The sequence below is a fragment of the Prosopis cineraria genome, unplaced genomic scaffold, assembly GCF_029017545.1.
Source record: "Prosopis cineraria cultivar Desert tree isolate PC_DT_omini unplaced genomic scaffold, ASM2901754v1 PC11, whole genome shotgun sequence".
Classification (NCBI taxonomy): domain Eukaryota; kingdom Viridiplantae; phylum Streptophyta; class Magnoliopsida; order Fabales; family Fabaceae; genus Prosopis; species Prosopis cineraria.
The window spans coordinates 27386561-27458649 of NW_026555342.1; the positions used below are offsets into that span (position 1 = coordinate 27386561).

At 33.3% G+C, this 72089-nt stretch overlaps 4 protein-coding genes across 9 annotated transcripts; 1 reads left to right on the top strand and 3 right to left on the bottom strand.

Moving 5' to 3' along the window:
- Positions 1-21949: 21949 nt before the first annotated feature.
- On the top strand, positions 21950-32253 carry LOC129285497 (uncharacterized). 6 transcript variants are annotated; one of them, XM_054921240.1, is made up of 4 exons: positions 21950-30891; positions 31050-31451; positions 31522-31777; positions 31870-32253. In XM_054921240.1, the coding sequence occupies exon 1, from the start codon at positions 22022-22024 to the stop codon at positions 23408-23410; it is 1389 nt and encodes a 462-aa protein (XP_054777215.1). In that variant the 5' UTR covers positions 21950-22021; the 3' UTR covers positions 23411-30891; positions 31050-31451; positions 31522-31777; positions 31870-32253. The 6 variants fall into 6 exon arrangements, with proteins under 6 accessions (XP_054777215.1, XP_054777211.1, XP_054777216.1 ...); XM_054921236.1 differs by having other exon boundaries at positions 31053-31451; XM_054921241.1 differs by having other exon boundaries at positions 21950-30870; positions 31053-31451.
- Positions 28232-31975, bottom strand: LOC129286405 (G-type lectin S-receptor-like serine/threonine-protein kinase At1g11330). The gene is made up of 7 exons (XM_054922366.1): positions 30691-31975; positions 30195-30305; positions 29794-29957; positions 29518-29722; positions 28875-29112; positions 28644-28794; positions 28232-28540 (listed from the first exon to the last, which is right to left on the bottom strand). The coding sequence occupies exons 1-7, from the start codon at positions 31973-31975 to the stop codon at positions 28232-28234; spliced, it is 2463 nt and encodes an 820-aa protein (XP_054778341.1).
- A 6336-nt stretch (positions 32254-38589) lies between the features above and the next one.
- Positions 38590-41310, bottom strand: LOC129286406 (uncharacterized). The gene is made up of 5 exons (XM_054922367.1): positions 41240-41310; positions 40942-41154; positions 40697-40754; positions 39756-39815; positions 38590-39159 (listed from the first exon to the last, which is right to left on the bottom strand). The coding sequence occupies exons 1-5, from the start codon at positions 41308-41310 to the stop codon at positions 39145-39147; spliced, it is 417 nt and encodes a 138-aa protein (XP_054778342.1). The 3' UTR covers positions 38590-39144.
- Positions 41311-42885: 1575 nt separating this feature from the next.
- LOC129286407 (G-type lectin S-receptor-like serine/threonine-protein kinase At1g11330) lies at positions 42886-57597 on the bottom strand. The gene is given in 10 exon segments (XM_054922368.1): positions 42886-43083; positions 53882-54160; positions 54272-54422; positions 54503-54710; positions 54713-54739; positions 55142-55346; positions 55422-55574; positions 55873-55940; positions 56366-57052; positions 57144-57597. Coding segments are annotated over 10 exon segments (2430 nt in total).
- Positions 57598-72089: the final 14492 nt, after the last annotated feature.

A 72089-nucleotide genomic window follows, 5' to 3' on the forward strand; every position in this document is an offset into this window, starting at 1 on the left:
TGATCTCGGTAGGAGTTCACCAATGAGAACGTGTGGACTTTTGATATTCTATGGCACACTGCCAGTACTTAGTGTTGCCTTACATACGTCCTATAATTCTCTCAAGTCTCTAATCAAAGATCTTAGGTGAATATCAATGCCATTTTTAAGTTTTTTTGGTCTCGAAATCAATATGGATAGCATTATGTACTTTCATTTCAAGCACAATTGAGGTGATAGGCTAAGCTATGAGCTATGTATACTGCTCAAGCTACCATAAGGATTTATTCCATCAATAGAAAGTCAAGCCTGAGGTTCTTTAGCTCATTGCCAAATTGAGGAAACAATTGATCAATTTTTTCCATTGAGGAGAACCGGCTGGATGTCAAATTTTTTTGTTAGATATCCTATCATTTGCATGCCACCTTAAGTTCTTTACATCATTAGTATTGCAATCAAGTACTTGAACCTTAATGTAATTGGAAGATACCATAAAACCTTTCTAGGAGCCCCTTTTTCTTTGTACTATGGTGCCTCACATCACAGACACTTGTCCTCCCTTTCTAGCTCTTTTTTACATAGTACGTGTAATATCCTCCTCCTCTAATCTATCATTAACTCCAAATCTTAATTAATTAAGAAATTGGATCAAGGTAAAAATAAGTTTACCAAGTTTGAAATCAATAAAAAAGTTAGGATCCTAAGTTTTCAAAACTAACCCATTCCTAACGATCTTTAAGGAACAAATCAGAGTTTACAATTATACAAAAGTTAATAGTACTTCCAACCCATTTCTAGAAGACGTTGAGGTTAAACTGAATGATGAATTATGACAATTGCTTTATCAAGAGGAAATTCATTGGTACCAGAAGGCTAGGGGGAATGGATAAGGAGTGGGGATTGTAACACTAAGTTTTATCATCTAAAAGTTATTGGTAGATGATGAAGAAATAAAATTCACATGCTAAGAAATGATAATGGTATATGGGTTGACAATGAAGCTAAATTAATATGAATGGTGAAAAATTTCTATGTTAATTTGTTTCATGAGGATGGTCCTGCTAGAAAATGGATCAATACACAACATCAATGGGGACAGGTTAATGCTACTAAACTTCATATGTTGGGTAAAGCTGTTAGTCCAGAAGAGATTTATCAGGCTATCTTCAATATTGGCACTTTTAAGGCTCCTAGTAAGGATGGCTTCCCAGCAATTTTCTTTCAAAAAATTAAGATGCAGTAAGATGTACTATTACTAATTTGATTATGCAAATATGGAATAATCCACATTGCTTGTCTGAAATTAATCAAACTTTAATTGCATTGGTCCCAAAGGTGGATAAAGTTGAGGTGATTAGTCAACTTCAGCCCATCTCCCTTTGTAATGTCATTTATAAAGGGCTTTCGAAGATTCTTATAAGTCGTTTAAAGCCATTGATGGATAAGTGGGTATCTTCTTTTCAAACTAGTTATGTTCTAGGCAGATGCATCCAGGAGAAATTGTTATAGCAAGAGAGATTTCTCATTCTATGAGAAGAATGACAAGGGGTAATGGCTTTATGGCTATTGAAATTGACCTTAAGAAGGCGTATGATTGTATGAATTAGAGTTTCTTACAACATGTCTTGGAGGAACTGAGGTTGCCAAGGGAGATTGTGGAGGTTGCTGTTAAGTGTTTTAAGAGTCCTTCTATGGTGTTACTTTGGAATAGTGCAAAGTCAGATTGTTTTAAACCTTCTAGAGGATTGAGGCAAGGGGACCCTTTGTCGCCATATTTATTTGTCTTGGGCATGGAGAAATTATCTCATATGATTGCTGACGAGATTGAGGTAGGCATATGGAAACTATAAAGTTAGGAAGACATGGGACTCCAATCTGGCATTTACTGTTTACTGATGATTTACTATTATTTTGTGAGGCGGAGGTGGAACAATTGGCGATGTGCTACAGTGTTTACAAAAGTTTGGAGACATTTTCGATCAAAAAATAAATCCACAAAAGATAGTTGTGGCATTTTTAAAAAATGTTTCACAGGCAAAACGTGAGGAATTGTTATGTTTTTGTGGTTTTCAACTAGTTCTGGAGTTGGGTTGTTACTTAAGATCTTATATAAATCACGGTTGAAGGACTAAAGGTCAATATCAATTTTTGTTGGACAAGGTACAAACAAAATTGAGTAAGTGGAAGGCACAAAGTTTATCCTTTGCTAGACGGCACATTAGTTCAATCAGTTATACAACAGATTCATGTTTTTACTATGTAACATGATATTTTACCTGTAGGAGTCTGTTAGGAATTGGAACGGATGCAACGGGAGTTTATTTAGGGGTCCACTTATTACAGGAGAAGGGTTCATCTAATAGGGTGGGAAATTATATGTCACCCGAAAGCATTGGGAGGCTTTAGTTTATGAAACTTAAGCATTCTGAATGAGGCCCTATTAAGTAAGATTGGATAGACGATGCTTGTATCCCCACAAAAATTAAGTTCTCAAGTCCTAATAAATAAATATGGGTGAGGTGAGCTGTTGAATCAACAATGCATTGTTAAACGTACCGATTCTATTTTATGGAAGAAATTGGGTGAGCTTTGGCCGTGTATACTATGGCACGTTGGATGGGAGGTAAACAATGGGCACACGGTGAAATTTTGGGTTGATAGTGGGCAGGTAACGGTACACCTTTAATTGACCAATGCTTGGTGGTTCTGGCACCTTATGAATTATGGAAGCATGTCAGGGATTATGTCGATGAGAGTGGTGGTTGGAGATTCGAGGAGTTACAAGTTTGGTTACCTGAGAATATAATGGGCCAGATTCAAGCTATACTGCCTCCTTGTGTAACTACGGGGGATGACAACATTTATTGGTTAGGTGGTGGTTCAGATGGTTTTAGTGTTGCTACAATATACAAGCATCTAAGTGGTTTTAATCAACATGAAGGAAACAGTTTTTGGAAGAAAATTTGATCTTGCAAGGGTCCAAGATGTATCCAAACGTTCTTTGGGTTAGCTGCTTCAGATCGATTACTAACATCTACTCGATGGTTTAATGGTATTGTTGGGTTGTCTATTTATTGTAAGTGTGGTTTGGCTAAGGAGTCCTGTTTGCATGCATTGAGGGATTATTCATATGTGCGTAGTGTGTAGGAGCAACTGATATGAGGTATGCATTTTTTTGATTTTTTTTGTTTAAACTTGTATAAATGGTTTCATAAAAATTTAGGTGGTAGTTCAATGGGGGAAGCGTGTAATTGGCATTTGATATTTGGGGTGGCTGTATGGTTCATGCGATCTTGGAGGAACAAAATGATGTTTGATCCTAACTTTGATTCCTCTAAAATTTTTGTTGTGAGTATTTTGCAATATGTTGAGGGGATTAAGAAAGCTTTTGATGTGGATGCCAATCTTTGTCTCAAGAGTTGGCAAGATATCAGGTGGTGGCCGCTTGAAGAGGGCTAGTTAAAGCTCAATATTGATGGTGCTGCTAAGGAGTGGGGATGTAACATCCCAAAAATTTTAAGACTTAGATTTATTTTAAAAATAGAATAAAATATTTATAATTAAATTAAAATTTAGAATAATTTGATAGAAGTTCAGAGTTTGAATTTTACTAAGCAAAAGTTGGGTTTTATTTTATTTTTAACTACGGGAAAAATTACCAAAGTTGACCCGGGTTTTTGTGCTATAATAAAAAATGTTGAGCCATTTCTTATAATTTTCTCTAAAGTCTTATATCAGCTTTTCAAAGACCAAAATGAACGCAGAAAATGAATAAGGAAAGAAACACATGAATGAGAGAGAGGAAGAAGAGAAGAGAAAGAGAGGGAGTTAGGTTTGGATCTAGGAGGCTTGACGACCGTTGTGAGTTCGGCTACACGATAGGTAAACTCCCTACTTCAATCCTCTTCCCTTCCTCTTGATTTTCTTTAATTTTTGAAAGAAAAAATTTTTGAATTTTGATCCCAAAGGCTTTATTCTTGTAAGCTTTTGTTTCTTTGGATTCTAGGGAGAATGTTTTGATTTTTATATAGTGATCTAATATTTTGAGTGGATAATTGGATGAAAAGAGGTGTTTTAAGCACAAATTAAACCCTGAGAGATTGGGTTTTGCTCCTCAATAGTTTAAGCTTATTGATTTAGTTATAATTTTGTTATTTGAGCCCAATAAGATTTAAATTAAGGTTTGGTTTTCATTATAAGGGCTAACGGTGAAAGTTGGTGACACTAAGTGAAGGTTTTTAATTGATTTAAAATATATAAATTGGAAATTAGCCTAGTAATGGCTAATAAATGATTTTGGTGGTTAAGTAGTATTATATGAATGGTTGGTTTAATATATGGACCATTAGGATGGATTATGACTCATTGACTTAAGTTGTGTGGTATGAATTATAGTCTTCATTAATGCTATTTGTCATGAAAAGTGATATGAATCACTTATATGTTGTAGGAATTGTTGGTGAAACTATTGAGAAGTTAAGGAACAAGTCAAGTCCTATTTTATACAAGAGGAACCCTTTTGGTACCAAAGGTTGAGGTAACAGGGGAATTTATATTTCTTATTACTTTGTTTTAGCTATTTTTGAATAAATATTACTAGCTGTCATGGATTACATGTTTTAAAAGATTAAATGTGCTTTATAAGGGGTTATGTGGTACTACTTTGATTATAGTGCAAATATGTTTTCTAATTATTTAACAATAATATTTTTATGGAAACAAGATTTGTTTATATGTATTGTAATCATAACGAATAGAAGTTGTACTTAAGGAAGTGTAACTACGTAAGGTACCTTAGATAGGCTAAGGAACCGTTTAAGAGAGATTTATAAATGTTATACTACCTTAGAGTGTGAAGTGGTCAATACTCCGGAAAGGTAGACACAAATAAAAGGCATGATTTCGATGGGAGTTCACCAATGAGAAGGTGTGGACTTTTGATATTCTATGGTATACTGCCTGTACTCAATGTTGCCTTACGTATTGTGGGCTCAATGCACTAAAGTGGTTAATGTATTGAGTGTTCGACACTCTCAGTGGGGGAGGAAATTCAACGCATGAAATGTGAGGTTGAGTGCCTAGCCAAGGTAGCCCTCATATGGAGAGTAAGTCGGGCTGGCTCTACGAGGGAGTTAGCTTTGACTGCTCAGGATTCGCGTCGAAGGGGCATAGGCAGTTCGGTGGATTAGATCATGCCTTAGATTATGTTTTGCGCCTGGGGTATACATTGGTATAAGTTTTACCTTCAAGTTAAAGAGTGCCAGGGGGCATTCTGTTGGTCATGAAAGGCCATACCGGCCTATGTCATGCATTCATGCATTTTAAATGACTAAATTATATACTATGTTGAATTTATTATTTGTTTATTCGATTATGGCTTACTTTGTAATAATTAATATAGATTTCTCTATTACTGAGACTGTGGTGTCTCACCCTTTTCTTTTCAATATTTTCAGGTCCAAGCAAAGGAACCAATGGAGGATGGAGAAAGAAGCATAGCTAGGGGTTGTTTGTGAATTGTAAAGAACTGCAGCCCTTTCTTTTGAGAAAATCTAACATTAGGGTGCCAGTAGGATGTGATTATGTATATGTGTGTGAGTATGTGTGAATTGTATGGCTTATGTATGAATTTTTATTTTCTTATAGACTTGTGGCTAGAAAACTTAGCTATGGTATGTGGTTTTGATGGATTTATTTAGTACATCAAGTTTTCACTACAAGCACATATTTATTTTGGTATATATGTGATTTCACAAGCAAATGCAAAGTGGTTGCATTGCAAATGGTGTGCTATAGGCAAACATACATCTTGGATAGAGAGAGTGGGTGTGTGGGCCCCACAGAGATCTCTGAGCCAAGTGAAAATGTTTAGCGTGTGTATTCATATGTGTATATGATATTTGAAATGGTTTTTGGCGACTCTTGTGTGATTTGTGAATTTTGGGGCATAGGGTCCATTTTTGAGAAATGGCACCCGGGTGGTCAAATTTTGGTATAAAGGGTTTTTCTATCATTTAAATATTCTATTAGGTGTTTTTAGTCCTATTTGATGTGTCCAAAGTGTTCTCACAAGTTTGTGGCCATTAGGATGAGATTTGGATAAATTTGAAAATAGTTTTTATCAAAAAACTGCACTTTTGCATCCGGATGTCCAAATCTTAATCCGACCGTTGGATTTTTCTAAAATTTGGATTACAAGTAAAACCTTTTATAAGTTTCGTGTGGGCTTTGGAATCACATTGATTAGATACGGACGAAAAAACGACGCACTCCAGAATTTGGTCTAGAAGAGTTGCCTTTGCTGTCATGACAGCAACATTGACGATGTTGCAACATGCACGAAATTCAATCCATCCATTGGATCTTTTCAAAATTTGATATGTTAATAGTACTGTTTAAAAGTGACATGTGGGCTTTGGAATCGCTCTGATCAGAGGTCGGATGATGAAATGGTGCACCTCGAAAGTTAGTCCGGCTAATATTTTAACATGCCTAATTTTTAATCCAACCGTTGTTTAGTTACCCTTTGAATGTGACATGTGAGCTTTAAAATTTCTTTGATCAGGGATCAAATGGCAAAACGGCGCCTCCCGAAAGTTGGCCGGGAGGGCTGTCATGATAGCAATTTAATGCTGTCATGACAGCATCTTTTTACCTCGCTTTCGCCTAGCTTACTTCTGTGCACTATAGGTAAAACCTATAAATTTTTTTATTTAAAAAAGGTTTTAAATGTTTACTTTGCAATCGTATATTTGCTTAGTTATTTAAATGGTTTGTTTCCTAAGTTGGTTTTAGAATTTATTCCTTAATCACACTTAGTTTATTTGAATTGTGTGATTTTTGGATAACACTCGGGGCAAGTATTTTAGGGGACATTGATTGTGGAGGGATCATACAGATTCTATTAGTGACTAAAAAGGGGTTTTGTTAATAGAGTGGGTAAGTGTACAGCTTTGGAGGTAGAATTATGGGGCTTGCGGTTTAGGTTCCTCTTATTACAAAATTTGGGTCTAAGGAAGGTTATCATTAAATCTACTCTACTGCACTTGTACATATGTTGAAGAAGATGTTATCATGTTCCTGTGTGAAGAATCGATTCCTTCATCAAATCTAGACTATGATTACTGCTAGCTGGCATATCCGTGTGGCACATACTTATCAAGAAGGGAATTTTAGTGTGGATTGATTGGCTAATTGGAACCTCTCACAAGAATGTGGATTACAAGTGTTGAGTGAGCCTCCTGAAGGCTTACTTGATATACTGTATAGGGATAGACTGGGCTTGGTTTGCCCACAGTTAGTTTCAGTCTAATTTTACTTGGGCTTTGCCACTCTGTGTACAAAAAAAAATTAGTATTCTATTCTAATCAGATTATGAGACATTATATTATTTGTTTTCCCATAAGATGTAGTGATTTTGTGAAGTTTTATTTTTTTAAATTTTGTTTGTGGCTTGTTTATACAAGTTGTTTAATTAATGCAATCCAAGTATGATATTATTGGAACATTTATAAATTTTTATGAATTTGCATTAATTAATAAAACCAGATAAATTAGTCTTTATAATGTTGTGTGGAATGTGATAGGTAGATTACATAAATGAGCTTAAGGGGTAGAGGCCTGACCTACAATCCTGTAGCTGTCAATTATTTCCTATCTCTTAACTGACCGAGTCAAGAATAATGTGAGATTAATTAATTAATTAATTTATGCAGGCGGTTACTAATTTGATTTATATAAGTCAATCAGTCGATAACCAAAACACATGATTCTTTCTACTTTCTCCATTATCTTTGTACTCTTTACAAACTATGAGGGTCTAGTAGGTTGTGAGTCTGCCTATACTCAAAATAATTGACGAGTCACAATCAGTCATGGATTTTTCAGTTTTGCATATTAATTTACTTAATCTTATTTGGATTGTGTGAATTGAGATACTAATGTTAACACGTATTTGTTTCTCCATGGGTTATGTTTGGTGGTTGCAATATGTAAGATATTACAATACACCCAAAGGAGGGTGAATTGGGTGTTAATAGGATTTTTTGTAGACTAAAATAAAGCATAAACTAAGGTCGTTGGAGATATAAAGAGTTGAGGGAAGATATGGTGCAAATTGTGATTTATTCTAGTTCAATTCAATTACTTGAGGCTACATTCAATCTCCAAGCAATCACTTGAGATTTCTCCACTATAATACATAAGTTTGAACAGAGCACTTGTGAGGATATACAATCCACAAGTTTGATCCATGTACTTGTGAGCCGTTACAATACTCACTATACTAGTGAGTTTTTTCTCCTAAGAGAATAACCTCTCTTGATTATAAAAGAAATCTCTCCCTCACCTTTATAAGGATTTCGAATATATAAATCATTCAATTAAAATTCTCTCTAATAGTAAGAATGAGTACAATGAAGTTTTAATACTTAAAAGATGAAGATATAGATGATATTGGCTCAAGAAAAATAATTTTTATATGATAAGAGTATAAAGAATGCAAATCTCATAACTCAATAATTTCTAAGCTTAACCTCTTTTTAGAATAAATTTGAAGTGTTATATTTATAGTCAATAGAGTGAAATAGCTATTTGAGATACAATATAACTATTTATAGCCATTAAAAATGTGTAAGGTGAAACAAACGTAAAAAACACAATTTTTCTATGAAATGTATTTAATGTTGTGAGAGATCTCATTCAAGTTTGGATAAACATGTCTCATACATGGATGAGTTGCTCTTTACTTAGATTATAGTGACTCACAAATTTAAGTAAAATTAAAATTCATGGCAAGCTATTTACAATATATTTTTTAATATATTTTGAGGGTAATTTTAGCACAATGCGTTGGTGGTTCAGAGGAATTTTCCTTGTTGCTTGCTTATCAAATCCAGTGTTTAAAATTTAAATCCCCTTGAAATACAAAGAGGTATTTCTTTTTATTCTTTGACTTCAGTATTATAAAATTACTGAAATGCCCTTCCTTAAAAAAATAAAAGAAAGAAGAGAAAGGAAAGACAAAAACTTAATATAAGATATTTTCTCCCCTCTTCTCCATCCCGTCAGTCACAGGAGAGAAAAAAAGAGAGTTCGCCGTCCTTTGTTCCCTCCGCCGTTTCCAACTTGTTACCAGCGTGGGGGTGTGTGTTGGTAGGGAACTGCCGCTGCTAGGGATCTGAATCGCGAGTTGTTCTTCTCCCTTGCTTCGCCGCCGCCTTCTCCGTTCTGCTCCGCGTCGCCAGAACCTCTTCTTCTCTTTGGTCTGTCATTGAGGATCTGGTTCGAGGGAGCTTGAGATCTTTCTCTTTGTTCCGTGCTTCACGTCCTCGGCCCATTCTTCCTCTCTTCCTCCATCTTCTGTATCATCAGGTGATGGTGGCCCTGTTCGCATCTCATATCAAAACTATGATTGGCAATAAATTCTTGACAAATATGGTACACTTATTTGACTCAGCTTTTCATAGTTGCCTGAATTTATGGAGTGTTTATTGTCCTAGATTTTGAAATGTTGATCACAGTCCAAATAGAGATACTTCAGACTTTTTTTTTTTTTAGCCCAACAGAGATACTTTAGAATTTAGAATCAATACGATAGCAAAATAGAAAGTTCTTTAGGTTGTTTATATATTTTTCCTTTCATACACGTGTACACCAGTGGTGGATTATATAGTAACGTAGCAAGTGTATGTTTGGATCGTCTTTGTTAGTTGGGTGCAAGTATGTTTAAGTGGCTAAGATTGTAATTTTTTCCTGGTTCTTTGTTCTGCTACCGTATGCGTGTTTGAGTTGGGAGGGGGTTAAATTAAGTTGAAATTTTTAGTATTAAGAGCAAGATAAACATAGTGTGGATTTGAGTTTTTCTTGAGCTTAAATTGATTCTTGGTGCGAAATTTGATTAGGAAGCATACTGAATTTAACTATAGATGTTTGAAAATTTGTCGGGCAAGAGATTGGAGGTTAATATGATCTATTGAATAGTTTGGAAATTATACATACAAGGTGTTTGATACAAGGTCCGAGACGAAGTCATATCCCAATGGAGTGATTAGCTATGGCTAAAGTATGATGGAGAAATTGTGATATAAATGACAATGTTCTTGAGGAACTTTGAATTGTTTAGATTGATTATGGTGGAGATGGTATTCATTTTTCCTTTTGTGGTTAACCATGGATTAAGAAAGCTTCTTGGATTGATGAGGAATAAGAGCATTAAAAAAACAAAAAAAATCTTCAAAACCTTATGACATATTCATCTTTGCCTATCAAAATAAAAATATACCAAAGGTATGTTAATAACTGTGTCACCACTTTGAGAGGGAAAATACCATTTTCATTGGTTCAGAAAATATGAGTTACAACCGGTATATATATACATAAAGCTGAGAGACAGAATAATAAATACTAATAACTCCTAATAATCAACAATAATCCCTAATAATCAAGGTAGAATATTTACAATAAATTCAATATCACCACACTCTCCCTCAAGTTGGATCATAGATGCTAATCGTATCTAACTTGCTTATGCAACTTGCAAAGGCGGGCTTATGAATCCCCTTGGTTAGAACATCTGCGGCGTGAAGATTGGTAGGCAAATAAGTCAAACATATGATTCCTTCTTCCACTTTTTCTCTAATGAAATGCCTATCCACTTCCACATGTTTAGATTTCTCATGTTGAATCGGATTTAGGGCTATGCTTATAGCTGTCTTATTATCACAATAGAGTTTTAGTGGTAAGTCTACCTTGACATGTACCTCTTCTAAGACTCGTTTTAGCCACAACTCCTCCATTATTCCTTGAGCTAATGCTCGTAATTCTGACTCGACACTACTTATAGAGAAAACTCTTTGCTTTTGACTCTTCCAAGTAATGAGATTTCCCCACACAAAGGAGCAATAAGCAGAAGTTGATCTTTTATTAGGATGAGTTCCTCCCCAATCTGCATCTGTGTAAACTTCTATGGTTCTTTGTTCTTGTTTTTGGAAGAATAACCCTCTACCAGGAGTACCTTTTAGATACCTCAAAATCTTATAGGTTGCTTCCATATGCTTCTTCTTTGGTTCATTCATGTGTTGGCTAGCCACACTCACTACAAAGGCAATATCCGGTCTTGTATGGGAAAGATAAATAAACTTTCCGACAAGTCTTTGATATCTTTCTTTGTCAACGGCCTCTTCTTGCTCATTATCTTCTTCTTCTTCTTCTTCAATCTCATCACCAAGATCTTCTTCATCCTCTTCTAACTCTTCCTTATTTTTCTTAGGCTTCTTTTTCTTTGGAATCACAAGAGGGGTTTCAGCAGGCTTACATCCCAACATACTTGTTTCTTTCAAAAGATCAAGTACATACTTCCTTTGAGATATGTAGATACTGCTCTTTGACCGGGCAACTTCCATCCCAAGAAAGTATTTCAAGTTTTTGAGGTCTTTTACTTTGAATTCTTTTCCCAGAGCAATCTTCATTCTAGTTATTTCCGTGAGATAGTCTCTTGTGAGGATAATGTCATCAACATATACAATAAGAATGTACCTTTTACCTCCCTCATCTTTAACAAACATTGTATGGTCTGACAATCCTTGCTTGTAGCCCTCTAGTTTGAGGACTTTCGAGAACCTATCAAACCATGCCTTGGGAGATTGTTTTATGCCATATAAGGATTTCTTCAATTTGCACACTTGATTACTTCTTCCTTTGTCAAATCCCAGGGGTAGAGTCATGTATACTTCCTCTCTTAGCTCTCCATTTAGGAAGGCATTCTTGATGTCAAGTTGATGAAGTGGCCACTCTAAGTTGGCTGCCATAGATAATAGGACTCTGATGGTGTTTAACTTCGCCATTGGTGCAAAAGTTTCTTTGTAGTCAATACCATACGTCTGAATGAACCCTCTTGCTATTAAGCGAGCTTTTAACTTGTCAATAGTACCATCGGCGTTGTACTTAGGGGTAAAGACCCACTTGCAGCTTACAAGCTTCTTACTACTCGGCCTCGAAACAATCTCCCATGTTTCATTTTTCTTTAAAGTTTTCATTTCTTCCATGACTGCATTTCTCCATTCTGGTATTTTTAGTGCCTCTTGAATGCTGTTGGGAATTACTACTTCATCCAAATTAGTGACAAATGCTTTGTAACTCGGAGAGAGAGCCTTGTAGGACATATGCTTCTGTATTGGATGTAGGGTACAAGAGCGAGGTTGTTTGTGAAGAGCAATGGGTAAATCAAGATCAGATTGATCACTCAACTGTTCAGTAATTTGTTGAGGTAGATTAGGAGCTACCATTGGCTCAAACTCCTTTGGTGCTTCAGATATAAGGTACTCACCTTCCTTGGACTTATGTTTTCGTGAATAAACCAACAAGTCTTTGTCTTTCTGCTTCTCTACATCTCCCCTTTCTTTTGAGTTAGCTTCCATAACTGGCACAAGAGATGGTGGTATTGAGGGTTCTGGTGAAGGTGATGGATCTAGTAATTGTGGTGACAATGACTCTATTGGTGTAAACCAAGAATCAAGGAGCATTTGTTCGTTGCTAGTTTCTTGGTCCCAAGTCTGAGATTCCCTTATACCTCCCCCTGAGTTGAAGAATTGGGATAGAAAGATGTGGCTTCATGAAAAGTCACTCAAGGCTTACAAACATGTGTTTGGAGACAGGATCAAAACATTTATATCCTTTTTGAGTAGGAGAGTAGCCAAGGAAGATGCATTTTGTAGCACGTGGTCCAAGTTTACTAATTTGATGGATATGAACAAAAGGCAATGCACCCAAACACACGAAGAGGAAGGTTGGTTTCAATATGAGAGGTGGAAAAAATACCAAGCGGGAGTGTTAAAGGATAAAATACGACTGGGCATTCAATTAATGAGATAAATTGCAGTTAAGATTGCATCACTCCAATAGAAATTAAGAACATTGTGGGTGAACAGTAGTGCCCGAGCAACTTCTAGAATGTGTCTATTTTTTCTTTCGGCAGTCCCATTTTGTTGGGGTGTATGGGCACAAGAACTATGATGGACAATACCATGTTTGAGTAAGAAGGCATGTAAGGTTTGCTTAAAATATTCAGTACCATTGTCAGTGTGCAAAACTTGGATTGTTGTGTTAAATTGGGTTTGTATCATAGTGAAGAAATTGATGAACACAGACACTGCCTCAGTCTTGTCTTTTAAGAGATATACCCAACACATTCAGGTATGATCATCAATGAAGGTAATAAACAATTTTGATTTTATGCGGTTCGGGACACGGGATGGTCCCCACAAATCACTATGGATGGTAACAAAGGGCATTATAAGTGTGTATGGTGTTCTACTAACTGATGTTCGATGATTGTGAGAATGCAGTGCGTAATCACTTATATTTCATCCACAGAATTGACCGATACATATATAGAGGGAGAGGGAGATTGATACAATCGCATAAAATCCTCTCTTGATAAAATAAAATAAATAAGAGATACTAATCTGAGATACTAATCTGAATCCTAGAAAATAAAGTTGACCAAGATAATAATAATAAACTAGGAAACCCTAGAAATCATGGGCTCAAGGAATAAAAGCCCAATTCCAACACTTCCCCTCAAACTAGTGAATAAATGTTGATCATTCCTAGCTTGTTCACAAAATCTTCAAACTTAGTTCTGACAAGAGGCTTAGTCATCACATCAGCTACTTGTCTTCCGGATGAGACGTAAGATAAGTTTGACTTTATTTTCTATCTTCTCTTTGATGAAGTGCCGGTCTATCTCAACATGTTTTGTGCGATCTTGTTGGATAGGATTATTAGCAATCTTGAGTGCAGCCATGCTATCACACCACATCTTAATAGGGGTATTCATTGGTATCCCAAGTTCTCCCAATAACCGTGTAATCCACATACCCTCATAGATTTCGTGAGACAAGGCCTTATATTTTGATTCTGCAGAACTTCTTGATACTACTGATTGTTTCTTACTCCTCCAAGTTACTAGGTGACCCCAGACAAAGGTGCAATACCTAATTGTGGACCGTCTATCATTAACCGCACCTGCCTAATCTGCGCCTGCATATATTTCCACATTTTTCTGTTCTTCCTTGCCGGTTGTCATCTTGGTTGCATTTGTATAAATTTCTATACCCTTCTGATTATTCTTAGAAAAGAATAGACCTTTTTCGGGTGTCGTCTTAAGGTATCTTAGAATCCAATACACTGCTTCCATGTGTTCTTTTTGAGGATTACTTGCGAATTGACTGACAACTCCCATTGCAAAAGAAATATCTGGCCTTGTGTGAGACAAGTAAATCAACTTTCCCACCAATTTCTGATACCTTTCTTTTTTAACAGGTTTTCCTTCTGTTTTTACTTTCAATTTGCAATTAAGCTCTATTGGAGTATCTGCAGGCCTAGCCCCTAGCATACTAGTCTCCTTGAGTAAGTCAAGTGTATATTTTTGCTAAGATACACTAATACCCTTGGAAGATTGAGCTATCTCCATCCGAAGGAAATATTTCATGCTTCCAAGGTCTTTCACTTCAAATTCTGTGGCCAATTTCCCTTTCAATTGTGCAATTTCTTTAGGATCATTGCCTGTCAAGACTATATCATCCACGTAAACAATCAATATAGTTATTTTTGAGCCACAATGTTTAACAAACAAGGTGTGATCAGCCTGACAATGTTTATAACCAAATCCCTTAATAGCACGTGTAAACCTCTCAAACCACGCCCGTGGGGATTGTTTTAGCCCGTATAAGGATTTTCAGAGCTTACAGACTTTATTCATATTCTCAGAATCCCGTCACCCTTGAGGGACTTCCATGTATACTTCCTCTTTCAAGTCATCATTTAAGAAGGCATTTTTGACATCTAATTGATGCAAAGGCCAATCTAAATTTGCTGCAAGAGAAAACAGCACATTTATACTATTAAATTTAGCAACGGGTGCAAATGTTTCTTGATAATCAATACCATAGGTTTGAGTGAATCCTCTAGCAACCAATCTCCCCTTATATCTATTAACAGTCCCATCTGGATTATATTTTTTGGTAAAGACCCATTTACTTCCCACAACAGACTTTCCAGGAGGTAAATCAACAATCTCCCATGTTTGATTTTTACTCAAGGCCTTTAGCTCTTCTTCAATAGCTAATCTCCATTTGGGATCAGTTACAGCCTTATCAAAAGTGCTAGGAATATCTTCGCTACCAATTCTTGCAACCAAAGCCTTAAACTGAGAGTTAGGTTTATCATAGGAGACATACCTGCCAATGGGATGTCGAGTACAACTCCTTTTTCCTTTTCTTAGAGCAATAGGCCATTGGATATCTTCAGGACTAGTTTCAGGTTGTGAGTCATGACTTTGCCTTGGAAAAATAATGGGATTGTCTCTTTGCACCTACTGACCTGGCTGATTGTCCCCTGATCTATTCACAACAGACTCTAAATTTTGGTCTTGAATGGCCATTGGTAATGGGTCAGGGTTGTCAGACTCAGATTCAGGTTTGGTAGGGTAATTAGGACAAGATTCAGGTGTTGTAGCAAATTCAGATTCAGGCAAGCCGGGTGCTGTAACAGGTGAAGCTGGTTCAGGTTCAGAAATAGAAGCATCTAGAAGTGTTTGAGATCCAGTATTTGGGTTATTAACTCGTGGCCTAGGTGAGCTGTCACATATTAACCATTCATTATCACTCTCCCCTTGAATGGGTAATTTGGGATAGAACGGAAGAGTTTCAACAAACCGAACATCCAAAGTGACATAAGTATTTCGAGTGGATGGAGAATAACATTTGTACCCCTTTAGAAGAGTATCCCAAAAAAATACATTTAATAGACTGAGAGGCCAATTTTCCACCCGAAGAAGAAAAAACAAAAACAGTACAGCCAAAGACACGCTTAGGAAGAGAGTTAACAAGATGAGAATTAGGAAAATAGGTTAGAAATATCTCAATAGGTGATTGTAATTTTAAGACTTTGGAAGGCATACGATAAATAAGATAAGCAGCAGTGAGAATAGCATCCCCCCAAAAAATATTAGGAACATTATTTCCTAGCAACAGAGCCCTCGCCACCTCTAAAAGATGTCTATTTTTCCTTTCAGTCACCCCATTTGTTGAGGAGTGTTCACATAAGATGTTTGATGGTGTATCCCTTTTTCAGTAAGGAAATTTTGAAAGTTTGAGTTAAGATACTCTGTCCCATTATCACTTCGAAGAACCTTGATAGAGGTCTGAAATTGAGTTTGAACAAATGTGTGGAAATTTTTAAAAATAGAGTAAACTTCAGATTTGTCTCTCATCAAGAACAGCCACGTCAAACATGGTCATCTATAAAAGTAACAAACCACCTAGCTTTTGAGTTAGTAGCAACCCTAGATGGACCCCAGACATCACTATGAATAAGAGCAAAAGGTTTGGAAGGAATATATGGAGTTGAAGGATAAGAGGTGCAAGTTTGTTTGGCAAATTGGCAAATATCACAATGAAAATCAACCTTCTTTTTATTCATAGAATTGGGAAACAAAATTTTCATGTAATCAAAACTTGGATGACCTAACTGAAAATGCCATAACATAAAGTCTTCATGAGACATAGTAGAAAAACAAGAACTTGAATCAGCCATGTAGTCTTTATTTGAGGAGTTGCCTTCAAGATAATACAACCCATTAAATTCCTTAGCATTGCCAATCGTCTTCTCCAAAGCCATGTCCTGAAAAACACACTTAAATTGGTCAAAAATAAGAAGGCAATTTAATTGATGAGCTATACACTTCATGGACAGCAAGCTACACTGTATATCAGGCACATATAAGATGTTTGTAAGGATTATATTGGGAGAAACAGTGACTGTGCTTGATCCCACAACCTTGGCATAAGTATTATTTGCTACTTCAACATGGGTATGTTCAGAATACGGTCGAAAATCAGACAATAATTCTCGAAAACTAGTAATATGATCTGTAGCTCCTGAATCAATTACCCAAACGTTACTTGTCCAGGAAATAGCACTTAAAGCAGCGACAAGTTTAGTACCTGTTTGAGCTAAGGTAACAGAGGGAGTGTTCTCACTTGGTCTTTCCTGAGAATACTTTTCTAGAATTCTTCGTAGGACAGAGAGATCTTCATTATTAAGCATGTCACCATCAGAGTTGTTTAACATGAACCCTTTCTTATCGCCTTTACTTCGTTACTTTAGATGGGCTGGTTTCCCATGAATTTCCCAACACGATTCCCTGGTGTGACCATTTTTGTTACAATGATCACATTTGAGATGCTTCTTCCCTTTTCTCTCTCCACCTTGGTTTCCACGTGCCACCATGGCTGAGGCTTCTGATCTTGAGGAAGGAAGAATAGAAGGAGTAGGTGAAGAATTCTGAATAAGTTCTTTACGACTTTCCTCATACCTGATCATATTGAATGCATCTTCCAGGGATGGGATGGGCTTCATGCCCATAATTCGTCCTTGAACATCTTCAAAATTATCATTCAACCCAAGCAAGAACTCATAGCAACGTTCGTGATCGACCACTTTGCGGAAATACACCTCGTCTGTATGGCAGGACCATTGGTGGATTTCATACAGATCGATTTGTTGCCAAAGCCTGATGAGAGCACTATAGTAGTGAGTAACGATTTTTTCCCCTTGTGTGAGACTATGAAGCATCCTTTTCACTTGAAATATAGCGGATGTATTCTCTTTGACAGAATATGTGCACCTGGCCGACTCTCAGATTTCCCGAGCAGAATTAGCAAGTAAATAGGTCTCACTAATTTCGGCTGTCATAGAGTGAACAAGCCAAGTCATCACTAAGTTGTTCTTGGCACACCATGTTTCATATTGAGGGTCACCAATAGCTGGCAGCTTGGGATTCCAGGTGAGGTATTTTTCTGTATTTTTTCCACGGATGAGCATTAGAATATTTCTGGACCACTGTAGATAATTGTTCCCATTTAGACGATGGGTTATCACAGCTTGAGAGAAGGAATCAGGTGCAGAACTTCCTCCTGAAGTCATGACAAGAATATTTGCACCCTGTGTACCTCCTCCCCTAGTCTCGGTCCTTGTTCTAGGGCCTTCCCCCAGCGCCGAGGATGATTGAAGAATCTCATCACTAGTGGCAAAAGCCCTAGGTTGACCGGAGAGCATTGCTTTGTACGACATAGAGAGATCGCTCTGATACCATGTGAGAATGCAGTGTGTAATCACTTATATTTCATCCATAGAACTGACTGGTACATATATGGAGGGAGAGGGAGATTGATACAATTGCATAAAATCCTCTCTCAATAAAATAAAATAAATAAGAGATACTAATCTGAATCCTAGAAAATAAAGTTGACCAAGATAATAATAATAAACAAGGAAACCCTAGAAATCATGGGCTTAAGGAATAAAAGCCCAATTCCAACATTTTGCTAGTTCACACACCTCACATTTGACATCATGATTAGTGGAACCAAGGTTGAGGAACAAACGAGATAGATAATGGAAATTAGGATAATCCATTCTCTTGTGCCATAACAGAATATCCATATTTTTAGAGGTTGATATAGAGTTACATACATTGGTGGCTTGTTGGGAACTCACGCCAACATCATCAAAGAAGTAAAGCCCCTCACATTCTGTAGCACGTCCAATCGTCTTCCCTGATGATAAATCCTGAAAGACACAATGGGTTGAAAGAAAATTAGCACAACACTTAAATTGCTTGGTTAATTGGCTAACAGATAATAGGTTGTATGCTAATTTTGGTACATGAAGAACAGACTCCAAAATGATAGATTTAGATATTCGAATACTCCCTTTCCCAGCAATAGGAGCAAGAGATCCATCAGCAATTTTGACTTTAAGGTTCTTAGCACATGGAACATAGATGTAGAATAATTGATGGCAATCAGTCATATGATTTGATGCTCTGGAATCAACAATCCATAGGGATTTGTTTCGAGAAGTTTTTAGGGCCTGAAGGAAACTACCCGTTTTGGCAACAAAGGCTGAGGATAGTGACTCGCATCCCACAATTACAGCAGCATGTGATGATTGGAGTACCTTTTGTCTCTTGAAAGGTGAAGAAACATTGGACATAAAATTGAGAATCACCAAACACACCACTCTGGATCCTTCCAATGGCTCATGATAGAAGCTTATGAGGATCCATAAAGATAACACATACATTGAACATAGACACCCACAGCAAGGAAGTTTGCGAATGATGCTCCCTAGGCTTGGGTAACGCGGGATCTTGCTGGAACTAGCTCGTTGTCGCCGAAAGAAGAAGCTATCGTCTGTCCAGATGGGTCACGTGCCTCCACGTTCAGCCTAGCGTTCATTGGTGCAAAAACTGCAGGAGGCACATGTGAGATCCACGCATCGCCGCCGGCCTCCATCTGCCTGGGTTCCGTCGATTGGATGCTGGTGAGTCTCCTTAGGTCAGTGGTGAGAGTCAAGAAACTTTCTAGCATCAATGGCCAGAGACACAATACTAGGGTTGCCATGTAAGACACTGCCGGAAACCCTAGACAAAATTTTTAGATCCTAATGCTTTGATACCATGTGGCACCATTTTGAGAGGGAAAATACCGTTTTCATTGATCCAGAAAATATGAGTTACAACTGGTATATATATCCACAAAGCTGAGAGACAGAATAATAAATACTAATAACTCCTAATAATCAACAATAATCCCTAATAATCAGGGTAGAATATTTACAATAAATTTATTATCACGACAATAACCATTTCAATTCAATGTTTACTATGATATGTGCACGTGGGCATGTGTTTCAAATCATATGATACACCCTATTAAGATCAATTGATATTGTTTTGTTGTCATGTTCATCTGATTATTCTCTAACATAAATAAATTTGCAAGAACTAATATAAATATATCTATTGGTGAAGACTTGTGGCTTTGGATATGATTATTAGTACTTAGTCTCAAGTTTTGGAACAGGGAAAGATGCTAAGGCAAATCCATTCCTTGGAAGTCCTAGAGTTATGATGATGTGTATGCCTATCTCATATGTTAGTTTTTCTCAAGTACCATTGTTAGTATCTCTTCAATGATCCACATAAGGTTCTCAACAATAATCGGTCCATAACTTTTACCTTAATTTTTAAAGCATGTTTTGTTTTTCCATTGAAGCTTAGATTATTTAATAAAATTAACAAATGACGCCATTGCTTCATAAATTGAAATAAACCACAACAATTGGTTACTAAATTTAACATTTCTCTAACATCATAGTGGACCAGATTGATATGTTAAATGAATGGTTAAAATATGTTTATGATAAAGAATTGCAAGAGAATATAAGTTCAAGCATTTGAGCCCGAAAAACAGAACTAAATGAGCAGTAAAACATATGTCTTCACTTGATGGTCCTAAATGTTGAGTTTGTTTGAAGCTAAAATTTGGCAGGTATTTAGAGGGCATATAGAAGTTTTATTTACCCAAATATGGTAATTTTTAGAACTCTAGAGAATATTTTATGAATTTTTGAATTCAGTTGAAAATGCTATCATTCAACAACTCTACATCTTTTATATCAGATTTGCTGTTTTATTGCTTTTTTAGACATAATTTTCTTCAATTACTTTGAAACTTTGACAGTCGATAGTAAATGAATATATCTTTCTAGAAAGTCCTAATTTGCTAATATTGGATATTCTTAGCTCAAGTTATGACCATACAAAGTTTAGGGTCAATTATGTTTCCACAATACACTGAAACCAGATGAAGAATGGTTAAGCTTTATTGGTCTTTAACTAACTATATTGGTCACTAATAAGATTATAAGTATCCGAAGTGAGTTGAAATGGCATTTGGTAGTCGATGGATGGAAAAGAGTAAGTGGATAGCACCTTGATTAATTTATAGGCTAATTCTATGTTATCAAATATTGTTAAATTTTCACGTGCATATTAATATGACTTCAATTTCTAATATTCACTATTTTGAAAGGAACTATTTTCATTTTATTTAACTTTTAAAGAAAATATAGAATTGTTTTATGATTGAGTATCTTTAATTATTTAACATACTGATACAGTTTGATTTATGGGTTAAGAAATGATTTATCAATGATTCATGCATGGGAGATTGTTGATGAATTGTTTTATGATGATTATGATGTGAAGAGACATTGATTTTTGGACCCATGCATGCCTAGTTTAAATTGTGGGACTAAATCAGAATACTAGTTAATGGTAGTTTCGTTAACCCTTGGTGCGTCATGGTTAAATCCTAGTTAGCTTGTTATTTGTGAGTATTGCACTCACACTTGTCATTCGTGAGCTTAACACTCACACTTGTTATTTGTGGGCTTTATGCCTATGCTCATTTTGTGGCTTTTTGCTGCACTTGTTTCATGGTTTTTTTGTTGCGCTTGTTTCATAGCTTCTAGCTGCGCTTGTTGGTTATATATCCTCATAGACTATACATCCATGCTTGTTAGTTATTTACTCTCATGATTGTGTATCTACGCTTGGCTTTGAATAGTTCTATTAAGTCCTACTAAAGAGTGAGTTTTAAAGCTTGTTTTTTTTTTATATTTGATCTTGTAAAGCAAACGATTATTTTTACCATATATGGATTTAGATGTGTGTGTGTGTTGAGCTACATAATTTCAATCACCTATATAAAGCTGCATAATTTCAATCTTTATTTGGATGCTTGCATATCTTGTTTGTTTAACATAACATTGATTGAGTTAATTGTTATGTCAAATTGTTACTTTTGTTAAATTCATTATTGTTTCATTAGTGTTCTTTCCTATAAGCTTTAAATTGGGATGCTATTCATTGTTAAGTATTCTTTTGATCTCAAGTATCTTGGCTAAAGTTGTACCTTCTACTAGCCATTGTGTGGCATTCGTATTACTTTGAAGTTAAGAAACTGGCAATTAAGCTTCTTTTAATGTAAATAATTGTAATTATAAATTATATTTTATGATCTTATTCTAGGTAACTCCGCCTATGTTTATAGCCGGTCCTAAGCCCGGGTAAAGGAGGAGGGTTGTGTTAGGCCATCAACAGCCAATGTAAAACTTTGTTGAATCTATCATGAACATGGACAATAGACGTTATAATGTTAATGCTAGGTCGTTGCCCGTAAGTAACGCGCTGCATGGCTCAAGTACAGTGATAAGTGAGTTAGAGCCGCTGCATCGGCGCTCGGATGTAGTGTTAAATGAGCAAGGGCTACCGCGTCATTCTGGATGCACGCGGCTAAAGAAGTTAGTCCATAAGAGCAAAATTAGATTTGGTACTTGGAATGTTGGGACATTAAATTGTAAATCTGTAGAGGTTGTAGGGGTTATGATTCAAAGGAAAATCAATATCCTTTGCCTGCAAGAAACAAAATGGCGTGGAGAAGAAGCTAAGGATATTCAAGGTTTCAAACTTTGGTATACAGGGAAAGTAAGTGCTCGCAATGGAGTAGGCATCATTATAGATAAGGAGTGGAAGAGGAACGTTGTAGAAGTTAGCAGAATTGGAGACAGAATTATTTTCTTAAAAATGATAATTGGACGTGAGACTGTTAATATTGTTAGCGCTTATGCGCCGCAAGTCGGGATAGAAGCCAGTCTTAAGGAATTATTTTGGGAGGATCTGGAGGGGTTGATTCGACACATACCACAGAATGAAAAGATTTTTATTGGAGGAGACTTTAATGGGCATGTCGGGAGGGAAGCTGGTCAGTATGCGAGGGTGCATGGTGGTTTTGGTTTTGGAGAGCTAAACAATGAAGGACAAACTCTTGTTGATTTCTCATTGGCGTATGATTTTAAGATTGCCAACACTTGTTTCAAGAAGAGAGATGAGCATCTCATCACTTACAAAAGTGGAGCCTCAAGGTCACAGATTGATTTTCTTTTGGTTAGGAACACAGATAGAAGACTTTGTAAAAATTGTAAGGTGATCCCCGGAGATGCTGTAACGACACAACATAGGGTCCTAGTCCTTGATGTGTGTATTATGAGTAAAATCCAAAAACGTCGACAAGTAGTAACACCAAGGATTAGGTGGTGGCAATTAAAAGGTGAGAAGCAAGATATTTTCAAGCGAAATCTTTTGGATAAAGGAATTTGGGAATCTCAGGGAAGTGCTAACATCATATGGGAGGATATGGCTAAAAAGATCTGGGAGGTTGCAAAAGTAGTTTTGGGAGAATCAAAAGGTTTGGTCCGAGAGATAAGGAGTCTTGGTGGTGGAATAATAGTGTACAGGACAAAATCAAGTATAAGAAGAACTGTTTTAAAGCCATACATTTGTGTAACAATGAGGAAAATTGGGAGAGGTACCGTATGGCTAAGAAAGAAACTAAGAGAGCTGTGGGTGAAGCTCGTTCTAAAGCTTTTGAAGAATTTTATAAGAACCTTGAGACGAAGGAAGGAGAGCAAAATATTTATAAGATTGCCAAGAGTAGGGAAAGAAAATCAAGAGATCTAGAACAGGTAGGATGTATTAAGGATGAAAAGGGAAGAATTTTAGTTACAGATGATGAAATTAAAAATAGATGGAAGACTTACTTTTCTAAACTCTTCAATGATGGAGAGGATTCATCTAGTAACTTGGAGGATTTAGTAACTGGTGAAGGAGAATAAAATTTGTCATTCTATCGAATAATACGTGATAAGGAGGTAAAGGAAGCTCTTAAGAAAATGGCAAATGGTAGAGCCAACGGACCTAATTGTATATCTATCGAAGCGTGGAAATGTTTAGGTGAAGAAGGGGTGAGATGGTTAACTAAGTTATTTAATGTGATTTTACGGTCCAAGAAAATGCCTGATGAGTGGAGGAGAAGTACATTAATTCCTATTTATAAAAATAAAGGAGATATTCAGAATTGTACTAATTATAGAGGGATTAAACTCATGAGCCACACAATGAAATTGTGGGAGAAAGTAATTGAGCACAGGTTGAGATTGGAGACAAGTATTTTTGAGAATCAATTTGGTTTTATGCCAGGTAGATCAACTACAGAGGCGATTTATCTACTAAGGGGATTAATGGAAAAGTATCGTTGTAAAGATAAAGATCTACACATGGTTTTTATTGATTTGGAAAAAGCTTATGACCGTATACCAAGAGAAGTGCTTTGGAAAGCATTAGAAAAAAAGGGAGTACGGATTGCTTATATTAAAGCCATAAAAGATATGTATGAGGGGGTAAAAACTAGTATAAGAACGCCTAGTGGTCAAACAAAAGATTTTCCTATAAAGATTGGACTACATCAGGGATCATCTCTGAGTCCTTATTTGTTCAACTTGATTTTAAATGTTTTGACAGAACATATTCAAGAGGAAATCCCGAAATGTATGCTCTTTGCGGATGATATAGTTTTTATAGCAGAGACAAGAGAAGAGGTTAATTGCAAACTTGAGTTATGGAGGAGGACATTGGAGTCGAAAGGTTTTCGTCTAGTAGAAGTAAGACGGAATATTTATATTGTAAATTTGGTAAAGGACTATTCGACAATAATTTGGAAGTGAAATTGGGAGATCAAATTATACCTCAAGTAGAAAAGTTTAGATATTTGGGAGCCATTATTCAAAATGATGGCGAAATCAGTGGAGATATTTCACATAGAATTCAAGCTGGGTGGTTTAATTGGAGAAAAGCTAAAGGAGTTATTTGTGACCGTAAGGTGCCTAATAAACTTAATGGAAAGTTTTATCGCACTGCTATCAGACCGGCAATGTTATATAGTAGTGAATGCTGGGCTCTAACGGGACAGCAAGAGCATAAAGTTGGAGTAGCAGAGATGAGAATGTTACGATGGATGTGCGGACATACACGTAAAGATAAAATTCGAAATGAGCACATACGCGAAAAAGTGAGGGTGGCACCTATTGAGGAAAAATGGTAGAAAATCGGTTGAGATGGTTTGGGCATGTACAACGAAGACCAAGGGAGGCACCAGTGAGAAGAGTGGAACATATAACTTTGAGTCCGATTAAGAGAGGTAGAGGAAGGCCTAAGAGAACACTCTTGGAAGTTGTTGAACGCGATCTCTTAATTAATAATATTCCTAAAAACTTGATAAACGATAGAGCACAATGGCGTCTTGCAATTCATGTAGTCGACCCCACCTAGTGGGATAAAGGCTTGTTGTTGTTGTTGTTTGATCTTATTCTAGGTGCTCCACATAAATTATAGTTAGAATCCTTGTTGTGGTTGAATAAATTGTCTGACTGCTAGTAGAAGTAGAGCTCCTTGTTGTTTGTACTGAAATTTTGTTGTGAAACTTTTGGAAGATCTTATTAATAGGAGAGGTTTTGTCAAAATTTCAACAAAATTATTAAATCTTTTGTAGTATGACTTGCATAGAAAGTGGTCTCCTCCTAGGCAAAATGTGTTCATGATTTAAAAATTTTCATTTCTGACATTAAGGCTTACAAGATATGAGCTTTTGTGCATATATTCCATGTTAGTCACATCCTATTTTCAGGGCGTGACATAGACTCACCAATCACTTCAATGATTCAAGCATGGGCTAATCTATGTACCAAGCGTGAATGATGTGTTTTGAAGCATCAAGCTTCTCTGTAACCCTATACACGCATGGGCATATTTTAATCCAAGCATGTTTGATGAAGATAGAAGCACCTCGCTTCTCTATAACTCTAAACGTGCGTGGGCACATTTTCACCCATGCGTGTATTAGAAGGCATTTCTTTACATAAATTAGAAAGGTTATAACTCACTCAATACACTTCCAAATCTGGCAAAATATATATCACTGGAAAGTTGTTGTAGTTTAGTTTTCAATAAAACAAGTTTCACACTTGAATGTAATTTTTGAGATAAGATCATAAGAGTGATCGATGGTCAAAATTGAACACCGTGCAAAATAAATATCTTAACACTCAAATGCTAAAATTCATATCTTTTTCAATAGAACTTCATTTTGAATAAACTAAAGACAATTGAAAAGCTTATGGACTCTACTTTCAAATGAGATTTATTTCACATTAAAAGGATTTACTTGGTGAGAGATATGACAAATAACATGACTAAAGGTCAAATTTAAATTTTTGCACAATTCACATTTCAAAGTTTGAATTTCAAGTGTTCATAACTTTTTAGACTTAACCCCATTTTAAGAAGTAGGATAACTTTGAAAATTTTATGAAGTTAGTAATCAAAACATTTTAAAGCTTGTGAAATATATATGATCAATGATGAAAAACATGATTATGGAACTTTTTCTCTTAATAACTAACATGCATGTTTTAATTTAAAATATCTTGAGTTAATATTATATATCTATTTTAATAAGTTTAACATAAAGGCTTTTAGCCTAATGATATCATACCTATCAAGTGTATGGCTTTTAAGGTTCATTCAAATTTATATGAATGCTTTCATTCTTCTTAAACTCTTTTTGGATCATCGTTTTCTTCATTTTTATGTTCTTCAATCTTAAGTGTAGCATGCAAATGATGACTTTGGTTTCTTCCTCTTAATGCTCACTCTCATCTTTACTTTGGATCATCTTAAATGATAAATCATGATAAAATGGTTAGTTCAAGTATCAATATGTATATAAGTATGAATATGATGGTTATGGTATTATGCATAGTAAAAGCTTTATATCCAATATATAAAAGATAATATATAAAAGATAATACTTTGAATACCTTTGGATATACAATTACTTTAAGATAAAGAAAAGTATGATAGTGTAAAATAATTTTTATGCACACAAATCACTTTTTACTTTAAACAATAAAGGTAAAAACACGTTAAAGTAATTGTTCTATAGTTACAGTTAACTATTGTATATATATGAAGCATTCTAATGCACATAGTTAACTAATCTATACTTGTCCTATATTTGTCATCATAAAAACTTAAACTAAACATAATATAAACCTTTATATGACACAATATGGATAGATAGTATTGAAGCAAGACAAAGTAAATCGATTAATTAAGTTGAAGAGGTTTAATTTCAGATTTGAGAATTTATATGATCAGTACTTGTGGTGAGAGTCAAGAATACTAGGTACCAATACTACTCTTCTTTATATGCATGTTTATTTTTCCTTGGATATATTTATACTTGCTTTGTTATTCTATTTTACGAAGGACATATGCTTATACGTGTATGAGTTACTGCTTTGAGTGTGATCGTGCAATATGTACAATGTTTGGGAATTTTATATATGTGTTGAGAATTTGTTGCCAACTGTTGTACTCTCTGCTTTGCCAATTGATGTTGAAAAGTTATATAAACTTATATGGATGTGCTTAAGTGATAATATGTATATATTGAATGATTGTGTTTGCTACTGAGATTTCTCCCTAAAATCTTACCACCTGATCACTTGCTATTTCAAGTGAAAAGTCCAAGTAAGAGGAAAGAGAAGAAGATTTCCAATATAATTAATGCAAAGTATTGAATGGAATGATAATTAATGAAATTGTGGCTAGTAGTATATGTTAACTAGATTGTATGTAATGCAAAGTTTAACAATTATTACTATCCTTAGATTGATCAGGAACGTGACATGCATATCTTAGGGAATATGCGTGTGAAACTGCTCAATGGCGAGCTTGTATGAGATATAAACATTTAGATAATTTTTATACATGTAAAGTACGTAAATATTGAATGATGAGTTTCTGAAGATTTTTTTATAATACTTAATATTTTTTTATTTTTCCTAGATAGGGGACGCATAAATCTTTACAAGAAAATAAAGATAAGCGTAGCTCATGATATGAATTATTCAATTAATGGCATAAAAAATTGAGCTTACCAATGGTAAAATAAAATAGTTTTTGTGGATGAATAAACGATGATATTGATTGGTATGCAAGATGAAAATCTATCCTATTATTTATCTTTAGAAAAATACTTTAGAAAATTGAAATGAGATGAGGATCAACGACAAACGATGTGTCTAAGATTTTATTTTAAATTTTCAATGTTACCTTGTGAATAGTTGACCCAAAATAACAAATATGATTTTCAAATATAGCATCTCCTACACTCTACTTGTACTTGGGAACAAATATGGTTAGCAAGTGTGTTTAAATTGGGGTGTGGCAGAACAAACACACCAGCATTCAAAGGAGGGAACATGACCATAAATGTTCATTACATACAGAAAATATGCTTAACGTTTGGGATTAACAAGATAGAAAATCTTTTTGTAGAAACAAGGTAGAGCTACCCTATTGCAGATATTGAAAGTGTAAGTCAATGAAGAATATACTTTAGGTCTTTCAAAATAAAATAGAAACTTCACAAACCCCTGTCTATCTCCCCTCGATATTAGAGATGGTTACTTTATTGATGGAACATGATCCATTTTTTGTAGTTTGCTCTTCTGCAAGAGACATGGTCTGCCTGAGAATGAATGCAGGTTGGTTTGGGAGAGGAATATCCATAATCTCACTATGAAGCATTGACATTACACAGGCCATTGTGGGCCTATCTTTTGCAAGTTCTTGCACGCACAAAAGCCCAATATGCATGCACTGCAATATGTCCTTGTAAAAGCTTGGATCATATATTTGTGGATCTATTAGAGGCATAACATTGTCATCTATCCATAATTTCCATGCCTAGAAACATTAACAAGTAAAAATGATAGATGTTTAACTTCAATGTTATATCAGGGCTTTAAAGCTTTTGCAAGAAAGAAAGGTGAAAATTGGAGAGGCTTACAAATCCTAAAAGTGTGAAACATTCTGCATCTTCATAAAAGCTGGTGTTTTTTCTTCCACTAATAATCTCCAGCAGCAAAACACCAAAGCTAAATACATCAGATTTCTCTGAATAGAGCCCTTCTGTTGCATATTCTGGAGAAATATAGCCACTGCATTTATAAACTATATCTTTGAGATTTCAATATGCTAATAATATAATTATCATAGACGAAGGGAAAGGAGCACTTACTATGTTCCAACAATTCTTTCTGTATTTGCTTGATTTTCACTACTTCTAAAAAGTTTAGCCATTCCAAAATCTGATATCTTTGGATTCATTTTCTCATCCAATAATATGTTACTTGCCTTTAAATCTCTATGTATAATTCGTAATCTTGAATCTCTGTGAAGATAGAGCAATCCTCTAGCTATTCCCTCGATTATAGTGAAGCGCTTTTCCCAATCTAAGGATTTTTGTTTTAATGGATCTGCAAAACATTGTTTGAGTAAGATGTGATGACAGTAGATGTTCATAAGAAGACACTTTACTCCCTTCCTACACTGTGATAATAGGTGGTGGTGTATTTGGTATGCGAGGTAATTACTTGTATCTTAACTATTTGTATTATGAAACCACTTTAATTGTTCATAGATTCCATTGAACTTGCACATCAAGAGGTACAAAATCTCACATGAACTTGTAGAATTTGGAAGCATTGCTACAAATGTCAACAGTGGTAGCATGAGGTAAAATAAAAGTTGAAGTACCATACTTGTATTTCTTTGAGTATTCTTAAGCAATTAAGTTTTCATTTTCTCCTTTATTCATCCTATGCAAAGCATAGAAACATCCATGTACTAAACTGTGATAGGCATGGGGACTGGGCACTAACCAAAGATATATGTATCCAAACTTCTGTTTGGCATGTATTCATAAACCAATATCTCTTCTTCAATGCAACATCCAAGAAGTCTAACAAGGTTTCGGTGTTGAAGCTTAGAGATCAACTCCACTTCATTTATAAATTCTTCCATACCCTGTCCGGATAATCTTGATAGTCTTTTTACAGCTATTTCCTGCCCATCTTCCAATGCCCCCTGTAATAAGATGATAAAGAACATTAATTATGAATTGAAAGATTATGAAGTTTAAAAAGACTGAAAATCACCTTGTAAACTGGACCAAAACCACCCTGTCCAAGTTTATTTGATATGTCAAAGTTATTTGTTGCAGTTTCCAACTTTCTCAAAGAAAACAATGATAGATCTGGGATATGGACTTGCTTCAGGGGCATCATCCTTGTTATGTCTGGAGTCTGTACCTGCATTTCACCTGCGTTTTACACAGTTTCCCCATTTTATTTCCTCAAAAAACATATATTGCTATTCTAATACTAGGCTCCAAGAGTTATGAGTTAACTATATGAAGTTCGCATATTCTGTATCAAAATGATGAAACTCATGTTCGAGGGATTATCTAAGATTACAAAGCTAAGATTGTATCCTATCTAAATAATAAAAAAGATCACTCATGCCTTGAATGAACACTTACAGTAAACTTGAAAATTACCTTTTTGGTTTGAGCATTTTTTCCATAGGAAATATCCAGACACTGTAATGAGAATTGGCCCTATAAAAACCGATATCATAATTGGCCATGTCATCTTCCTCTTGCCTATGCCTGTATCAAAGAAAAGAAACATTCAAAGAGCATTCATTTTATAACAATAACGCCATGACTTTACCATGTATATTGTCATCAACAGACAATGAAAAAATAAAAAATAAAAAAATAAAGCTCTCCAAGTATTTGTCGTAACACTTGTTTTGCGAGCAAGAGCCATGCTAGTTAACTCTTTTTGAAAGAAAATTGCTCCCACATTTTATAATACCTTCAACATTCAACTAGGATTTGGTTCAACTTTAACTTTCATCTAAGCACTATATACTTGTTGCGTGGCTGTTTACATGTCATGTCATGTTACATATCGTTGGGAGACATGTTGGACAGTAAACAAGTGTGTTGTAGGGTATTTTAGAAAGATTTCTCTGATTAAAATGGATACCTAGTTCTGAGTAGGCTAAACGTATGTAAACATCAATCTCTTCGCCTGGTAAGCTCTGTAAGTCGAGTAAATCTGCATACCAAATCATACAGCCAAGGTTTCTTTCATGAGCATAAGCGATACAAGAGCAATTCTTGAGGCATGCAGTTTGACAGTCTACGATAGCCTCAGAGAAAGAAGGTGACACTTGTGCATCATCTGGTAATTTCACTCTCTCCAGCCTCCAAAACCCATCTATTTTGCTAACTTGAGAATCATTTGTGTCTCTTTCACACTGAAGTGCTTCTCTTCTAACACACCCATTGGTCCATTTTTGCCTTTCCCATTCTTCTTTGTTCCTTGGTTCAAACCCTCTCAAGCAGCTGCAAATTGGGGAGGTCTGCAAATTACAAATCCCGAATGGACCACATTTGCCATAAGCATCACACTCTGAAGAACCAATCATCCTCATAAGTTCCAATCTATTTGTCTGGGAATTCGAAAGCCGTTGTTCTATTTTACCTTGAGGATTTAGGGTAAAAGTCACAAAATACTTGTATGAAAAATATAGTTCCACAGTCACATCGTCTTCTGTCACTTGAAACCCATCCTTATTGTTAATTGAATCTGTCCTTGGTACCCCAAGAAACTCTGCGCCATCCCAGGGACCAGTTCGAAAATAAGGATGATTTTCTTTCCACACAAATACTTCAGTTACATTACGGACTTCAAGACTGCAAGAAAATTCTCCATAAGATGGATCAGATGCACTTTTCCATGATGTAAGTTTCACTTGCTTACCTGTTCTTTTATTAGTACTGGCTTTCATGTATGGTAATAGTGTATTGCCAGGATGTTGGAAACTCTGCCATACGGATACTCCTGTAATTCCATCAGTAAGGACAAGGTTGCGAGAATCCAAGAGTTGAGCACTAGAGTTTGAGGCAACTTGTGAGACGTTTGTTGACCAAAGAACCTGTCTTTGACCATTCAAAACAACAAGATTGCCATTTTCTGATATTGTGAGAATCCCAGAAGAATCTGTTAGTGGGTTGTTTCTGTTAGCAACCCAAACAATAGAAGACTCGGACATGCACCAAATTCCCAGGTAGCGATTTGTAGAATTTTGAGGACTGAAGAATCCTAGTGTGAACATGTTATTACTTGAGCTTACTGTTTCAGGTTCTTGGATTGACACAGATGATGAAATGGAGTCCAAGGCACAGACCATACGTGTCGTAGAGAACAAACATATAAGGAAAGGACGCAGCAAGCGAGCTTTTTTACTGAATCCCATGACGAACATGATGATTATCTTTAATTGAGGAAGATAATGGGTTTCCTGAATGCTGTGAAGGATAACTATTATAGCATATTGTATTCTGAACTATTTAGTTTTTCTTAAACTGCCGCTTCCTTTGGGGAAGAAAGAAAACCTGCAACCATTTGGAATTTTCGTTGACGTAGTCGCCCAAGACTTCTCAATTTTTCTTAGCAGTATACAGCTGAATCTTCCTATTCATCAATCCTTGTCTTTTAAACAAGTTGTAAACAATAAAAGTTTGACGCATGTATTTCTCTGAAGTGTTGTCATTTTCTCAAATTTGTCTCTCCACAATAGAATTTTGACGCATGTATTCCTATGCAAAGCTGTCCTTTTCTCAAATTGTCTGCACAGGTTTGAAATTATTAGAAAATTTGAGTTTTGTTTTTTAATCACAGCCCAAAAAAAACTAAGGATTTACATTCTCTAAATTTAAGGGAATGTTTGATTTCTGCTTTTGAAAATTGTTTTGTTTTTAAAAACAAAAATAAATAAATAAAAAGTATCATTAAATAAATCTTCTAGATTTAAAGGTATTCAAAATGGATTTTTGCTTTTAGAAGCAAAAAACAAAAGCATCTTAAAAGTCTGTTTTTTCTATTTTTAAAACATACTATACTTGACTATTAAATTACATTTATCTATGGTTAACCACTACAATAGGCATTAATGCATTATCATCATATTTTTTTGGTTTAAAAAAGGAGAGACCCAACTGGAATATGATAGTTCCAATATGAATCTAACCAATGCCAAGAGTCTAGTGGATGATTCAGGTCATGTGAACCCAGCCCTATCATGGGGAGGGAAAAGGAGACTAGAAAGTCTGCACATTATTTCATTCCCAATAGATATGTTCAACCTCAACTTGTCACTCTCTATGTAGTAGAGAGTGGATTTACCTAATCAAAAGACTATTGGCATTCTCAGAATTAGTGTGATGGGTTTAAAAGATCCACAGCTTACAGTCAATTAATAGCTAGCTTAACTTTTCTAAAATACTGCCCCCACGTCGTGTCTAAACTGCATCAATCACAGCCCATGGTTCTGCTTATAGAGGGGTACATATATTAACTATAGGCAACCACCACTATCGAGCGTTTTTCAACTCTAAATTGTCAACAAGCCTAAAGATTCATGAATTTCTGTAATGTTTTTTTTAATATTTTCCTCATTTTATTATTTTTAAATTATAAATTCTACTTTCTCTTGCAAAATTCACAAAATTTACAGATTTTCAATTTCATAGCATTTATTTCCTAAAAATAATGTCCAAATTAAGGGGGAAAAACACTAAGAATTTTTATTTATATGTTTTCTCTTTTTAATATTTTTTTCAGTATGGAGTGGGCATCATATTTATATGTTCATTATTATTCTCAATCAAGGTGTATTATATATGTGTTCACTCGATTCCTCATTAAAAGAATTTACTGCATTTAGTATCTCACCATATGTCGAATATGTATTATTTATGATAGATGGTCACCTAATGCAATAAAAAAAATGAAGGTTGCATGTGGGAGGGAATATATTTATCGAAAAAGATGATTTTGTGAAATTAATGTTGAAAAATGAAATTCTGTCTAGTTGGTAGATTAATGAATCAAACGCTTTCTAGTGAAAGAAACTAGACTGTCACAAAGTAGTGACAAACTAAGATTTAAATTTCAACTAAAAAATATGCTCATATTTAATGTCTAATCGTGCCCCAAATGAATAAAATCATCTCCAAGTAAAAAGAGAATAATTGCAAGGAATTAAAAAAAAAATGAACCAAATGCTTTGCCCAAATTTTCAGAACTTAAGGGCTTGTTTGGTAATTTATTTTGAGAACAGTTTTAGTTCCCTTGTATAAAAAAAAAAAACAATTGTTTGGTAATGTAGTTTTAAAAACATTTTGAAGAACAAAAAAATAAAATATTTTGTTTGGTAATGTAGTTTTAAAAAACGTTTTGGAGAACAAAAAAAATAAAATATTGTTCTCATGAATAAAAAAACAGAAACATCTTTTAAGTATTTTAAAATTATTGTTATGAAGAATAAAAAGGATGAGAAAAACACTCATTTGTATTATTTTTTGTTTTTAAAATATGTTTTGCAGAATATTAGTTCTCAGAACAAAAAAAAAATATTTACTCCACATAATTGCTGGTATATATAAAAAAAAAAGAATGGTGCTCCAATCTTAATTGTTGTCCATGGCATGTATTTGTTTTAATTGATCTAAACATTATTTTTTTTGTTTATATATAGTTAACGAGTAGTTAAATTACCCAAAAACATATTACAGGTCATTGATTGATTTCCCGCCCGGGGGGGGGGGGGGGGACTACATGGATAGGAGAAGGCGAGAATTTCAATACAGGACCAGAGATGTGACATAATCTCAAATGTGGCCCATTAAAATCTGAAATTTCACTTTAGTCAAAGAGGATTGAAATGAAATTAATCTCAATGATTGAAAGACTCAAATACCCTCCATTTACTAAGACTGATAATGTAGACTTAAATTACTAAGTGAGAAGCAAGTCTTTAGATAGAGTTAACACTTTCCTTGCCGATTATCATTGATTTACTACTCCTCTGCAATTTACTCAGTGCAAAATTTTCTATTTTTCCCATAACACATTTTCTTTTTCCTGTTTTTGGTTTTCAGTGAAGAGATGATATATATCTACAGTATCTACTGCATCTACTGCCAAAAGAGAGAAAGAAAAACGAGGACATGATGTTTCTGAGTTTAGCCAAACTAGGGTTTCTGCTAGATTCAATCCCTTAGATGTATTGTCCGTGATCAGTGGTTAACATTATTGACGCAATCCATGTGTTTGACACATTCTCTGATTCTTGTATTTGAACAGTAAACCCACCATCAAAGCATAATGCAAGAATCCATCACTCAAAGGAAGAATTGAAAGAATCAAAGTAAACTAATGCGGTAGTGGTGGAATAATCATAGCATGTCACTATACCGTAATGACTTAAGTCTCGGAGCATAGATTATCTCTTTCCCCAGTTGATACAGGTTAACAGCTATGATGCATAAATACAGTATATATTCCATATGTTGATACTTATTCAATCATGTGTGTATGTGTGTGTGTATATGTATATGTATGATACATAAAACCATTAAAAATATAATTTCAATTAAGAGAATATCGAAATTAGCATTGTCATATAGTCCTTTAAAGTCATATCAAATAAAATATAGTCGTTACACCGTCAAAAAAGATATTTAGCATTCGTTCAAAATGCTACCAATTAGTAGCAATTTGCCAACCCACTACTATACAGATTAAAGCGTAGCGAGGTATATAGTAGCTGTTTTCCAAACTGCTACTACCTTATCCAGAATACTACAATATATACAGCGATTTGGACAAACTGCTATGCCCGAATCGAAATGAAGCCTGACCCAAAATTTTGTTCTCTAGTTTGAATTTGTTGGCGTGAAAATGGTAGCAGTTTATGGAACTGCTACAATATGTGAAAATTTTAGAAAGTCTGCCAATGTTGACTATGGTTCGAGTAGTCCCAGAAGACTGAAATGAAATTAACATCAATGATAATGTGGACTCAAGTTACTAGGCAAGAAACAAGTCTTCAGATAAAGTAAACACTTTCTTTGCCCACTATTATGGACTTGTTACTTAATCCCCTGAGTCCCATTACTAAAAAAAATGGATTAAAAAAATAAAAATAAAAATAAATTAAATTACTATTCTTTCATGGTAAGTATAATAAAAATTATTAATATATACTATAAATGTAGGAATCATCACACCTTTTAAAAATCTCATGAATTATAATTTCAAACTTTGTAAACTAAATTATCTTTTTCCTTTATGAACATGTTCACCTATCTCCTTTGATTATGTTATTTTTCCCTTTATAATCTTTCCTCCGCATTTATCATGTACAATATTTTTGTGACAATACAGGGAAATAGATTAATCCACACAATAAACTAATGATAACAAAACGGAATCTTTAGAGTGGCAGACTTGAAAGAATCAGAGTAAACTAATGTGATGGTGGTGGAATAGTCAGATACAATGCATATTCAATATGTTGATAATTGTGTGTGTGTGTATTTATATATGCACGTATTGGATTAATTAGTATGGTGTCTTAAATTTTGAAAAAAAGAAATTGTCAACGTATTGAATACGTATTGTATCTATGCATCAAAGGTAATGAAACAAAATATAGATGAGCTTTCTGCCCAAAAAATAACTATTTAGCCCTTTGCATGTACACTGCTTATAGAAATATTTATTATTGGTATCATTATTTATTTTTATATAAATTGTATAAATTATTCTGAAATCAATCAATATGTATTTAAATTATCAAGGGCTGCGCTTCTCATGTGGCTACTATGAATAGAGCAGATTGACTTTTAATATTGAGTCCACCTGAGATTTGGTTTTAATGAATTTATTAAACAAATGATGAGCAAAAATAATTAAGGCCTGTTTGGTTTTGTTCTCATTTTTTTTTTTTAAAAACTGTTTTATAATATATATTTTTTAAATTAAAAAAAAAATAAAATGAAATCCGCCTGGTTATATCAATTAAAAAACAGTTTTAAAATTAAAAAATTAACTGATAGTAATGGTTTTAGGTAATTAATAGTGGGAATTAATAGTAGAAATTGGTGAAAGTAACTATAATTTCTAATAATCAAATTTATTGTATTTTAAAAATAAGAAAAATAAAACAAAAAAACAACTTAAAGTTGTTTTTATTTTTTATTTTTAAAAATAAAAATAGTTTAAAAATAATTAAATGAAAAATACTTATCTAAACAAGTTTTAAAATTTGTCTATTTTTAAAAATATAAAATAATTTTTAAAAATAGAAAACACAAGTCCTTACATTATATATATATTTTTTTAATTTGGGATTTGAACTTCCACTTACAGCTTACGTCACTGAAATTGCCGCCTTATCAATTATCATAAATATGGGATCAGATAAATAGCTTGGGAAAACTTTCATCGAATTCTTTGTTGACTATAATATTTATATGAGAAAATAGCTCTTCAATGTTCGACAATGCGCCTATTCGACTCTCCATTATCAAAACTAACATTTACTCTCCCGTGCGATACACGAAAAACATTTCATTACATGTAATATTTTTAAAGTATTATTTTTAATTTTTGTAAGAGATGTTTTATATTATATAAAAAAGGAAAAAGAAAACATCAACTTTTTAAAATTTATATAACATAATTATAGCGCAATCAATGTATGCAATAATAATAATAATGATAATAATAATATTTGTGATTTTATTCAATAAGCAATAAACATGACAATAACTAAATTCTTTGATTTGTTACCATTTTTAGTTTACTCAGGACATTCTGTAATACCTAAATTATGCAAAAACAACTAAAAAAATCTTAGCATTTACTCCCCATACGGGAACCTATATTTTCTGATGTTATAATGAAACATATTATATTACTTTTATATTCAAAAACAATTAAAAGTTTCATAATATATGAAAGAAATTGGTGTAGTCAATGCCATTTTAATGTTTTAGGCCCATAAAGATGAAATATAGCCTAAACGTTATATGACTATAACATATGTAATCCATTTTAAGTAGTAAACAAAGATAAGGCACATCATTCTGAAATATGGCCCATGTTTGTTTAATAGCATGATAAATGAAGATATCCAATTTAATATTTACACTTAATTGGGTTAATTCATTCTACATGGTTCCCACATAGGTAAGAATTTTATATACTGTAACGTACAAGCAACATTCATGATAACATTTAACATGATGAATTAATTATATCATGCCGTATACAATTTTCCCAATACAATGTCAAATAATATCCAATAGCATTAACTATTATTAAAAAAATTCATCAATCAAGATAACCTGTTGAATAATTAAATTGGAGAAACTCAAGAAAAGATTCGAATCATTCTAACTGCATGAAGTTCGCTAGATGTCCAAGCCGCATGATAACACTTGCATAAATTCTTATTGACACAATTTAGGCACACTTCCTTTTGACATTTATAAAAGTGAACACAAGAGGATAAGCAATTATTTGACCCCCAAATCTTTAACCTACTTGTCCACACTTGCATCTTATACACGTGTAAGTGTACTCTAACCAAAAAATAAAATAAAATTACATGTAAGTGTACTTAGTCCACACACGCTTTCCTATCACCCATGTATGTGAAAATTGTAAAAAAACAAAAAACAAAACAAAAGCGCACACACAATACTTCCTTTTGGACAATTATGCCAGGTTTTTGCAGCAAAAAAGCCATCATTATAAACTATTCTTTTTCTTTAACTTCTTTCAAATTATCTCCCCGTTTAATGCAGTTCAGAAGACAATAAAAACTAATGTTACTTTTTCTTATGTCAGATGACACCACCTGCTTTTATCAAAATGGGTCTGCCCTTTGTTGATCAGCTGATTATAATCAATATTATCACATTGAAAATGATAAAATACAAGGGTCTCAAGACTTGCAAATCAAAGGCAATATGCTGCGATCCATCATTATGATTTAGTTTAGCTTTATTAGAGCGCGCGTGTGTATTTGCAACAAAATTAAATATATTTGCAACTGAAAAGATTAAGTTAAATATGTCAATTATAACAATAAATACTGCGAACGAATTAACCTCCACAAGCTAATCAAACAGAATTGCCCAGATTGACATCTTGCTGCAACTTCTCCATGTGTCTAGGTGAGGTCTTCTTTCAAGTTGGATTACCAACAATTAACGTCAGTTAACTGAATCTTCTCATAAACTCCAAACTCCAAAATCCTTTGGCTCTTGATCAATCTTTACAATGATCTCAGCTAAGTTTCACAGCCATATGAAGAGATCAACCAATTCTTGCATAACTTTTCTTAGTCACTCTAACTAAACTTCCATTGTCCACGCCACAAAATCAATGCTCTAAAATTTCATTACCAGTTGCTCCCTTAAACTAACTCTATCTGCTCACATATTCCCTCTTCAGAGTACAATATATTAATTTGATTCCATACCTAAAATTTGTTGAAGGGTCCTCACCTTGCCATCCTATTTCCTTCTGAAGCTCTTATTTAAGAGCAAGAAGCTCCCTGTCAGCCATTTTCTACAATTATTTAAGTGCATCCTGCAACTCAAAAACTTTGAATTATTTTTAATACATATAACAAAGTAACTATTGACCATTATGTTTTCCTAAGCATAATAAAGATGAATTAAAAAATTCAGATGACAAATTATAATTCTTTCAAGTGCAAAAGTTAGATAAACTCAATAAACATAAGCCATAAGTGCAACTTACTGAAATCTATAAGATGTATATGCTTATGCTTAAATCTACCTCAAATACATATACATTTTGTTCATATTTCCTTGAGGAGAAAAAGTGAAGAGAAACGTGTATTTAGTGATCAAGTTATGTAATGATCAAATACATACATATTTTGTTCACATTTCCTTCAGGAAAAAAATAGTGAAGAGGAAAACATATCTACTTAGTGATCAGGTGAAGAGAAATCTATATGAGGTATATGCTTAAGTTTAATGAGTCTATCTCAAATACATATAAATTTTGTGCATATAAAACAGAAGGTTCTTCCTTCAGGGGGAAAAAAATATTAAAACTGCAAAGAGAAACTAATTACATGGGGCTTGGTTTCCGGAAAAAGTTTTTATTTTGATTCTATGTGTAATCCTCTACAAGTAAGGATTGATATGTAGTACCACACGGAATGTGAGCGGCATAGTAGTTGATTCACCTTGCAATTTTCCTCCACTTAATTCCTGCAAGGAAATATTAAGGGACAACTAATTATCACTGGTGAAGTTTCAGGTTACCTCGCCATTAGTTTAAAATATGTCATATGGAAAAGGAATTATGTGATGCCTCATTTCCAGATCAGTTAATGTTAAAATATAAAACTATGCTTACATTCTGAAAGTAAAAATATTTTTTTTAATGAAGAAATGGTCCTTTTTTCTCAAAGCCAATTGAGCCACCTTCCTCCTTTCAATATTTACATTTTTCTAATCTCTATCCTGTTCTTCTGTGATCTTGTAATGAACTAACTTGCACTATATGCATGTGAGACTTCCCTAAGCACATTAATTGATGAGAACATTAAGAGTTAGAGGTACCTTTATCTAAAGCTGCAAACATTGCTCAGAACGCTTAAACTAAGAATTGAAAAAGCATGAACAGGGCAGTGAGATTTGAATCCTAGGAGGATGTCTTATACTCCACTTACCTTTTCTTCTAATAACCTTTTTATTTTTATCCAAAAAGCAAATGAAGTTCTGCATTTATGTTAGGCTGACCAGATTCTACTTTATTCCTATTTTGCTCTTAAAATTGGAATAGACGTACCTTTGTTGGGCCAAACCAGATGAGACACGTTATCTTCAATGTCCTTGTTATCATGCAAGTTTGATAGTTCTTAATTTTCATATTTTAAGGATCTACCAACTCAACAATTTTTTTCTAAAAACTAACCACTTGGAATGAGAAGTAAATGATAATAGCTAGACCCTTAAAACCTCATATCTTTGGTAAGAGGTGTCATATAAGGTAGCAAAATGAAGGGCCTACTTAACAATCACAGACAGAAACAACCTGAGAAGAATAATATCCATGCAATGTAATTGGAAAAGCGGGGGAATAAAACCTGGTCTGCTACATCACTTGCAGCTTCTGAGTAAGTTCTGCAATCTTCTTGAGCTTGGCTGCAATGTAATTGGAAAAGTAGGTGAATGAACCTTATCCGGTGAAGCAAGGCTATAAATATATAAATATCCATGGATTATTTAACCAAGATAATTAATGGTCTTCCTTTCGAAATTGAGACTCTTATTTTTAAATATCATCAAGAGTCATTAACATTTATCGTCATATTAAAAATAAAATTCTTACAAATACCACTGCCCTGCCCTCTCAAACACTTCTGACCAACCTTGAGAACATTCCTGACATCCCCCTAAAGAACCAAGAAACCATGCCAAGCATAAATTGAGAAAGATACAATAACTAATGCCAAGCACAAATAAATAATGCAGAAGATACATCCCTTTCTCATCATAGCTGATGCAGAGACCACTTACCTCTATGATGGTAAAGATACAATAACTAATGCGAAGCCATCAAATGATTTGAGAGATAACCATCTGAAGGATAGTAAGAGAAGCACAAGAAACCAGAGGATATGGCTTACAGTTTAAAGTCCCTTTCTCTACGATTTGGGTCACCACCGACCGTCTCTCTCTGCTCCATAACTTCCTTCATGCCAACTCTTCATATTTTTTTTTTTTAATAAAACCATCTACCTGATTACTCCCCCTCTATCATATCTAGGCCTCTCCTTTAAGTAGTTGAAGGGAGCGAGGATCTCCAGCCTCCACTTCATGCATTAGCTTGCTTATTTGATGACCTCTGCCCTGAATCATCAGACTTCTATCTCCTTTTGTGCGACTCTATCTGCGATTTCGTTCTCCTATGCGACTGCGATGTTCCAGCTCACGATGATCGCGACATAACAACCACGATATGAATAAGGCAGATAGAGATGAACAGATACAGAGAAAGAGCAGAGATGCCTTGAGGAAGGAAAAAAGAAAAAAAAGCACGGTCTTTTTCATCCTGCTTAGACAATGCTTCTACCTTGTTAAGCTTCATATTACTTTTTTTTTTTTTCCGTGTTGTCTGAAAGTAGTCATGAAAATGGAAACGTATCAGGGCTTTTTGGATAATGTGTTATTTTTAAAATTAGACGCATTTCATTTTTTTTATTTTTTAATGAGTGAATTTTATCCTAATGCATAATTAATTAGTAATAATAATGTTTATCAATTTTCAATTTTGAAAGAGATGAAAGAAGATTAAGAAATAATAATATCTAAAAATTTTATAAGGTTATATTTTTGATTTAGTTTTTTAAAAAACTGTTATTAAAATAAAAAAATATTTTTTTTATTTTGTAACAATTTTTTATTTTTAAATTTTATTTATGAAGATGCTTAACTTTTCTTTTTTTTTTTCCTTTTTTTTTTTAAAACAACTGAAAGTTTTAGATTAAATTAAATGAACAAATTTCATGATGAAAAAAAAATTGATAACTACTAATTATTTAACCTTTGAGAAGGGATAAAAATAAGATGGAGAAAATAGAATTGATTAAAAAAATTAGCTTTATCATAATTTATGATGAGATTTAAATTTTGGAGCAGCTCTCAAATAGACAACATAGATTAAAAAAGAAAAACAAAAACAAAAAGCATGATGTTAAGCCTACCTGCACAAAGCCCAAAAGAAGCCATCAATTTTAACAAGCTATGTGGCTTAAATGGTTTTATTGTAATAATCTAAAAATTTTAAACAAAATAAAAAAATATATATTATTGTGGTTGAATTGTAATTATATTAATGTTGGGACAATTATGATAAGAGGAGGTGTTGGTATAGTGAAAGTATACATATAACTCTTACATTTAGCTTAAGTTCAGCTTAAGTTCGAACTTGGTTGAAGCCAGGAAAGAGTAAATTATTTTTTTTACTTTTGTATTGTGAAATTATGAAATTACCCTTGCCTTCACAGATTTTTTTTTTTTTCTTTTTCTCTCTATGTCTGGCACGATTCAGCATTTTGGGCTCTGTTGAAAATTCTAGATTCTCTCATCTCTCCCCTTCTACCTTCTCCGTCTCCTCCTACTTCCGTCCGCAGCGTCACTGGCGTGAGAGTAGGCGAGAGTTCCGTCCGATGCTTCTCTGCCAAGTTTGTGCTCTTTCTTTTTCCTTCTCTATTTCAGATCAGCGAGGTCGTTCTTTTTCCTCTGCCATCTCCAGACCTCTGATCTTTCTTCTTCATCCTTTGCTACCGTCGACGAGAGAGACGAGTTGCTGTGAGGTCGCTCTCGCTGTGCGATACCCAGGTTCTTCATCTTTCTTCTCTGTCTCTGTTTGTCTTCTCCATTGTTGCTCTGTTTTGCTGTTCTCATGCGCGTAGCTGGTGTGCGTGAGAGTCATGTTGCCAGCGCTGCAAACGTGGGTTGTGATCATCCACTGTTAGTAGTCCCAGTCGTGAATCCATAGTTCTTCACTCTGCCGTCGATCTCTGCGCTGCTCTTCACTGTTTGTACTGTTGAAGTTTCTTCTTCTTCCTTCATCCTTCCCATTCGTAAGTGATAAATGAATGAAGGGTTGGTGTGATGCTATGGGAGGATTGATTCTTGGGTAGGACGCTAGTTTAATGTTGTTATTTTGTTCCCCGGTGCAGTTGTGGTTGCATTTTCTTCTGCCCATTTGTGTTGCGTTGGTGCATCTAAAGGGAGCAACTTTGATGTTTTTTTTTCCTTTTCTTTATTGAATCTGTGAGTGTGTGAGGTTATAGAGTTAAATGGAAAAATTTTTCTTTTGTGTTTTGTTGATACTCATGGCTATTTGTTCAAATATGAAGGGGAGGCTTGAATCAGGGGAAAAAAAGAAATGAAAAGAAATGAAAAGGATGATGTAAATTTGAGATTCAATTAAATTTGATCTGATTATTAGCTATAATACTGACCTTGTGAAATCTTTGAAAGTGAAATTGATGAGGAAGAATGTGGTATTTGTTTAAGTTATAATGTCATAAAGTGTTTGATTAAATGCCCATTAGAAAAAGTTTATTTGAAATTATAATTATTAAAAATTTCATTAAATTATTTGGAAGATATAATTGGTTGGAATACTATTATTTTATGAGTTTAGTTTGAAATTTACAAAAGGAGATATTTGAGTGGGTATTTTTCTATAATTTTATTGAATCTTACAAGAAATATGAATTAGCTTCAGTATTGCTCATTTGTGAATTTGAATCAAATATTGTGAAGAAATTTATTTATGTTATTGAGAGATTAAGTAAATTCTTGAAATTTTTATGGTTATTAATTTATAAAGTGAAGTGTTGTCTTATGATTTAATCTTGGAATTGAATTAGAACTGAAAAGAAATTTTTATAATTATAAAAATTTAATTAAATTGCATTATCTTATATTCTTATAGGGGGTTTGGAAGAAGAAGATTTTGGTAGGAATTAAAAGGGAGAAAATCTTTGAAAATTTGGGAATACTACAGGTAAGTGGATAACGTCTCAATCAATATATATTGAAAATTTTTCTTTATCAAAAGATCATTTTTAATAATTTATGGATATTTAAAAATTTCTCTTGCTTTAGCTACTTTTATTAATTAAATTGCTCTGCTTCTTGAAGTCATGACTTATACTTTTTATATTAATGAAAATACTTTCTTAAATTCTAATAGTGCTTTATTTGATAAAGTCAATTATAAAAAATTGTGAACAGTTTATGAGATATAAATTGTGAATTTTTATATTTAGAAATATTTGTGCTTTTATATGTTTTATGCGAGTTAGATTTTAAAAGAGAAATGGTATTTTGAAAGTGATGATTTTCTCGCATGTCTGAAAGTGAATTTAAAAAGGGGACTGTATACAAAACACTGGTTGCTAACGGCAGTTTCGTTAGCCCTTAGCGCGACATGGTCAATTACTAGCTAGTTTGAATTTCGTGAGTTTTGTTCTCACGTCTGTTATTCGTGGGTCTTGTACTTGCGTCTGTTTTCATGACTTTGACCACGTCTGGTTAGTTACTCTCGTGACTATGTGTCCACGTCTGTTTCGTGGCTTCGGCTGCATCTGGTTACTTACCCTTGTGGACTCTGTGTCCACGTTTGTTTTCGTGGCATAAACCGCGTTTGGTGATTTATCCTCGTAGACTGTGTGTCCACGTTTGTTACTTGTTCTGATAAGTCCCTATATTTATGAGTTTTTAAATTTTTATGGATCTGTTTTCATTGGTTTTGATTAATGACATGTTTACAATTATTTATTGCAATTATTTGCTTTATTAAAGTTAAATAAGAATGACATTTAATAAGATACTTTAATGAATTATGATTTTATTTAAAGTTACATAGAATCCTTTTATTTTGAATTTATTTAAATCTTCATGGAGATCATTATGTTTTTAATTTTTTTAATTCATGTTTAATTATTTATTATTGGGACATTATTCACTGAAAAATAATTTTTAGTCTCAGATAGTGTAGCTGATGCTGAATCACCCACTGAACATTAAGGAATTTGTGATTGATTAGAAGCGGAAGAGCTAAGGATTAAACTTTTTCTTGACGTAAAGTTTTAATTATAAAATTTTATTTTGTAAACTTATTGTTAGGTGCTCCACATAGTTTGTGGTCAAGTTGTTTATGTGGTTATATATTTTGTCTGTCAGCTAGAAGGAGCTCTACTCTTGATTGGCTTGATATTTTTGATGGAAATATTGTCTTGTAGAATTTTTGGGAGATCTTATTTATAGGGGAGATTCTGTCGAAATTTTTACAAAAAAAAAATTTGAGACTTTTATTACCAAAATATTTACGTATGTTCTAATTCAAACTAAAACATAATTATCTTTTAGTTATGAAAATATTATCCAATCCGAGGCTTAAGGAATGCGTGATGGATCACATCCTTTGCCGGTCACCTTTTATTTTTGGAGTGTGACATTTATGAACAGTAACTTTGTGAGAGGATCCACAATTCTTGCAATGGCTTGGTGAATCTACTTTCTAAGACATATTGATGATTCTCGGTGCCTTAAATTCTTTTCTTTAATCTTATTCAAAAAAAAAAAATTCCTTCTCTCTAAACTATTTGATATATTAGTGAAGAGCACTCTGCGCTATATTCTTTGTTTCATTACCCTTATCATTTTGATGCATAAATACAATACGTATTCAATACATTGATAATTTCATTTTTTTAAAAATATGTAAGATACGATACTAATTAATCCAGTATGTGCGCGCACGCACACATACATATAGCCAACATCTCAAATTGATCTTGTGTCAACCAAACCTCACTGAGCAGGACCCTAGACAATCCAAACTTAGACCTTATAGGCTATTTATTGTGCTTTTCCCTCCATTCATCGGAGCGCCATTGTAATTACTCTTCAGTAATGCAATCTCATCTCATATGCATTCTAGAGTATCTTAGTTCTTTTATTTAAGCTTTAGCACTTCAAGAAAATTGTAGTCAAGAACTTTAGGAATTCACAATCGTTTGATACACTCCTCACATTAATGAGGTTTACTTATATGGCATGCTCGGCAACTATTAAGGGGCACGTCCGCATCCGAATCCAAAAGCCGCACCAACACAAGATTTTGTTCATATTGCTGTCAGTAGTTCTGCCTGGCTCTTCATCTATCAAAAACAATTCAAGCAGTTTACATTAGCTTATTTTGGGAGAATATCCATTCAATGTTGCATGGTCTATTCAATTATCTTATTAATAGATCTGAGATGGTGACGCGCAAATTATTTGACCAAATTAAGCATGAAAGCTCCAAGAAACATTATCTAATATTGAATTATTGATCAATGCGTATATTTAGATTCAATGCAGTAGATAATATTATAATATAGCAGTAGCTAGCTTCTATTATTTATCTACAAACAAATTTTCAATGAAGTGCAATGACCTTTATAAATTTATTATTGGTTACAGTAATAATGCTTCAATTGGATTAACCGAGTAAATCAAATCAAACTTTTGGCCCAAAAAAAAAAAATCAAACTTATTGTTTGGATATGATTTTTTTAAGGAATCTTTTTTCGTGCGTTCAGAGTTACTATTTACTCTCGACAGCTTCTTTAGAAGATTGGAAAATGGTCCCAGTTCAAGAAAATAACTAATCAATTAATGAGAAGATTCAAAACTTGTGTGGTCATTGACAGTTAAGTATTATTCGACCAAGGAACTTCATCAGTTACGTTCCAGATTATTGGAGTAGAATTTTTGTGTTTGGATTAATAAAGATTTGCATTTGGATTTAAATCAAATCCCTCATTTGAATGAACAAAATTTTTGTGAATTTGAATTTAATTCAAGTGTAAATCATCATTCAAAATTCTAATAACGTAAAACATCTCGTTCTCTATACTTTTTTATTATTGATATAACTATGACTTCCATATTTCCTCATCACTTGTCAGTTAAAAAATATAGATGAACTCATCATTTCCAATTTTCTATTTTTGTTTCAAATCCCAACTATTTCTCTTTTCCATTATTTGAAATTTTTTTAAACCATCGAAATAAAATATTTTAAATATATGAATTGCAATTGTGAAAATTGAAATGCAAGATTTTAAATCTAAAATCCAAATACATTAATTCAAATGCGCTACCTTGTTGTATTCAAGACTTGACTATTAAATAAAATTGCATCTCTTTTCTTTCTCTTTTTCCTTTCTCTTCCTTTTCTCATTCCACTTTCATGCTTAACATCAATTAGTATAAGAGTTAGGTTTTGATTTCCCTTCCTTGTATTGCTTTTGCATTTGAGGTACCTAAACTACCCCAAATCAAAACAAGGCATAGACCAAACTTTAAATTCAATGTCATTGCCAGCCTCTAACACCCCTTTTTCAACATCTGCTCAACACGCAACCACAATTGTTGTGTTTGTCTTGGTGCAATCAAGTAGAGAACCAAATCCCCCCCCATACACCAGCCAAAGTTACTAGTCATGAATCTCATGTGCCTCATGTACATTGTAACATCCAATAATTTAATCAAGATTACTTAAGCTAATTGAGGGTCAAATAGTAATTTGAGGACTAATTATTGTAGAGGGTGATTAGTGAATGACTAATGGGTTCCTTAGATCCTTGGAGAGGTTTTGAATTTGACCTAGGAGAGTAATGAGCCCATTGAGCATGGTAGTGTGAGCTGAAATTCAAGTTTGGCTCATTGTACCATTCACCATGATGGATGCACCATATGTAAATTAAAGTCCAATTGACTTTATTCATATAAAACCACACAATCAAACATACAAAGGCAAACAAGAGACTTAAACCCTTAAACTTGCCTATATCAAAGAAAGTTAAATTAAACTGAGTTAAGAATCATTTGCCAACCAATTAGAACCTTAAGAAAAGCTTTGAAATTTTGATAGTTTGAACTCAAACTGAAAGAGATATAAAATAGAGAAAGCATAGAAACACAGTAGTATGATAGGTCAAGAAAAACAACACAATCTAAACTAGTTGACATACCATGGCATAAGGGCCACGTGTTGTAGCAGGTGGCACAGAGAGGATCCGTCCTTCTATACCATGCACCACAATGCACAACCATTTTTATAACAGCAAATTGTTGTAATGATAGTTAACAGACATAGACTTCCAATGTGCATCATTCTCACATTTGATGTTCAATCAGAGTGATTCAAGAGTTTAGACAAAGCTTATTCAATTATCTAGTTAATGACACAAGTTTGGTTTTTTCCCAAAGGCTCATTCAAAAATTAGACAATCAAATGCATAAAGTTTTTTTTTAAAGATTTTCTCTAACATCCAAGCAACCCAAAATTCAAACCTTGTGTTATTAACCAAATTTGAGCCTTTCAACCAAGTGCAAAGGAATTAAGATAAAAAATCATTAAGTTATGAGATTTACATTATTTATATTCTTATTATACGAAAATCATTATTCTTGAACTAATATCATTTATATCTTCATCATTTGAGTATTAGAGCTTCATTGTACTTAACATTGCTCTTAGAGAGATTTCCAATTGAGTAATATATATACTCAAAATCTTTGTAAAGGTGACAAAGAGATTTTTTTATAATCAAGAGAGGTTATTCTCTTGAGAAAAGAAACTCACTAGTAGAGTGAGTTGTTGTGAAAGCTCATAAGTGCTCGAACTAAACTTGTGGTTATATTGTAGTGATAATATTCACTTAAACTTGTGTTATAGTGAAGGAATCTCAAATAATTACTTAGAGACTGGATTTAGGCTCGAATAGTGGAGCTGAATCAAGATATATTATAGCCTGTACTCTCTCTTCCTTTAACTCTTTATATTTCTAACAACCTTAGTTAATACTATCTTTTAGTGTATAAAATTGAATTTACTATATCTACATGCTCTTACTTAAAATTTTACTTAGAAATTAATTTTACACATATTGAACTTGTGGAAATTACTTTAGCATTATTTCAATGGAAGTTTAGTACTTGAATTTGCTTAAACTTTCCCTTATACATATTTTTGCTGAAAAAGATTTAAAATAATTAAAAATTCTATAAACACCCAATACACTCCCCTCTTAGGTGTGTTGTTATATCTAACATTTGGTATCAAAGCATGGCTCTTGGATACCGATATTTCAAAGTTATAAATAGCAACAAGTTTTCCAATTTTTTGAGGAATTGACTTTAAAAACCTCTAGCTCTTAGGTGCTAACCTTATCTAATAGTCTCCTCTCCATCTCGAATCCTGAAAATATAATCCATAGGGTGAGACAATGTCCTAGGAACCAAAAATCTCATACTATCTAATATTAAATGGAATTATAAACAAGTAGTGGAGTAGGATATTAAAAATATATAATAATATTATAATATTCCATATATATATATATATATATTTATTTCATATAAACCATGCATGATCAAAATTTCATCCAACCTCAATTATTTCTCAACTAAATTTGTAGGCACCCATATTGGACGAAACCCCAATAGGTTGACCCATGCATACCTTCTATGGAAGAACCACACAACCAAAGGTGTTGTTCCACTTTCGAACTGCGGATTCTCCCATGTACAAAATTGAGATGTTAGATACTCTTATTCACCTAACCTCTTTAGTAAATGGGGAGCAATAATGGCACATTGAGCATTCTAAGGTGTTTTCCTACCATATGGATTTTTCCTTAAATGTCTTTAAATTGGGTGAACTCCCACACATAAAGATCATGCCACTTGTACATTTTCAAGTACTACTAGGTCATGCAAATGCACAACACCATACCAAATGTGTAACAATTTGCATTTTACTTCTATCCCATTTATTAAATTTCAAAACTTATTTCAAAAGTCACATTTTACCTAGCCTTTAGCATATGATTTCAATTATGAATATTTTCTTCTAAAAATCCTTTCCTACTTTACAACTTTATAAATCAATAAATATATATCCCTATGTATGTATACATTTCACAAATAACTTATAAATAACTCTACAAGATTTAAATAAAATGAAATTCTCAGTTACCTTAACCCCTTTTGTATCAAAAGCATTACCTATGGATCAAACACAAACTCCCACATTACCATAACTTTGGAATAGCTCCAAGATTCTGAAATCTCAACTCACATGACTCTATAACCCCAAAAATTTACTAGGGTTCGTCCAATCCATTCCAATAAACAACCAAGCTTTGCATAATAACTTATTCATGGTAGAAACATTAAAATAAACTCCCTAGGGTCACATGCAACCCTCAAAACCCAAACCCAAAGCTTCAACAACTCAAAACAATCCTTAAACCCAACAAAAGCAAAATTGAGAAGTAGAGGATAGTGGTAGGAAGCTTATCCAAGTGATTGAGGACTCAAATTAGTTTCTAAATTCGCTCAATCTAAAGCCCTATTATAGTCTTGAACCTTTTCCTTCAAACTCTTTGAGTTACCCAGGTTTTTCTAACGATCTTCTCAACTTAACGCTATTAAAATTTGACCATGCACCATGATATAACATGTACATGCCGTGGCATGCAGTGCAACAACAGCCTTCCTTTTTCTTCACTTTTTTCCAAACTGACCCAGTCCAATCTAGATTCTAGCCTGACCTTGAAGCTGTCCAATGATCCAAAACACTGATTAACAACCTAAAAACTCGATTACCCAATTTAATCATTTTATTTACTAACTACCCCTATAATTAGCAATTACGTCTATATTAAGAACTCAAGATGTTACATTACACAATGCTGCAGATCACTAAAATTTGAATATATCATATTTGTCAAGAAAAATTTGAAAACAAAAGGAGAAATGAGAGAGCTTGAGAGTGGTGATTGGGAAGTGTTTCAAAGTTCCAGCCATTTGGTGCCACTTATTAGAGCTAGATATCACTTGGGTAAGCTCTATAATCTTTTGCTCTCCCTCTCTTGTGCGTTTTGCTTCTTGGTGTTGAAGTGTTCATGGTGGAAACCAGAATGGGTTAGGATTCTACTTAATATTCTAATTTAAAATGAATATTTTGGTGTTTATTTAAGCTTTCGTAACTATTGAGTTTTGGAGTGAATGGTGATTTAGGGTTTTTATTATGGGTTTTAACTAAACCCTAATGAAAAATGGGTGTGTAGAAGTCTATGTGAGTGTTTTAAATGGGTTTTTAGTGCCAATTACCACAAGATAAGACTTAAGGTTGTTCTTACAAAAAATAATGTTAATTGATAATTAGACTTTGAATTTTTCATTTTCATTTAAGATAAGAAAATCAATTTAATCATAAGCGAGATGCAATACAAGTAAATAAAAGCACTAAAATTAATGTTCCAACAACACAATTGTCAAGGCAATTTAGAATGGTTAATCCTTTTATCAATTCATATTACCTAATTAAATGTGTATTCACTATTTGCTTATTAATCTAGAGTATTAATGGGAATAACTAATTTTTTCTGAGTCACAAAGGCAAGTAAAAACTTGATAAAAAGAAAACTAGACATAAACCAAGATTAGAGAGAATGGCGGCAAATAAATTTTATTTTGGCAAAGCAAGGAAGATAAGGAAATTTTGATTCTTTTGCTTGCATTGCCGTAACCTCTTCACTCTAAGTCCAATTGAATTGTATGTGCTTTAAATTTTATTATCTCTTCATGTCTATGGTTCACCGGCCGCCACAAACTCCTTTGGCTTTGTTTGGTTAAATTACAATATTTTCTTAAAGAGAAGATTAGGTGTCACGATAGAAATAAGAGTGACAAAAACTTGAGTAGGTGGCACATTTCTAATGTTCCCACCAATTGCTCATCTTTTCCCTTCCATTAATATATGTAATTATTCCCTCTTCCTTCCTCCTTTCGGCTTTCCGTAAAGGTAAAAGTTAGGATAAGAATTAGAATTTAGTATAATGGATAATCAAGTGTTTATCTTATGAAGTTATATTAGGCGAGGATTTCGGTCATCATGTTCATGAGACTGATCATTCAAACATGAATTAACGTGACAATGTTCTATTCCCACTAATGTCACTGGCTTATCCTAAATTTGGGTAAATATAATTTTACATGCATCACCTCTTCAATCAATGCACCACCAACACCTTTTATCAAATTAAAATAATTCCATTTAGCTTTGTTTGACTTCACTGTGTCTCTTCCTCCTTTCTTTCTTTCTATATATATATATATATATATATCTATGTATGTATGTCTCGGCCACACTGAAAGAGGAGGAAGCTAAATTTCTCCAACAGCATTAATTTCTTCCCCTTCATACTTCCATTAAACTTTTTCTTCTCCTCTAGTTAATTTCCCGCACAACTTCCCTCCTACTTTTTAATGGCTTCCATATGGTTGTATTGGTTTCTCCGTGAGTTGTGTTTGGTGGCTGCAATATGAATAGATAGCATTGGAACAAGACAAAGTAAATCGATTAATTATATTGAAAAGGTTTAATTTCAAGTTTGAGAATAATTTATATGGTCAATACTTGTGGTGATGAGAGTCAAGAATACCAGGTGGCAATGCTACCCTTCTTTATATGGATGTTTATTTTTACTTGGGTATATTTATACTTGCTTTGTTTTCCTATTTTACGAAGGAAATATTCTTATATATGTATGAGTTAGTGATTTTAAGTGTGATCGTGCACATGTACAATGTTGGGGAATTTGATATATGTGTTGAGAATTTATTGCCAATTGTTGTACTCTTTGCTTTGCCAACTAATGTTGAAAAGTTGTGTAAACTTGTATGGATGTGCTTAAGTGATAACATGTATATATTGAATCATTGTGTTTGCTACTGAGATTCCTCCCTGAAATCTCACCACTTGATCAGTTACCATTTCAAGTGAATAAGTCCAAGTAGGAAGAATGAGAAGAAGATTTCCAATATAATTAATGCAAAGTGTTGAATGGAATGATAATTAATAAAGTTGTGGCTAGTAGTATATGTTAACTGGATTGTATGTAATGCAAAGTTTAATAATCATTACTATCTGACAAGCGTGTCCTATTTAGGGAATATGTATGGGAAACTCAATGGCATGAGATATAAACATTTATATAATTTTTATATATGTAAAGTACGTAAATATTGAATGATGAGCTTCTGAGAAATTTATTATAATAACTTAATATATTTGTATTTTTCTTAGATAAGGGACGGTTAAATCTTTAAAAGAAAATGAAGATAAGTGTAGCTCGTAATACGAATTATTAAATTAATGGCATAAAAATTGAGTTTTTAGTAAAGGTAAAATAAAATAGTTTTTATAAATGAATAAATGATATTGATTGGTATGTAAGATGAAAATGTATCCTAATATTTATCTTTAGAAATGTACTCTAGAAAATTGAAAGGAGATGGGGATCATATACAAACATTGTGTCTAAGATTTTATTATGAATTTTCAATGTTACCTTGTGGATATTTAACCCAAAATAACAAATATGGTTTTCAAATATAGCATCTCCAACATTCTACTTGTACGTAAGGGAACAAATATGGTTTGCAAGAGCGTTTAAATTGGGGTGTGACAGAACAGGCACACCAGCATTCAAAGGAAGGAACATGACCATAAATATTCATTACAGACAGCAAAGATGCTTAACATTTAGGATTAACAAGATAGAAAATCTTATGTTGAAACAAGGTAGAGCTAACCTACTAATGAGGAATATACTTTAGGTCTTTCAAAATGAAATAGAAACTTCACAAACCCCTGTCTATCTCCCCCCAAAATTAGAGATGCTTACTTTATTGATGGAACATGATCCATATTTTGTAGTTTGCTCTTCTATAAGAGACATGGTCTGCCTGAGAATGAATGCAGGTTGGTTTGGGAGAGGAATATCCATAATCTCACTATGAAGCATGGACATTACAGAGGCCATTATGGGCCTATCTTTTGCAAGTTCTTGCACACACAAAAGCCCAATATGGATGCACTGCAATATGCCCTTGTAAAAGCTTGGATCATATATTTGTGGATCTATTAGAGGCATAACATTGTCATCGATCCATAATTTCCATGCCTAGAAACATTAACAAGTAAAAGTGATAGATGTTTAACTTCAATGTTATATTAGGGCCAAGGCTATTTAAAGCTTTTGCAAGAAAGAAGGGTGAAAATTAGAGAAGCTTACAAATCCTAAAAGTGTGAAAGATTCTGCATCTTCATAAAAGCTAGTGTTTTTCCTTCCACTAATAATTTCCAATAGCAAAACACCAAAGCTAAAGACATCAGATTTCTTCGAATAGAGTCCTTCTGTTGCATATTCTGGAGAAATATAGCCACTGCATTTATAAACTACATCTTTCAGATCTCAATATGCTAATAATATAATTATTATGGACAAAGAAAAATGAGCACTTACTATGTTCCAACAACCCTTTCTGTATTTGCTTGATTTTCACTGCCTCCAAAAAGTTTAGCCATTTCAAAATTTGATATCTTTGGATTCATTTTCTCATCCAATAATATGTTACTTGCCTTTAAATCTTTGTGTATGATTCGTAATCTTGAATCTCTATGAAGATAAAGCAATCCTCTTGCTATTCCCTCGATAATGGTGAAGCGCTTCCCCAATTTAAGGATTTTTGTTTCAATGGATCTACAAAAGATTGTTGAGTAAGATGTGATGAAAATAGATGTTCATAAGAAGACATTTTACTCCCTTCCTACATTATGGTAGCAGGTGCTGGTATATTTAGTATGTAAGGTAATTACTTGTATCATAACTATTTGCACTAATAAACCACTTTAATTGTTCATAGACTCCATTGAACTTGCACATCAAGACATACAAAACCTTGCATGAACTTATAAAATTTGGAAGCATTGCTACAAACGTCAACAAAGTGGTAGCATGAGTTAAAATAAAAGTTCAAGTACCATACTTGTATTTCTTTAAGTATTCTTAAACAACCAAGTTTTCATTTTCTCCTTCATTCATCCAATGCAAAGCATAGAAACATATACAAAACTGTGATATGCATGGAGAATTGGCACTAACCAAATATGTATGTATCCAAACTTTTGTTTGGCATGTATTCATAAACCAATATCTCTTCTTCAATGCAACTTCCAAGAAGTCTAACAAGGTTTTGATGTTGAAGTGTAGAGATCAACTCCACTTCATTTATAAATTCTTCAATACCTTGTCCTGATAACCTTGATAGTCTTTTTACTGCTATTTCCTGCCCATCTTCCAATGTCCCCTGAAATAAAATTAAAAAGAACTTTAATTTCTTATTGATTGAAGGATTATAAAGTTCAAAAAGACTGAAAATCACCTTGTAAACTGGACCAAAACCACCCTGCCCAAGTTTATTTGATATGTCAAAGTTATTTGTTGCAGTTTCCAACTTTTTCAAAGAAAACAATGATAGATCTGGAATATGGACTTGCTTCAGGGGCATCATCCTTGTTTCGTCTTGAGTTTGCTCCTGCATTTCCCCCGAGTTTCACACTTTTTTCCCCATTTTATTTCCTCGAAAAAACATATATTGCAATTCTAACACTAGGTTCCAAGAGTTATGAGTTAACTATATGAAGTTCTTGCATATTCTGTACGAAAATGATGAAACTCATGTTCAAGTGACCATCTAAGATTACAAAGCTAAGATTGTATTCTATCTAAACAATCAGAAAGAAGATCACTCATGCCTTGAATGAACAATTACAGTAAACTTGAAAATTACCATTTTGGTTTGAGCATTTTTTCCATAGGAAATATCCAGACACCGTAATGAGAATTGTTCCTATCAAAGATGATATTGTAATAGGCGTTGTCATGTTCCTTTTTCCTATGCCTGTATCAAAGAAAAGAAACATTCAGAGAGCATTCATTTTCTGACAATAATGTCATGACTATAGCACGTACATTGTCATCAACAGTCGATGAAAAAGTAAAAAAAAAAAAATAATAATAATAAAGCTTCCTAAGTATTTGTCATAACACTTGTTTTGGGAGCAAGCACGTTGCTAATTATCTTCTTTTTTGAATGAAAATTGCTCCCACATTTTATAATACCTTTGAAGAATTTTAAAAATAAGAAGTAACATCTCTCCCAACGATATGTAACATGACATAACATGTAAACAACCAAGCAACAAGTATATAGCATAGAAGAAATTTAAAGTTGAACCAAATCCTAGTTGAGTGTTGAAGACATGTTGGACAGTAAACAAGGTGTTCTAGGGTATTTAAAGAGCTTTCTCTAATTAAAATAGATACCTAGTTCTGAGTAGGCTAAACGTATGTAAACATCAATCTCTTCTTCTGGGAAGCTCCGTAAGTCAAGTAAATCTGCATACCAAATCGTACAGCCAAGGTTTCTTTCATGGGCATAAGCAACACAAGAGCAATTCTTGAGGCATGCAGTTTGACAGTCTACAATAGCCTCAGAGAAAGAAGGTAACACTTGTGCATCATCTGGTAATTTCACTCTCTCCAGCATCCAAAACCCATCTATTTTGCTAGCTCGAGAATCATTTTTGTCTCTTTCACATTGAAGTGCTTCTCTTCTGACGCACCCTCTGGTCCAGTTCTGCCTTCCCCATTCTTCTTCGTTCCTTGGTTCAAACTCTCTCAAGCAGCTGCAAATTGGGGAGCTCTGCAAATTACAAATCCCGAATGGACCACATTTGCCATAAACATCACACTCTGAAGAACCAATTATCCTCATAAGTTCCAATCTATTTGTCTGGGAATTCCAACGCCTTTGTTCTATTTTACCTAGAGGATTTAAGGGAAAAGTCAGAAATGACTCGTATGAAAAATATAGTTCCAAAGTCCCTTCCTCTTCTTTCATTTGAAACCCATCCTTGTGGTTAGTTGAATCTATCCTTGGTACCCCAAGGAAGTCTGCGCCATCCCAGGGGCCAGTTCGAAAATAAGGACGATTTTCTTTCCATACAAATACTTCAGTTACATTACGGGGCTCAAGACCAAGAGAAAATTCTCCATAAGATGGATGATGCACTTTTCCAAGATGTAAGTTTCACTTTCTCACCTGTTCTTTTATTAATACTGATTTTCATGAAGGGTAACAGTGTATTGCCATCAGCAAGGACAAGGTTGCCAAGACCCGAGAGTTGAGCACTGGAGTTTGAGGCAACTAGCGAGACATTTGTTGACCAAACAACCTGCTTTTGCCCATTCAAAACAACAAGATTGCCATTTTCTGAGATTGTGAGAATCCCAGAAGAATCGATTAGTGGATTGTTTCTGTTAGCAACCCAAACAATAGAGGACTCGGACATGTACCAAATTCCCAGGTAGCGATTAGTGGAATTTTGAGGACTGAAGAATCCTAGTGTGAACATGTTGTTACATGACCTCACTGTTTCAGGTTCTTGGATTGACACAGATGATGAAATGGAGTCCAAGGCACAGACCACATGTGTCGTAGAGAACAAACATATAAGGAAAGCACACAGCAAACAAGCTTTTTTACTGAATCCCATGATGAACATGATGTGTCTATAATTGAGGAGGATAATGGGTTTCCTGAATGCTGTGAAGGATATCTAATATAACATATTGTATTCTGAACTATTTATCTTTTCTTAAACTGCCACTTCCCTTGGAAGAAAAAGACCTGCAAAAAGTTGGAATTTTCGTTGGCGTAGTCGCCCAAGACTTTTCAATTTTTCTTGGTATTATTGTACAACTATTGAATCTCCCTATTCATCAATCCCTTGTCTTTTAAACAAGTTGTAAACAATAAAATTTTGAGAGATATATTCCTCTGAAGTGTTGTCAATTTCTCAAATTTGTCTTTCCTCAGTAGAATTTTGACGCATATATTCCCATGCAGTGCTGTTCATTTCTCAAATTTGTCTGCCACACCGGTTTGAAATTGAAGTTGTTAGAAAATTTGAGCTTTTTCACAGCCCAAAAAAAAAAAAATAAGGACTTACATTCTCTAAATTTAAGAGAATGTTTGATTTCTGCTTTTGAAAGTTGTTTTGTTTTTTAAAAAAAAATTTCTTTACATAAATGTTCTAGATTTAAACGGGTTCGAAATGGATTTTTTGCTTTTAGATACAAAAAACAAAAACATCTTAAACTGAGTTTTTTTTTTAAACATACTATACTTGACTATTATAAATCACAGTTATCCATGGTTAACCACTACCATAGGCATTACCGTCATATCTTTTTGGTTCAAAAAAGGCAAGACCTAACTGGGATCTGATAGTTCAAACGTGAATCTGACCAATGCCATGAGTCTAGTGGATGATTCAAGTCATGCACACCCCTATCCATGGAGAGGGAAAAAGGAGGCTAGAAGGTCTGCACATTTAGGTCATGTTTGGTACACAGCATTGAGGGCTTGGGTTTCGGATTTGTATTGGGAAAAGCCCAATTTAATATGTTTGGTACAAAGCATTAAGTCTTACTTGGGTTTGCTTAAACCCACTTAAGTGGGATTACTCAAACCCACCTCTCCCCTAGTATTGAGAAATTAGACTTGGGTTTGCAAAATTTTATGACAAAACTATCCCTGGCTATAATAATTTTCAGACAAATATGCCCCTGTGAAATTTGCCCTAATAAACCCACCTCATACTCATCTGTATCGCTGTCTTGCAGAGCGCGATCTCCATCGCGGTGAGGGACCTTCTTCGTCTATCTCCCCTGTCGCTTCGTTCGTCTCCTTCGTCGTGCCGTCAGGTACTATCACTCCATCCTTCTCCTTCGTCTATATTCTTTGCTTTTGGGTTTTGCTTCTGTTGATCTAGAATCTCTAGCTTCGGGTTCCTCTTTTTTAGGGTAATATACTTGAGATATAGACTTTATCTTCTTCTCTTTGTTTGTACTTGCTGAAGAAATTGTTTTCTTGCTCTTATAATGGTTGTAGTTGCATCCGTTGCCATCGATTTTATTCCTCTGTATTTTATTTCCATCCCTTCACTTCAATGACTTCTTATTTTTCAATGTTAGTCTGGTGAGAAGCATCCACTTCACTGCATCACTTTTTTAATGGTGAGGGACTAGTCTTCAGTTTTATGAAGCAATGCACCCGCCATTGTCCAAATCAAATCTCGTCTGGTGAGAATGAGGGCTGTTCTATGCTTCAATCGGTCGACTGGTCAGAATGAGGGATAAGTTACATTTTTCTTAATAAATTCAGAGGGGTATTATGTTATTTTTATAATTTACGATTGATTAAAAAAATAAATAAGCATTCCCTGCTATTATTACTCTATACCAAATATGATTATAAAGCCTCATCCTCAATCTCAATCCCAATCTCAATCCCAATCTTAGTCTCAATCTCTTCAAATTGAGTCCCATGTACCAAACATGGTCTTATTTCATTCTTAATAGATATACTCAATCTTAACTTGCCACTCCTTATGTAGTAGAGAGTGGATTTGCCTAATCAAAAGACTGTTAGCATTCACAAAATTAATGTCATGGGTTAAAAGATCCATAGCTTATAAACAATTAACATCTAGCTTAACTTTTTTGAAACACTGCTCTCACATCATGTTTAAACCACATCAATCACAACCCATGGTTGTGCCTGTAGAGGGGTGCATATATTAACTATAGGCAACCACCACTATCGAGGGTTTTTTTAACTCTAATTTGTTTTCAAAATAACTTAATCAAACATATTTTTATTTTGTTTTGATTTAAAAATAATTTTTAAAAATTAGTTTATAAAATATTGAGAACAAAACCAAACAAGCCCTAAAGATTCATGAATTTCTATAAAGTTTGTTTTAATATTTCTCTCATTTTATCATTTCTAAAAATTATAAATTCTACTCTCTCTTTCAAAATTTATAAAATTTATAGATTTTCAATTTCATAGGATCCATTTCCTAAAAATAATGTCCAAATTTAACAAAAAAAACACTAAGAATTTTTATTTATGTTCTCTCTTTTTAAGATATTTTTTCAATATGGAGTGGGCATCATATTTATATGTTAATTATTATTCTCAATCAAGGTGTATTATATATGTGTTCATTTGATTCCTCATTAAAAGAATTTACCAGCATTTAGTATCTCACCACACATCGAATATGTATTATTTTTGATAATTGAAACTAGTTGTATAATACCTGAATTAGTTATGTATCATTAGTTATTCTCATGTACATGTATATATATTGCTAGCCATACAGATATTACACAATCAATAATATTCATTTTCTTATTTTCCAATATTTCGCTTCCAGTAACATGGTATCAGAGCCCACTAATTTTCTTTCTTACTTTTTTCATCTTCTCTTACCTGCTTTTTCAACTTTACTCGATTTCTCTTTCTTCTTTTCCTCTTTCATCTTTTCTGATCTCATCAAACTCTATGGCCGACCTCAACTTTCTTTGACAACCTGAGGTTGAAATCTCTCCACAGTAACTTGCTCCTTCTTCTTATTGGACCAGTCCTTATTACATTCACCCTAACGAGAACCCAGCCCTTGTCTTGATGTCTCCTTCATTAAATGGTTCAAATTACATTGTTGGGCTCGCGCTATACACATGGCCTTGCTTTCAAAGAATAAGCTCAAGTTCATTGATGGATCTATTTCTCTACTAGTTTCTACTAATCCTCTTTTTCCTATTTGGGAATGCTATAACAATTTCATTCAAGGTTGGCTCACCAAAAGTCTCTCATCGATGATCGCTAAGAGTATCTTGTGGCTTAACAATGCTCATGATATTTAGATCAATCTTCAATCACTGTAATAACCTAGGGAAAAAATTTAATTAAATATATTATTGTGTTTTGATTGTAGTTATATTATTTTTGGGACAATTATGACAAGAGGGAGTGCTGGTATAGTGGAAGTATGCACATAAAGTATGCCTTAAGTTCAGAGTTTGAATCTGTTTGAGCATATGGGGAGATTTTTTTTAAAATTATTTTCAGCCTTTAAAATTATCAAAATGCCACTAGCCTATCAGATATATTTGTTTTTCTCTTCTCCTTCATTAACCATGTTTCTGCATCAGAGGGAGGGAGAGAAAAATCTGGAAACCTCAGGTGTGGTCTCTATCTTCGTTCCTTCTGTAAGTCTCAATTCCTTCCATCCCTTCATTCCTTACTGTCACTGACATGAGAGCTAAGTTGCTGTGAGTCTACTGTCACAGCTTCACCATTCTTGAAGATCCTTTCTATTCTGCTTCTCACAGCCGAACAATTTTCTCCATCCACTCTTTTTGTTCGTGCATGGTGATGATGTGAGGAGCTGATTTGGTGCCATAAGAGGTTCGTATTAGGAGATTTAAAGGCTAGATATAACTGTCTTCTTCCTCCCCTGTTGAGCTGTGAGAATTCCATCTCCTCCTCTGTTTCTAGCACTAATGGTTTAAGGTAGGAATTCCAGATCTTTTCTTCTTAATTGTCTTCATGCCTTTATGGGTTTATGTTGTAATGAATGAGATTTTGATGCTTTTGTGGGCTGATGTGTGTGCGTGAACAAGGAAGATAAATTCATTAAGTTGAAACTTTAGGTATTAGGAGGAAGAGGATGATGGTGTGGATTGAAGCTTTGATTAAATTTGATTTGTTTATTGGTTATAATATTGATAAAAAAATTTTGGAAGTTAAATTAAAGAGGAAGAGGTTGGCATTTGTTTAAAAAATTAGTGCCCATAAGGTGCTTGATAAAATGCCCATTAGGAAAGCTTTGCTTGAAATTGCAATTATTAAAACCTCATTAAATTCATTGAAAGATGTAATTGGTTGGGATGCTATTATCTTGTGAATTTAACTTGAAAATTTCAAAAGAAGATACTTGAGTAGGTATTTTTCTACAACCTTGTTAGATTTCGCAAGAAACATGAATTGGCTTGGATGTTGCTCATTTGTGAAATTAAATCAAATATTGTGAAAAACTTTATCTAAATTATTGAGAGATTAAATGGATTCTCGAGAGTTTTATGGTTGATAATTTATAAACCATAGTATTGTCATATGATTTAATTTTTGGACTTGTATGTTATAGGAGCATGCTCAATATTTTAGATAAGGGGAGTATACATATGAGATAACTACAATATTAGAGAAGCATTTAAGACATGGATTATGGTGTTTTTTTTAATTTTTTTTTACTGTCGTAGTTAATTGGGGTTTGTCTTACTTGATTTAATTTCTTCATATGTACAAAAATATACTCATATAGGGTGTTTAAAGGAAGAGGATCTTGATAAAAGTGATAAAGAGTGAGCTATAAAAGTTGGGAAGACTTATCAGGTAAGTGGATAACGTCCCAATTAATTTATATATTATAAAGTTTTCTTTATCAAAATATTGTTTTTAATAATTTATAGATATTTGTAGATTTCTATTACTTTAGCTATTTTTGTTAATTAAATTGTTCTGCTTCTTGAAGTCATGATTTATATTTTTTATATTGATGAAAATGCTTTTATAAATTCTGGTGGTCCTATATTTGATAAAGCCAACTATGAAAATTTGTGAATAGTTTATGAGATATTAATTGTGAATTTTCATATTCTGAAGTATTGATGTTTTTATATGTTTCATGCGAGTTTGATATTAAAAAGAGAAATTATATTTTGAAAGTGATGATTTTTTCGCATGTCTGAAAGTATATTTAGAAAGGAACTGTATACAAAACGCTGGTTGCTAATGACAGTTTCATTAGCCCTTGGCGTGCCATGATCAATTACTAGCTAGTTTGATCTTCATGAGCTTTACTCTCACGTCAGTTATTCATGGGTCTTGTATCTGCATCTGTTTCATGGTTTCAACCATGTCTGGTTAATTATCCTCGTAGATTGTGTGTCTACGTCTATTTCATAGCTTCAACCACGTTTGGTTACTTACCCTCGTGGGTTATGTGTCTACATCTGTTTTATGGCTTTGGCAGCGTCTGGTTATTTGTCCTCATGGACTATGTGTCTACGTTTGTTAATTGTTCTGACAAGTCCCTATAAAAATGAATTTGATTATTTAATGATTTTATATCCTATTGGTTTTTAATTAGTAATATATTTATAATTACTCATTTCGTTTATTAGCTTCCTTGAAATCAAGTGATAATAATCTTTGATATGATAATTTAATGGCTCAAGATTTTATCTAAAAGTTATATAGAATCCTTTTATTTCAAATTTATTTAAATCTTCATGAAAATCGTTGTGTTTTTAATTTACATAATTGCTTTTAACTTTCCTTTATTCATGTTTAATTATTTATTTTGGGACATTATTCACTGGAAATAATTTTGGTCTCAGATAATGTAGCTGACACTGAACCACCCGTTAAACATTGAGGAGTTTATAAATGACTAGACATAGAGGAGTTAACGATCTTGATGTAAAGTTTTAATTATGAAATTTTATTTTGTAAACTTTTTGTTAGGTGCTCCACATAGTTTGTGGTTAGATTATTTATATTGTTATATATTTTTGTCTACTGGCTGGAAGGAGCTTGCTTCTAATTGACTTGATATTTTTTTATTGAGATATGGTGTTGTAAAATTTTTAGGAGATCCTCCTTATAGAAGAGATTCTACCAAAATTTTTACAAAAATATTGAAGTATTTTATTAACACCAAAAAATATTTAAGTATGTTTTAATTCAAACTAAAGCATAATTATGTCTTAGTCATGGAAAGATTACCTGATTTAAGGCTTAAGGGATATGCGGTAGTTCACATCTTGTGCCAGTCACTCTCTATTTTTAGGGCATAACAATCACGTTTCTCTCAGTCTAATATTTTTTGAATTACTGATCTTCAAGAAGAAAATTTCTCTCTGAAGCAAGGTGACCTAAGCATTAGTGAATATTTTACTCAATTGAAAATTCTTTGGGATGAATTGACCAATTTATAACCCATCAAGAGTTGTACCTATGGTTTTGTTGATAGTACTCGCACTTATAGGGATGAAGATTATGTTCTTCGTTTTCTTAAGGGACTCAATAATCATTTTACTTCAGTCAAATCTCAGATTATGCTTCTTGATCCTTACCTTCTATTAATTGAGTTTTTTCTCTAGTTCTTCAACAAGAACAGGAACTCTCTCTTGCTTTAAATTCTAAGATTTTACTAGCTAAAAGACCTCCTTGTTCTGGTTTCAAGCCTTCAGGAAATTATAATTAACAAAAAATATGTACCTATTGTGACAAACCTTGTCACACCGAGGAAAATTGTTTAGGAAAAATGGTTTTCCTCCTGGCTTCAAATTCTGTAACTCCTCTACCATGGTGAACAATCTGACTACTCAAGATTCTAGTTCTGCTCAAGAAACTTCTACTGCACCATTGACTTCATCTTCCTCCATAGTTACTATTCTTTGTCATCTTTTTGCTGACACTTCTTTCTTTGCTCTAACCAGATTCCTAGTCTTCTTTCTCTGTTAATTAGTTGGCTGCTTCTCAGCCTCCTACAAGTAATCTTCGTTCTTTTAACACCACTTGGATCATTGATTCAGGTGTGATGGACCATGTTTGTAGTTCTTTAGCTTGGTTTACCTCTTATCATTCTATTTACCCTATAAAAGTTAGTTTACCCATTGGATCTCATACTATTGCCACTATTTCTGGTACTGTCAAAATTTCTTCCACCATCACCCTTATTGATGTCCTTTATCTTCCTGATTTTTCTTTCAATATTATTTTTATTTCTCGAATGACCATTTCACTTTATTGTTGTCTCACTTTTTTCTCTCAATCTTGTTAGATTCTCTCACTCCATCCTTTGCTGATGATTGGTATAGCTAAGCTTTTTGAAGGGCTTTATATTTTGATTGCAAATAAGCCACAATTCAACTTTTAGCTTCCATCTACTACTTTGATTTTTGCCGTTGCTTCCTCTACAACTTTAGATCATACTCTTTGGCATTTACATTTGGGTCATCTTTCTCATTCTATTCTTACTATTTTACATAAGCAAATACCATCAATATCTTGTACTTCCCACCCCTTACTTTGTGATACTTGTCATATTACTAAGCAAAAACACCTTTCTTTTCCTGTTAGCACAAGTTCAAGTAATAAAAGTTTCGAACTCATTCATGTTGATATCTAGGGTCCTTTTTTTGTTCCTTCTATTCAAGGTTATCGCTATTTTTTGACCATAGTTGATGAATTTTCTCGCTACACATGGGTTTTTTTGATGCATTCTAAATCAGACACTCGCCAGCTTTTAAAAATTTTTGTTACCATGGTTAAAACACAATTTTCTTGCTCTGTTAAAGTCATTAGAACTAATAATAGCTTAGAATTCTCTTTTTCTTAGTATTATGATTCTAAAGGAATAATTCATCAAACTACTTGTATTGAAACTCCTCAACAAAATGGTTTAGTTGAATGAAAACACCAACATATTTTGAATGTTTCTAGAGCCTTGATGTTCCAATCTAATATCCCAATTGTTTACTGGTCCTTTGCTATTATGTATGCCACTTATCTTATAAACCTTCTTCCATCTCTTATTCTTAATAATTCCACTCCTTTTGACAAACTCTATCAAAAACCATCTTCTTATTCTCATCTTAGGGTCTTTGGTTCTCTTTGTTTTGCCACTACTATTACAGCTCATCATTCTAAGTTTGCTCCTCGTGCCCGTAAATGTGTTTTCCTAGGATATCCTTCTAGTTCTAAATTTTTTATTTTACTTGATTTACAAACTTATCATGTCTTTCTTTCCCGTGATGTCCAATTCCATGAACTTGTATTTCCTTTTCACCCTTCCATTTTTTCTTCTCCTTTTATCTCCTTCTCCTAATAGTCCTAGCAATATATATACATGTACATGAGAATAACTAACGTACTAAACACATTGATCTTGATTGCCACTTAGTTCATGAGAAGCTTAAAGAAAAAATCATCCGTCTTTTTCTTGTGCGTTCTTCAGATCAGCTTGCAAATGTTTATACTAAGGCTCTTCATCCTAAGCCCTTTTTTGAGCTCATTTCGAAGTTGGGCATGATTAATATACATGCTCTAGCTTGGGGGGTGTCAGCTCCAACTTAATTCTGTTATAATTGTAATTAGTTGTATAATACCTGAACTAGTTATGTATCATTAGTTATTCTCGTGTACATGTATATATATTTCTGGCTGTATAGATATTACACAATCAATAGTATTCACTTTCTCATTTTCTAATATTTCGCTTCCAGTAACATGAATGCAGTAAAAATATGAATGTTGCCCGTGGGAGGGAACATATTTATCCAAAAAGATGATTTTGAAATTGATGCTAAAAAATGAATTTCTGTCTAGTTAGTAGATTAATGAACCAAATGTTTTTAGTAGAAGGAAATAGACTCTCACAAAGTAGTAACAAACTAAGGTTGAAATTCTTACCAAAAAATATGCCCATATTTAATGCTTAATTATACCTCAAATGAATAAAATCATCTCCAATAAGAGAATAATTGTGAGAAAAAAAATGAACCAAATGCTTTGTTCAAATTTTGAGAACTTAAATATTTGACCTTAAATGCATGAAATAATGTTCAAATTCTCGACATAATTTCTGGTATTAAAAAAAGAAAAAGAAAAAGAGAGAATGGTGCTCCAATCTTAATTGTTGTCCATGGCATACATTTGTTTTTATTAATCCAGACACTGTCTTTTAGTTTATATACAGTTAGCGAGTGGTAAAATTACCCAAAGAGATATCAGAGGACGTCATTGATTGATTTCCCGGGGGGGGGGGGGGCATAAAAACTACATGGATAGGAGAAGGCGAGAAATTCAATGCAAGACCAAATATATGACATAATCACAAACGAGGCCAATTGAAATCTGAAATCTCACTTTAGTCAAAGAGGATTGAAATGGAATTAATCTCAATGATTAAAAGACTCAAATACCCTCCATTTACTAAGACTGATAATGTAGACTTAAGTTACTCAGTCAGAAACAAGTATTTAGATAAAATTAACACCTTCCTTGCCGACTACCACTGACCTATTACTCCTCCGCAATTTCCTCTGTGAAAAATTGCTGTTTTTCTCATAAGCCATTTTTTTTTTTTTTGCTATTTTTGGTTTTTAGTGAAGAGATGATATATATTCACAATATTTATGCTATACTTGGCCCGCAGAGAAAAATATAGAGGAGAGAAGATAAGAGGAGAGAAAAGTAGGGAGATGTAATTTTCTCTCATTGTGTTTGGCTGAGCGAGAGAACACAGGTATGAGAGAAAAGTTATTAATTTTATATGAACAATAATAACTTTATTATTTATAAAAATATTTATATAATAAAATTTAATATTTTAACATATTATATATATAATAATTTTTATCATATATTATTGAATGAACAAAAGCATAATCAAATAAAAATCCAATTTAAAATTTTATTGATTATTAAATATATAATTTAATAAATATAAGGTATTTAATTGAAAATTAACCTGAAGATTTAGAATTAGCTTTTGTCTAATTAGTCTGAAAATTAAATACACTATTTGTTTAACAAAAGTTCAAAATCAAAATGTAACTACACTACAAATATTATGATAAAAATCGAGGGAAGCAAGAGGAGGCAATATAAAAATTAGTTGGCAAATTTGAAAATGAAATTTTCTCTCCAAAAACAAATATCATGATAAAAATAGAGGGAAGCAAGAGGAGGCAATATAAGAATTAGTTGGCAAATTTGAAAATGAAATTCTTTACAAAATCTCCCCATATTTGGAGAGAAAAGTTGAAGGTAAAAATATGTGAGTCTCACATATTATTTTCCTCTTACTATTTTCTCTATAGCCGAGCAGGAAAAAAAATTATTTTCTCCCCACTTTTCCCTCTCACTTTTCTCTCTCCCTCATTTTTCTCTCCTACTAAGCATGGCATTACTACCAAAAGAGAAAGAAAAACGAGGACATGATGGGCTTGTTTGTTTTTTTGTCTTTAAAAACTATTTTTTATTTTTAAAAACAGAAAAATTTAAAAATCAGGATAAATGTTTTTCATTTAATTGTTTTCAAAAGTATTTTTATTTTTTTTAAATAGGAACAACTTCAAGTTTTTTTTGTTTTATTTTTCTTTTTTTAAATATATTACATATGATTATTAAAAATTTTAGTTATCTTGATTAACTTCCATTATTAATAATCACAATTAACTGTCTATAATCATTACTATCACTCCATTTTTTAATTATAAAACTATTTTTTTAATTGACATAACTAAACAGATTTTCAATTGATTTTGTTTTGAAAAATAATTTTAAAAACTGTATTACAAAATAGTTTTTAAAAACAAAAAATGAGAACACAAACCAAACATACTTGATGTTTCTGTGTTTATCCAAACTAGGGTTTGGCACAAAGTGGTTATAATATTAGCTTAGTCAGCGAGATTCAATCCCTTAGATGCATTGTCCGTAATCAGAGGTTAACATTATTGATGCAATCCATGTGTTTGACACATTCTCTTATTCTTGTATTTGTCCCCTTTCATTTGAACAGTAGACCCGCCACCAAAGTACAAGGCGAGAATCCATCACTCAGAGGAAGATCTAGACACTAATCTTGTTTTTAATTGACTGTTTCAATGAACCTTTTTATAGTATTTTTATCCATAATTTTTCGGGATAGTACATCCATTGAACCTTCCTCTAATTCCCTTTGGAATAACCTGCTTTCTCAATTTTTTTTATCTTTCTTGTATCATTGGCTTTTACGTAAAATAAAAGGCATCCAGAGATCTTAAAATTCTGAAATGATAGAATTTTGTATTTTCTACAATTTTTTAAAAAAGATATCAAAATTACATAATTTTGTGGTAATTTTCTTTGAAAAATAGTTTAAAAACAATATAAAACCACCATTTCAGGATCTTAAGATATCATGATTATCTTATTTTATATAGAAGTCAATAATTTAAAAGAGACAAAACAAAAATAAAATTAAAAAAGCGGGGCATTACAAAGAGCATTAATTAGTAAAGGAGGCATATGAGAGACTCTAAATCTTATTTCCCTCAGCATTTATTATGTACAACATTTTTGTGACAGTATAGGAGAACAGATTAATATATACAGAGTAAACTAATGATAACAAAACGGAATATTCAAAAGTGATAGACTTCAAAGAATCAAAGTAAACTAATGTGACAGTGGTTGAATTATTATTGGAATAATCATAGCATGTCACTATACCGTAATGACTTAAATCTCAGAGCATAGATTATCAATCTCTTTTCCCAGTTAATATGGGTTAATGACTATGATGCACAAATACGGTATATATTAGATATGTCGATATTATTCATTTTTTAAAAATATGAAATATGATACATATCCAATCGTGCGCGCGCGTGCACATATATATATAACATATAAAACCATTACAAATATAATTTCAATTAAAAAATATCCAAATTAGCATAGTCATATAGTCCTTTATACTCATAATGATCACTACACCATAAAAAAAAAGTTATTTAGTAGTGGTTCAAACCGCTACCAATCACATTAGTAGGTTTGCCAAACCACTATTATACAAAGCACAGTGATGAGTCCATTTTCCAAACTGCTATTATTGTATTCAAAATGTTACAATATATGTAGTGATTTGGACAAACCACAACGCCGAATTGAAATGAAGTTTGACCCAAAATTTTGTCCACTTGGTTTGAATTTTTTGGCATGAAAATGATAGTAGCTTATGAAACCGCTACAATATGTGAAAATTTTAGAAAGTCCGGTAATGTTGGTAGCTGCTTGGGTAGTTGTACCTGAACTGCTACCACATTCAAATTTTGAAATTTTTTGATGGCATAATGCTAACTACTATAAAGAATGCTGCCAAAAACTTTAAAATTTCAAATATAGTAATGATTCTTCAAAATAGCAAGATTATTTAAAAAAAAGGATAATCTTCATTTTTGCCCATGAATTATATCTTTAGGAGCACCCAATATCCTATATTTTACTTTAGTCCAATTGACCTCTTAAACTTTTAAAAATAAATCATCTAATGTCCTCCCATTAAATTATTTAACATTCACCATTATATTAAGTATTGCCCGGTCAATGTTTGTTTAACCAAGTTTGCCCACATGTATACCCATGTTAACTTTTGTACAAACATAGGGAGAATCCAAAAGAAAACACAGATGGGTAGAGAGAATATCGAGAAGAGGATGAGAAGCTTGAAGCTAATGGAGGAGTCCTGAAATTAATGTTAAAAATGAATTTCTGTCTAGTTAATAGATTAATGGACCAAATGCTTTCTAGTGAAAGGAACTAGACCCTCACAAAATAGTAACGAAAAAAGGTTCAAATTCCTATTAAAAATATGCTCATGTTTAGTACAAAATCGTGTCTCAAGTGAACAAAATCATCTCCAATAACAGAATAATTATGACCAATAAAGAAAAAAACCAAATGCTTTGCCCAAATTTTGAGAACTTAAATTTTTGACCTTAAATACTTGAAATAATGTTCAAATACTCCTGGTATTGAAATTAAAAAAAAGAATGATGATCCAATCTTAATTGTTGTCGATGGCATGCATATGTTTTAATTGATCTAGACATTGTATTTTTGTTTATATACAGTTAACGAGCGGTAAAATTACCCAAAAACATTTTAGAGGTCATTGATTGATTTCCAAGGGAACAAAATAAAAACTACATGGATAGGAGAAGGCGAGAATTTCAATACAAGATCAGGGATGTTACATAATCACAAATAAGGCCCATTAAAATCTGAAATGGACTAAAATAAAATTAATCTCAATGATCAAAAGACCCAAATACCCTCCATTTACTAAGACTGATAATATAGACTCAAGTTATTAAGCGAGAAATAAGTCTTCAGGTAAAGTTTAACACTTTCCTTGCGGATTACCACTGACCTATTACTCCTCTGCAATTTCCTATGTGGAAAATTTTCTGTTTTTCCCATAACACATTTTCTTTTTGCTGTTTTCGACTTTCAGTGAAGAGATGATATATTTCTACAATATTACCGCCAAAAGAGAGAAAGAAAAACGAGGACATGATGTTTCTGGGTTTAGCCAAACTAGGGTTTCTGCGAGATTCAATCCCTTAGATGTATTGTCCGTAATAATCAGTGGTTAACATTATGACGCAGTCCATGTGTTTGACACGTTCTCTTATTCTTGTATTTGCCCCCTTCCATTTGAACAGTAAACCCACCACCAAAGTACAAGGCGAGAATTCATCACTCACAGGAAGATCTTGACACTAATCTTGTTTTTAATTGACAGTTTCAATGAACCTTATTATAGTATTATTTTTGTCCATAAATTTAGGGATGAACCTTTTTCTAATACCCTTTGTAACAACCTTCTTTCTCAATTCTGTTTTCATTTTCCTTGGATCATTAGCTTCTAAGTAAAATCAAAAACACCCCTAACGTCTTGAAATTCCGATAGTAGAATTTCATATTTTCAAAAATTTTTAAATAAATATATCAAAATTATATAATTTTTTGGTAATTTTTTTGAAAAAATAGTAAAAAAATGTATAAAGCTGTCATTTCATGATTTGAAAATACCATGATTACCTTATTTATACAGAAACCAATAATTTTCTTTAAAAAAAATAAAAAGCAGGGCATTATAAAGAGCACTAATTAGTATAGGAACCATATTAGATACTCTTAGTCTTATTTCCCTCCGCACTTATTATGTACAATATTTTTGTGACAATATGTGGGAACAGATTAATATACAGAGTAAACTAATGATAACAAAACGGAATATTAAAAGTGGTAGCTTTCAAAGAGTCAAAGTAAACTAATGTGATAATGGTGGAATAGTCATAGCATGTCACTATGCCGTAATGACTTACATCTTGAGCATAGATTATCAATCTCCACCCCCTCCCTCAAAAAAAAAAAAAAAAAAATTGACATGAGTTAATGACTATGATGCGTGGATACAATACAAATTCAATACGTTGATAATTTCATTTTTTTTAAAATGTAAGTTTCAATTCGTGTATATATATATAATACGTAAAATCATTAAAA

Excerpts from the sequence above, each read along its gene's own strand:
- LOC129286406 (XM_054922367.1), bottom strand. The coding sequence starts at position 41,310 with ATGAAGGAAGTTATGGAGCAGAGAGAGACGGTCGGTGGTGACCCAAAT. Across the intron at positions 41,155-41,239 it reads AGAGAAAGGGACTTTAAACT|TTATTGTATCTTTACCATCA; the intron begins GTAAGCCATATC and ends GCTTCGCATTAG. Across the intron at positions 39,816-40,696 it reads CAAGTGATGTAGCAGACCAG|GAATTAAGTGGAGGAAAATT; the intron begins GTTTTATTCCCC and ends ATTTCCTTGCAG.
- LOC129286405 (XM_054922366.1), bottom strand. The coding sequence starts at position 31,975 with ATGTTCGTCATGGGATTCAGTAAAAAAGCTCGCTTGCTGCGTCCTTTC. Across the intron at positions 29,723-29,793 it reads GTTTTGGTCCAGTTTACAAG|GGGGCATTGGAAGATGGGCA; the intron begins GTGATTTTCAGT and ends ATCTTATTACAG. Across the intron at positions 28,795-28,874 it reads GAAAGAATTGTTGGAACATA|TGGCTATATTTCTCCAGAAT; the intron begins GTAAGTGCTCCT and ends TTATAAATGCAG.
- LOC129285497 (XM_054921237.1), top strand. The coding sequence starts at position 22,022 with ATGAACATGGACAATAGACGTTATAATGTTAATGCTAGGTCGTTGCCC.